Consider the following 72,089-nt stretch of genomic DNA (forward strand, 5'->3'; position numbering starts at 1 on the left):
AAATAGCAACATCAGCCAACTGGTTGATTACTTTGAAACTGGGTCAAAAACAATGCTTTAAACAAATGTTAGCCAGCATATAGGGCAGCTGGTTAAAACTGAAACAAGAATACTCTGGGCAACACAGGCAACACAAGGTAGTTTTATGCCTTCTTTTAGCTGGAATCCAGTGCATAATACTTACACTATTCATTAGATCTATGTGGAGAGAGCTGTCTCAACTGTTTCTTTTGTGACAGTTGGGATAAAACTCTCAGTTGCATATTAAAAAGGTGTACCCTCCCCCAATTTGTAATAGATTTCACTGATCATGTGTTGATATCTCAATGTGTTAAGTAAAAGTTAAAGTGAATAAATCAAAAGCCATAGATACGTAAACAAGGATGCCAAACATAACACTGTGCATTATTAAAATTAACAATTTAATGTCATGTAAGAGAGGTTGTATATTCAATCTGAAGGCTGAGATGCTATCACCACATCTCTTGTTAGGCAACAGGAAACCTCAATGTAGATAAACATGTAACTAGAAAAAAAAAAAAGAGAACTATAATTATATAATTAGTATATGCTGATGCTGTGTGAGGCACCCAACACTCTTCTGACTTAATTTGTGCATATTTAACTGGTTTAGCTTCACTTTTGAAGAACATCACAGAGAAACAATTGCAACCTCAATCTTTTGGACTAGACCTCCCCCATATCCAACAAAAATACCAGCACTATCTATACTAGTCATGAATGCTTCTAGAATAATGACAATATTAATTTGGGAGAAAGGAGATTATATAATATACATTTATAGAGAACAGTCTAAGTTATAGTCAAATGTTATGTTTTACATACTATACTTCGCTCTTCAATTGACAAACTTCTCTTGTATAGAAAGAAAAAAACACAGCTTCTATTGAGAGAATTTGTATATGCAAAGCTGATAAGTTTAAACCAGATAGTGAATATAAAGTTACCATCAAAGACAAACCATAATCTTTAAAGTTGCAGCTTATTTCAAACATTCCTTTTGATAGATTCCTAGTACAGCAATTTTTTAGAAGTATGAACACTCCAAATCTCCTCTATTTATAGGGAAGTTTGTAACAGGTTCAATTGGAGACATCAAAAACATTTTAAATAGACATCACAAGATGCATCTGTAGTTTAAAGGTCAAATTTATTAGGAGATTAAGAGATGTATTATACATGGACTATAAATATAGCACAGCTGACTTTATTCACAGTCAGACAGCCAATGCCAACCTATTTTGTAGACACCCTTGTTCTTTTGTTCCAAGAAAAGTTTGCACCATAAGACTTGGATTTAGGTTTTGGAATCTTCTTTTCTTCAACGTCATAGCTCCAGCCTGGAGGTTACAGGGGAAATGGTGGGGGAAAACAAGAAAAAAAGAGAATTCTAAATATTCTCAACATACAATATAGAATAAATGTGACTTAAACCTTTTAACTTTAGCATCTTTTTCTCCACATAGGCATCCACTAGTTTATTCCTTTGTATTTGGCAGCAGAGAATACTGAAATGCCACAGATGTGACACATGCTCGTTCTCTCCATCAGATTTCACCGTACTACATACCTCCATTTTCTTTACTCCTGCAAAATACTTCACAGTCAGTGAAAAGCCCAACCGGGAACACTGACTGTCCAGCAAGTTCCTTGGTCCGCAACTACATAGCATCACAGAAGCACTAAGGCTCTGAGTTTGCTGGGACAGGAAATGAAAATAATGTGGAAAAATGAAAATGAAATGTGGAAAAAAATAGCATACAAAAGATCAATCCCAAAGGTTGGGAGAGACGGAGACCTTGGAAAGCTGGAGAAAAAAGAAGGGTGGGAGGACCAAAGAAAGGAAGAGCAAAGAAAAAAAACTTCAGCCTTAGAAAGGAGTTTAATACTTAACATTTTTATAAGAACATAAAAAATTAGGAGTAAAAGAAAAGGGAATGAAGTGATAGAAGACAAGTAAATTATGTGATAGTTAAGCAAGAGAAATGCTAAAAAATGTCAGAAAAGAGGAGGTGGAGACATCAGTGTTTATGTAAATCAAAATGCAAATTGGTTGCAGCCTCCAGGTGCCTGGAAAGTTGCCAGGGCAGCACTCAGTATTCCAAAGTTTGGTGTCTTTAGCTGCAACATTTCACTCAAAGTTGAGATACTCTAGTTGAAGGTAGAAGTGGTTAAGTATGCAGTTTTAACTGATACTGATAAGATCATACTTTTCTTCCTTAGTTTTAAACCAAAAACTCGTTAAGTTTTAAAAGATTTAACATATATCTGAATTTTTACAACATTTAAGATGGTCACATAAAACACTGAAGATACACCTACACATCAAAACATGTTTTGTAAGATACATCAGTAGTCACATCACTGTGCCTCAATTTTGTGTATTCACAAATGACACACAAACATTTTCTTCATGGCTGAACCAATGTTAATTTCCAAGTTAACTAGTCTCCATAAGATATACTGGAATAGAGGTTTTAAAAAGATATTCTTTCCATTTGTGAGAGCACTGGCTTTTGCCTCCTGTTCTGATTAAAAATATAAGCTTGAGTAAACAGCCAGAACTAGATCCAGAGACAGACTTTGGTATTGCAACATTCAGCACTAAAACACCTAACTGTGAGGCACTTGGCTGCTGGAATGGAATCTACAGCCCCATGTTATTGCTTCATCTTTTTATACACTAGAAAGAGAGGAGCCGAACGTCTCCAACAGAGATTCACAACTGCCAGCACAATGACTTGGGCTGCCATAGCTATCCAAAATCCACAAAGTTAGTCACATCTAACTTTGGATTGCGAGAGGCCACCATATGTGATAGGTTTTCACACTCTAGAACACTCTCCTTGAGTTAGGCACCTTCAGTCGCCCATGCAGAGAGCAGAAGTCACTTTTACAAAAATACCACAGTGTCGGGGGAGGTTATTCTTGCCCAGAACCCTGCCATACAAGCCAAGTGGACAGAAAGCAGATTTCATCGTCTGTGGAAGAATACCCACATCACCCGGCTAAAGGTTATTGTGGAGTAGAAACGCTCTCCATCCTTGTTACTAAAGCTGTATGTTTTTAAACAACTGCCTTGGTGATGTCGGACAGGACAAAAAAGAATTTAAGTCCACAGGCTGAAATTTTAGTTTTGTCCAGTTAGAAGTGTTTCCTCCTTGCCTTGACTGCAGACCATCCTCAGCTGTCATATTTTGGACAGAAATCTCTCCTGACACTGTATTTAGTACTCTTACTCCTATATTCGAAAACACATCAGATGGGACAGGCAGAAGGAGAGCTTGCCTAAGTTCTGTGTGCTAAGTCCTTAAGCGAGAAGGAACTCTTAGGTTTCCCAATCATACCAAAATACCTGCAATATCTAGGATTTGTAGAAATTAAACTTGAGGTTCTTAAGGAATTTTGTAATGGAAAAGTTGGGTGGTTCATACAGGAAGGACAGAGAGGTAAATATTTGTGTTCCTCGACTTCGTCATGTTTCATTAACACATAAGTTTAGAAGCAAAGTTCCATTGTAAATATGTGTCTAAGTTTCAAATTTCTTCCTAAAAGCTGAATTAAATATTGTAAAATTTATATTTTATCAGCTCCATCTGATAAGCATAAAATTAAGCCACCTTAAATAAAAATGGAATAATAATATAGGCAAGCTATCATCTGCAGAAAAGTTTGGTACATCTCAATTATCGTAAAATTAAGGGTGCAAGCTAAATGAATATTGAACTAGTAATACTAATACTAAGTCACAGACTTAGTTTAGTTGGTAGAATTTCCTTGTAGTTTTCCCACACAATGGAGATGCATTACTAATTCAGTGAAGGCATAAACTTTCTACACTGAACAAATGCAGTACTTTACTTGAATACACATTTTGAAAAGACAGAAGATAATATTTCCAAAGAGATGACATAAGTAGCTCATTAATATAGTGATATATTGGCCAGAATTCTTTTTTTTTTCTCTTAAAGGCTGAATTTCCTAAGAAATAGGAATAGCATGAACAATACAGAAGCATAAGTAAAGCACTATCTGTTTCTCCCAAATTTCATACTTGTTCACAAAACATTAAAAAATACTATTAAAATTGCACAGTAACTGGTATATCCAATGCAAATATGATGATCCCATTACTTTCTTAGTGAATACAATTTATTTTTCAATAAAACTAAGACTATTAAGTTAAAAAAAGATCAATTAGAAGAGGAATAGAGGAATTAAATACTAGCCTTTACTATTAAAAAGTGCAAATAAATTGCGCATTACATGGCTTAGCTTATTAATTGTATAAGTTAATGAACTTATACTGGTCTTGGTGTGTACGACATAAGCCATCTAACAACTTTACACAATTTGGTCTGACCAAGAAACTTTATGATCAATTTACCCCAGCCTAAATACAGTTGAAAGCTGCAGACCACAGGGAAGACTTCTGAAGAAGCTTATACTCCATGTGCATTATTCCTGGCTTTAACTCAGTGCAACTAATCTTCCTCACAGCCATGAGCTACAAGCATTAAGCCTACCTCTCTAGGGAAAATGAAACTGATCTAAAAAAAACCACCACAAAAAAATGAGGCTAAAAATTCAGAACAACACATAAAAGGACAGCTGAATATTCAAAAGGCTGAGATTATGGATACTGCTTGCAGTACTGTAATTCTGTGAGAAAATACAAGCCTAAATACCCAAATAAGTTTGCAGATACAGTCCTTCTGATACATCATTAGCATTAAAATATTAAGTAATGATACTGGGGTTTCTACTATCTTTTTCTCAAATATGATCAATCATCAAGTTATGTGTTTAGACTTTAGTATGATACTTGGAAGAGTTAGGTACAACCTCCTCAAGATGGGTAGCGGAGCAGGAGGTGCTGACCTCCTCTCTCCAGCCACCAGTGACAGCACACGAGGAAATGGAATTAAGCCGATCAGGGAAAGTTCAGATTGGACACTGGGAAAAGGTTCTTCACCTAGAGGGTGGTCGGACCTTGAAACAGGCTCATCAGCGAAGTGGTCAAGGCATCAAGCTTGTCAGAGTTTAAGAAGCATCTGGACAATGCTCTTAGTCATGTGGCTTAGTCTGAGGCAGTACTGTGGAGCAGGGAGTTGTACTTGATGATCCTTATGGATCCCTTTCAACTTGAGATATTCTGCGACTCTACGATAAATGCGTTCTGCAACATGGCCAAAATTTAAGTCCAACATGCTTACTTGGTAGTCACTTAATTTTAGTTTTTCTGATTATCAAATATTCACAAGGGTTCTGATAGTCTTTCTGTAAGTACAATTCAGATGGTCACATCAAGCCTTCAGGCAAAAATCCCACTTCCATGTAGCTGGGAGCCCCAGACTGGGGTACTTTAATACTCTTAAAGCATTAATATTAATTTTCCTCCAAGTGCTGAGCAAGGCTCAGTTCTCATTCAAAACACAGATACTTACAAAAGCATTGCAATAGTAATTCCAAGAGCCTAGAACACTTTTCCAGAAAGCCAAAGGCCTAGATTCAATGTCTTCAGCACCCTTGGAAATATTTCCCCCGTTCTCCTCAAGTAGAGCACTAATGGTCTACCAATTTTGTGGAATAGAGGGAAGGTACTTTATCCTGCATTTTTTCCTGTTGTTAATACCTCGAGATCAAGATTGCCTATAGAAAGCTGAATGCCTCATACCCAGTATGTACAATACATACCATTTTTTTCAGCAAAGGCAATGGCATCTTCTTTAGTAGAGAAAGGAAGAACCATGTTGGATAAAGGATCAGCTCTGTAAGAAATCAGATGACAAATTTTAAGCACATTTGAAATATAAAAATAATTATATCTGTATCTCAAATGCTAGTCGAGTGCTGTATTGCACAACTTTTTTTAGTATACCATCCCACAAGCCATTAAAAATCCCTTTATTTTTAATTATTTCCAGGATTAACACTTTCTGCAGAGTATTGTTTCATTATTTCAGTCTGTTAAACTTCCCTCACAACTCCTTGCAGACATTAATTTTTTAAGTTTTTTATTAGACAAACATGTCTAACCACCTGCCAAGGTTATAATACGTGCTCTGCAACTATCTTTTTGATTTTTAAAGCTGCCTAGTCCCTCCCTTTTTGGACGATCTGGAGGATTAAGGTAATTTTGAACATTTCAAGGAAACCAGGAGTCTGTAGAGCAGCTGGGGAAGAATAATCTTATACAGAAAACAGCAGAATATCAACATAAGTAGAGAAGGCATTAATCAGAAACTGAAAAGTATGCAAAAAACCTCAAGAGTTCAGCTTTGGCTGAGGTGACCTCCAGGAATTATCCAGTACAGCAAGCAGATCTCAGGCCACCACTGAAAACAAAGCTCAGAAATGCGAACTGGTAGCTAACTAAATACACAGTCGTTAGTTTTAGATTATCAGCTATTCCCCAACTGCATTTCTGAAAGGAAGCAAACAGCAAAAAGCTTTCTGCAACAAATTAAAACCCCATTTAGAAAAAAAAAAACAAACCTGCCTTAGTTGTTGCTATAAAAGCTCAATTTAAGAACAATGACAAAGGATGAAAAAGAAATAAAGTTCTCAAAATCAATCTACAAAACTTTCGGAGAAATAAGGTACCAACTGTAGTAGCACAATGATTAGATAATGCTTCCCTAAGACAACACTGCGCGCAAGCCTAGGAGACAACCAGGACGACAAGACCAAATAGCAACAAACTATTGAAGGAGCTGCCTCTCAACTGTTCTCTCTTTGAAGCCAGAAGGGTAAATGAAGAGAAAAAGCAACCGATGATACATTGAACTCTCTACAATAAAGGACAAAGCCTGTGACTGGCGGAGGGAGAGGGGGAAGGGGGGAATCTAGCTTCCAGCAAAGACAACATTTTATCTCATGTACAAATGGAAAAAATGGAGTTCACCATATATCCAATATATTCCCCAATAAAAAAGAGGAAAACAGGATAAAGGCAGAAATTACACTTTCACAAGCCACTAAGAAGGGCTTCTTAAAGACATTTGAAGATTTCTCTTACAAAGGGAGTAAGGAGAATTACAAACCAAGAATTAGTCCATGATGTGATCAGTGGAAAATCAAGCAACCCAAATATATGACAATATTGTGACAACTTTTGCTTATTTTTCTTGTCTTCCATGATTGGTGAAAAATCTTCTCAACACTACTAAGCGGGAACAAAGAAGTTTAAGTCTGAAGTGTAGTGAGGGACTGCTGCCTGTTCAGAACTGCAAGTGCGGTGAAAACCTTCCAGGACAGAGGCAGTTTGGAAATGAGAAATGTGCAGAAATGATTTGTTCTGTCTTCATGTGGGGTCATCTTTCATCCAATCTAAATACAGCTTTCTGGTTCCTTTCCATAAATGAGCTATCCAAGTGTTTAAGTTTGTGATAAGTGGTAGCAAACTGGAGTTCAGCGCGGCCAGCATCATGTCCTGATAGTGTCAGCAACATCAGTGCTGCAGGATTCCCTATACCTGCCCCAAGCTGCTTTACCAGTCACTGCAAACTGGGATTCCACATTTTATTCTCTTATGAGATCTTGTACAATGGAAACCATGCATTTCCCATTTTTCTTTGTTTACAGCTTTATACTAAAAGATGTACTCAAGAACTATCCATAGGCCTTCCTATAATGAAACCTCCCAATTTAAAAAAAAAAAGAATGCCACGGGTCCATTTTATTTCAATCTACATCTGGATAATTTTCACTGAAAAAAACCCCAATATCAAAGAAATAACAAATGCAACAAAAAAAAAAAGCAAACAAGACTGTAAAATGACAGAAATATAGCAAAGACCTACAGGTAAAGAAGTATATTGAGTTGAGAGGAAAAAGGCTCTAATCCCTAGACCCTAAAAGGCTCTAATCCACTAATCCCATTACATTATTCAAAAGTAAATGGGAAAACTTCTAAGAACTGTTCTTTGCAGAAATTAAATCTGAAGAGAATAATGTCTTAGGTGTTTCCAGGTGTTGAATGGTAACTTGAAATTGCCAGACTGTCTGCTAATAGTTTTTTTGAGAATTCCTTAAAAAATGAACAGGTACGAACTAGTTTACAAACGCCTTAACCTATCAATTCTCAACACAGCACTTGCTTTTGGCCTCCCTGGAGCTTACTTGCACAGGAAATATTCCTTTCCGTACCCCAAAACAAAAATGCATGCAGAGATGGATTAATTCAAAACAGCCGTTCCTTATTAAATTCCCACAATAAACTCAGTGCAGGACAATTTCACGTACAGGTAAGCCCTTAATACCATGGCTCATTTTTCTAGGTGGTTTATTTAGCACAAATGGTTATCACTATTAGAAAGGTTAAAAGCCATTGTTTTGGCTAAAACCATGCAAAATCCCACCCAGAAAATAATTTGTCTGGGGAAGCTAAAGTCAGCAGAAAAGGAAAGAGGGATTAGAAGAAAAGTTAAATTCAACCTGAACTAAAGCAGTTGTTAATGGCACCTGTTACAGTCTTTTAATATGTGCAGTGGTATAAATAGACCCTACTGTAGTGGCTAGACACTAGGGGACACACATGAGGGAAAGGTGTATTGCTGGTCAACAGTCTGTCACTTAATCAGTTTAGGCCCCAGGAAACAACCTGGTCATTTCTAGCTACATGTAGCAGCTACTTGCAGTAGTTGAGTGACCCAAGGCATACATGTATTAAATCACGGAAATCTTACCCTCTGAAGCAGCGATTTAAATAAGCTTAGGAAGAAATGGTGTAAAACCCCAGGACATGCCTAAGATGACGTCACTGCTACATACAGGCTTAAAGTTTTAAAACAGGTATTTTAACAGACTGTTTAAATACAATTAATATTTTAATTCATACTCAGTATTTTTTCTCATCTAATGATAGTTGAGCTTGGCTTCCCTAAAGCTTTGTAAAACCAGTACAACCGAGATGTTACAGGTGAGCCTCCTCAACTTTTTACGGGAGACCAACATAACAGGAAGACTTGATTTAAGAGGTATCTTGAACTAATATTTCTGGATACACTTATTTTTATAAATAAGTAAAAAAAGAACAAAAAAATCATTCTGTGACCAGACTTAGAATGTTCATAAATCTCAAAAAATGCACCCTCTAATTATTTCATATTTAAGTTTTTAAGTTTTTTTTTCATAGAATTTTGTGTTCTGTCATCGCAAGTGCTAATATGATTGCAGCCAGAAATTTTCCTTCTTGAAGTTTGAAAAATAGTGGCTGATTTTTTTTATATAGAATAATTAACTTTTCTCAATATGCCTCAAACAAGACAGTTTCAAATCAAAATTACAGTATTGTCAGGAGAATTGCTGGCATAGTCCTCACAGTTTACAGGAATTCCAATCACACTGTAAAATGAAGGTAGCATATTTATATAGCGAAAAAATAATTAAACATTAACTGCATCCAAGTTACAATTACATCTCCAAATTATGGCATATTTAGCTAAGATTAGTCCTTTTCTGGATTTTGGCATATTTAAGAGTTTTTACTACTAATATTAGCAACATTGAGACAAACAGCGTAATATTTTAAATAGGTCTGTTGTTTGTTGTTTTGTTTTTTTTTTAAATTAGTTACGGCTCCTCATTTCAGACCTTCAGGATATTTATAAAACTTTGTAAAAAAAATACAGAAGCTAAGTATTGCTATTTTATGTTTAACCAAATTTAAAAGATGTAACTGAAAGCTGAGAATGATTTCCTGCTTCAGGTAACTAATAACTTTCTTTCCCTGATGCTGCCATATACTAGTATCACCACAAATGTAATCATTGAAATTTCTGGTTGTTAACACCTTTTTCAAACTCTTCCAGATAATGTTGTGAGCTAAAAATCTACTTTTAAACATAACAGATTATTATTCATATGACTAACAAACCCAACCACTTACTGTAAGAACTGTTAAAACACAAGCAGACTTACAGGTAGAAAGGACATTTCAAACTTAAAATTTACATGATCAGTAAGAGCCAAATAAATTCAGTAACTACTCACGTAGATGCCCAGCCCATTAAAGGGTTCTCCCAGCGCTCCCTGTTATCAAATTCCATCTTCCATTTCTTCGTATTGTTAACTCCTGCCTGCATTGCATTACGTGCTGGAACAAAGATGTGAACTTTTCTGGTTTTGATGTGCTCATCTGGAACACCAGTTAAAGCAGTGATATCCTGTGAAAAACACAATGGAACTTGTTAAAAAAGGGTTCACATCAAACGCTTAAAAAATAATACTGCTTATGCTTTTCACATAATTTCGCGCTTCATTTCCATTTTTTAAGTTACAAAAAAAAAAAAATATTGCAGAAAAGTATGCTATGAGTCCATGTATAAAAATGAAGCTGATACATGTTGGGGCTGCTATCATCCTGCTCTCCCTGGCTGAATTAGATTTCACATGGATCAATTAGCTGAACCTGCTCACCTCCCAGCTACACAACTGCTAGTGCCAAAGGAGGGACAAGACATTCCCTTCCATCCTCTGACCACAGCTGCAAAGTCAGGACGCTCCAAGTAGCACCAGCTAAAGCAAATGCGGGAGTGTATAAACTCTTCTTTCTCCCCTAAAGAGGGAGACTACACTGAGACTGCAGAGCAGGTACTAGAATTCAGCTCTCTTCTCTGACCTTTAGCTATTACATAAAATGGACCCCCTCATCATATTTAAAGCTATGAATATCAGCTTTTGACAGTCAATTATTCTGTTGATGTTCAAGATCAAGACAGGAACATTTGATACTGGTAATACTCTTCAGTAGTTTTGGGAAGGACAAAAGGATTCAGGAGATTACAACCTTCAAAGACAACTGAAGTTTGATAATGTCGTATACAGTCAGTAGCTGGATGCCCTCCTCTACTAATGCTTGGCTTGTGAGCCCTCAACAAATGAGCCTAACAAAGATAAAAACCGAAGGAGCACAAAACCAGCCTAAAAATATTAACTGACAAAGAATAAGGAAAAGCCTTGAAGAACTGCTGTGAAAAATTACCCTCAGCAGCATCTGATATAATCAAAGTGAACTTTCTCGCTAAAAACTAAACAGTAATTACATAAAATTAACCTGTCAGTTCACCCTAGCAGACTAAAGAGTGAAATCAAACATCAAATCCATCTCTAAGGATGCTAAACTACTCCTGTTCCTTACATACTTAAAAGGCCAGTGGGAGCTCCTTGGTCTCCCTCCCTGCTCTCCCCTCCCCTCTTCTCCCCAGGAACAAGTGGTACATGGGTAAAAGTCCAAAAAAGTGCAGCAAGACATTGGGCATATTGAACTCATCTTGCCAGTACTGGCATGACTTGAATTAAAAGGCAAACAAGTTTAAATAAAACACTGTGGCTTTACATGTTTGTAGCTACTAATTTTATGGGATTTTGTTTTGTGGCAAACTTTGAAGCTCTTGCTGCTGTCACCAGATTATCCTTTGAAAGGAGGCAAGTCTCATTTTTTGTTTTACTTCAGAAAATAAATTTTAGGAGATCAGTCCCTCAAACTACACAAGGCAGCAAGTTTAAAGCACTTGACTTGTATTTGCAATTAGAACAGCAGGGGAAACAAACAAGCGTGCACACTGATTTTTCAACTTCTGACATTTCTACCCAGACTACCAACAGAAACTGTCAAAATATCTTAACAATTCCATTATAAAAGCTTTCATTAGGACCAAGTAATGTTTATTTTTAATATGAGTCTAGCAGTGATATGAAAAAGAAACACTACCAGTCACTGGAATGTTGCAACACACACGTTAAACACCTCCTGACAGACTGGCATTTCTGACTGCTAAAGCTTAAACCACAGTTTTAGAAGAAAATAGCTTAAAGTTTTCTTATTTGAATTGGCAAAGTGCTTTGTTTAACAAAAAGGATTTTTACCTGCAATAAAGTTTGGTGGGGCTTCAATGTTTCAGCTTGCCTGTTTACAGAAACAGGCTACTATATTAGCCTTTATTTCTGCATTTAGCAAACATATCTATTGAGAAAATGTAAGAATAGTCACAAAAAAAATTCTTTTTCCACTCTGAAATAGTCTGCTAAACGCAAAAATGCTGTTTGTTATCATCAAATACCTCCAAATATGCAAGCTTCAAAATAGCTCAAAATTACGAAATTTTTTTACTACCATTATTCTCAGCAATTGATATGTCAATTATTAATTTTATGCTTCAGATTTAGAGGGGTTTGAATTGTTTCAGAATAATCTGGAATTATTAAAATAAGATACTATGTTAAATAACATTATGGAAATATGCAATTTGCTCTTTTGGAGTCCCCACACCAGAGAATCATAAAAAACGTACACATTAGTGCATATAGAACACAATCTAAAAAGAGTATTAAAACCAGAAAATGCTATGAGGTAAGCGTAGTAAAGAAATGTCTAGACTTGTTCATCTGGATGAAAATAAAACCAAAACGCCAGACAAACCTTAAGTCCCTTCAAGCCATGTTTTTTCGGGCACTCAGTTGGCTCCAAATCAAAGTTATTTCACTAATAATATAGGATTCATCCCATAAAAATCTTTTCAAGGTGAAAACTACAACCTGTCTACTTTCTGAAACTAAAATATCTACATGGTGTTGCTAGCTCTTCATACTTTGATTCACTATAGCTAAAGTTTCCATGCCTTCTGGGAATCCAGCGATTGTTTATTGATATCTTCCCCATTTTAAAGCTGGCAATTGAACAGACAGTTGTTAGGACAATGAGTTTCTGGTTTCTGAAGCCCAAGTTGTCCTGACATAAAATCACTGTTTTTGCTTGCTGTAGACATGTAAGGTACTGTAGCATAGCTGAGCTGTTGCCAAAGATATGGAATAAAAAGGCTTGGCATCTATCACATACTTGACACCTAAAGAGCACAGAAGCTCTAAAATTCCTATTCCCTGTAGGCGCACTCTTAGTCTAGACAAACTGATTTCTCACACTTTTAAAATGCATTACAACACTCTATTGTGATCATTTCATCCACACAGCTCCAGCTAGTGACAGAAGAACCTGTCCTTTAAGCGACATTTCAATGGGCTAAAGCTCCCGCTCCAAGATGCCATTAAAACAATATAATACTTGAAAAGAAGTATGCTGCACTGGGTTGAACCCTTTACTGTGTCTTCAGTGCTTTGTTCTGAGTTCAAGTTCTCATTGAAACTACCTGTGAACCAACTTTCCAAAACAAAGATGTTTTTGACAGCTGGTTTCACATTACTATCTCTTTTTTTTTTTTTTAAGTGTTCCTTACTGAATTTTCCTATATTAGCATATTAAAATACCAGTGAGGTGTTCAGCATTCGAAATTCTAAATAATAAGGTGACAATATAAAAGACTTGAGATTTGAACTATATAGGTTTGCTTTATTAAAAATTAACAACCCTGCTTCAAATTTTTAACACAGCCTATTATCTAAAAGGTGTATTCTGACATTGTTTTTCTTGATATATATAAAGGTGTGGTTTTTTAATAACAATGTCTGAATTATTTGTAATTCAGAAATATTAAAATCCTCATTTTGAGGCATTTTCTCTCTTCTTGGAGTAAGCTGAGAGAGACAAAACACTTTTTTAAACAGCAAAAATCACATCAAATTGTGAAGAGGAGGTTTTGTCTTTATTATAACTTACACTATTTAAGAACACTTGTCATGGTGGAAAGCCTGTTAAAGCTGTTCTGGAAAAAGTAATAAGAAATGACAAATGTGCCATACAGCAGGGAGAAAAACTGGTTCACAGAGGCAGTGTCAATGAAAGTAGTATTCGGCATGAAGATGACTTTTAAAGGATATCAGATTTTCCTTCTTTTAAGTACTCCAGTAATAGCACAAATTCCAAAGGGGACAAGAAACGGAACTCTATAATTCAAGGGAAAGAGACAAAATGGTTGAAAGTATCTCTGAAAACAAGTGTTTTTTAATAGATGGCTCAGGTGTGCATAAAGGTGTTGTGTTTCTCCTATGACATTTCTCTCCACACATCGATAAAAACTGTACATAACCACTATCAACTATCTAGTGTTTAGCACCCCCCCCCTTTTTTTTTTTCTTCAATAAAGGAAACAAGGAACAAGCAATGGGAAGTTGATGTCAAAACACAGAAAAACCTCCCAGCAAGCTTCCAGCAGCCACCCAGGATTTAGAGTCTTGCTAGCCGCTCTCTTTTCAATACCAGAATTTCACACATTTCAATGACCATTATGACTTCAAAGAATCAAATTTTCATCATTGTCCGTCATCTGCCGGTTGATTTGTATAAAGAAGTTCTTCTGCATGCACTCCAGACAAAGGGCTCCTTACTTTCGTGGCTATATATCAAGTTTAAAAGTTCTGTTTGTGACAGTTGTGTCTGTGGTAAATTAGGGTAACACTGAAGGAGTGCAGCTGCTCTGCAGGAACCTCCTTTTTGGCATCATTTCACTTAAATAAAAACTGAATAATTAGCTTCTGCCTTTATTAAACCGCAAAAATGCCACTGGCCTTAGTAATTACTTCCGGTTGCCCCACCTACTTAACCTCAATAGTTTACACTTGTTAGAAAGGAGGGAAAGTAGAAGTTTTCTTTACTTTATAGGAGTTTACAACAGCTTGCTCTCTTCCCCACCCCCAATGCGTTTTACCAGACTAAGTACATAAAATTTTGCTATAAATTCAAGTTGCAATACATTTTCTTTAGGAGCTGTTATATCAAAGCACAGAACATCTTGCGTAATATCACGAGATAGCTGCTGTGAAAGGAGCTTTTTATTTAGTGTGCTCAGCTGCTTAGGCTGCATGTCAGGATGAGAACATTTATGCTTCTACACTTCGATACGGTATTTTTGAAACAAATGTAAGAGAACAGAACCTACTATGCAAATCAAAAGTGGGAAAATGGAGCAGAATAAAGTAAGTGTGGTCAGACGACATTTATCTAACAGCTACAGACATAACAAGGAGAAAAAAGCATATTTGCCCTTAGGAAACTGTATTCACACAGAATACAGTTTTCTTTCAGGCTTCCCCATCATTTTGCATTATCACAGTAATCTGTGAACAACACGGTGCTATCCGTAACATGTTCTCCCATCCAAACATCCTGCAGAACGATTAATAAAGAATTTGAGAAAAGGAGTGAAAAAGTGTACTTTTAAAAAGAAAACTGAACATTGCAAACAGGAAGCAGGATTCAATAATAATGATTGCATGAAAGCTTCTATTTAAAGAAAATTTCTTTCCATAGGCAGTTTTGCAGAAAACACTAAAGAGAAACTGGATATGGAGGAAAGGACATGCTGAAAAGCATGTCTAACAGAAGCAGAAATTGCCACTTTACTGTAATCAACGTAAGTCCATTACAATAGTTTTTAGACTACTGACTGCCATTATGCAAAGGAGGCATCAACATCCAAAACAGTCCAGCATTTGCAAGTGCTGTTAGCTTCAGCAAACTCTGTTCATCAGTTTGTATTTCACAGCTGAGGAGATGCTACTCTAACAGCCACAATGGCTACCGATTTGCTGCTGTCGTAAAATGTCCTTGAGAACTTCCCTGTCATCCCACTGCACAAAGGCTCACTGCTGACTTGTGTTTTTGTTGGTTTAAACCATAATACTAAAAATAAACCCAAAAATCTCAGATTTTGCATGTCTCAGTGCCCTGACAAGCCTCAAAACAGAGAGGCATTTTTTTGATAAATATGCAAAAAATAACTATGATTCAGCCTGCCTTCTTGACGGACAGGTGAACAACACTTTAGAAATTTAAAAGTGAAACATTTGAAACACTTTAAGTCCCCCTTTCAGCACAGACGGCTATTTCATACTTAGTATAGTTTTTCTGCCAAGAAAGAATCAAAGAGCAAGACAAAGTGATTATTTAATTATTAATAATGTTTTTTTTTTTCCTGTAACAGTATGTCTTAGTTTTGTAAATGCTGTCTGGGTAAATAGCATGAAATTAAAGAGATGAGGAATCAAATACCTGGGATTACACTTTACAGTTCCTCCATATGACTGAAATTAAGAAATTCATTATTAAAGGGAGGATATTTATTTATCATATTAAATGGGGTGGTCAGGGGAGAAGAATACATTTCATAAAAATAGGCTGACGTTGCTACCAGTAGTCATCAGAGACTTCAGTATGGTCATGACATTCTTCAAATTGAGGAAATTTTAAATAGCACGCTTACCTCAAACAAGGTGGGGAAAAAAGTCTGAATTACTTAGAGCGGATCTTGTAAACTACTTTTTCTTGTAATACAGCAAAATTTAGAGAGAACATACTTTCTAGAACTCATTCAAAGCATGTGTAAGCAAATATTGTGCTTTCACAAACACAAATGGATGGGTTCTTTTTATTCCCTGTGAGGCATTTAAAAATACAGATTCTTATATAGTGCACAACTTACAAGTATTCTACAAGAACTGCACAATTCTCAGATTAAAAAACGTAGAAAAAATTAATTAGTTAAGAAAAACTACAGCAAAGTTTTTAGGCCGTAAACTTTCAAATAAAAGGAGAGCCAGTCTTAGTTTACTTGCATTTAGAAAGAGGAAAACTAAACAACTGAAATAATCTAATTACTGTTACAATAATTTACAGTTATAGCAACACCCCACTACTTTACTACCATAAGTAATTGTTCTTACTGATACTGTTTCTCTCTGGAAAAAAAAAAGAAGCAGGAAGAAGCTTTAAAAGAAAGAAGACAGAAGTACTAGCAGCTGACTCCACCTAGAATAGAAAGCTTTGTACTGATTGCCCTGATAAGTTCATTTTTATATATACGATTAAATAAAAAGCATATTGTAGTTCACTTGTAGTTCAGTGATGGTATATTCTTTCAAACAAAATGTATTCAGTTTGCAGTTCTGATTATTTATGCAAGACTCCTAGCATAAGTCACAGCAGACTGTCTTGCAAAGCTACACACAATATTTCAAGAGTATCTTTGTGAATTTTTCACTAAAGATGACTCTTGCGCTTACAACTTATAAAATGTAGTTTTGATCATGGACACCCAAAGTCCCAACCAGCAGCTGAGGGTGGAGTCTTACATACCTTAAGTGAGAGCCAAAATTCAGGCTACTCTTACACATTGGGAAAAATTTCTGTATATTTTTCTGCTTTTCTGATACCATTTTAGAAAAGTCCTTATTTTTAACATTCATTAAAATTAACCTCTATTTACAAAATAAATCATAAGGATATGACTAAAAAGATTTTTATAACATTACTGCTTTTCAGGAATTCTGTCAGGAACAAGAAAATTAACAATTCTGACCTGCTTTATGCCCATTTGAAAACCTTACAAAGCTCCCTTTAAAGTACCCATTAAGAAATTTTCCAAATAAGACCCAGGTAGACTTCCCACACGTGGGCACAACTTGTTCCATCATCTTCAGCCTTTTAGAGGGAAAGAGGTCTAATCTGTGTTAGATGCGTGGCTGGGGTGCCTTTTCTCAGTTTTGTGGAAAGCTCCCTTACTAGTTGGCGCTGCAAAAGCCCAAGGGTCTTTTCCCTTGGGAAAAGACATTCAGAGCCTAGCAGTGAACTGAGAAACTACTTAGACATCCTCAGTGTGATTGCTGCTGTAAAGCAGGAACACCTTGGCCAATTCACACTCTAATCTGGACAGCAAACATCCTAAAGTCTGAGCTGTTGAGTTCAAATTTGGATGTACAGCGAAGTCTTAAGACTCAACAACTCTAGTAAAATTTTCTATGATGAAGTCGTAAGAAATACTACCACTACGATACATGAAATATCCCTTGTGCATTCAGTTTTAACTAGCTATCAATATCCGTGGGCTGGCAGATGGAGCAAAGAATACTATTTTATTTTTTTTTAATTCCATTATCATGCATTCTGATGTTCTTTTCCTTTCATCTCCCAACTACCTATTAATTCCCTATGTAATGGTAGCTGTGGAACAACATTTTACCCTTAACACCATTAAGGGTTAAAATTTCACCAACTATTTAAGCTTTTGTTTATTAAAAAAAGACATTACTCAAAGGTGGGGGTGAAAAAAAAAAGGAAAAAGCAGCGTTTTAAACTTGACAATACTGTCACACTAGTGCATGGCCTGCTACTAAGAACAATATTGAGAAATCCTGAGTTCATGTAAACCGATGCCTGCCTTCATTGTGATGCATGTTCTCTATTCTCTACATCTCCTTTATAAAGAAAGTGATTTCTGTAACAGATCTTTGCCACATAGCAACAAGTAGTTGAGGGGTGAAAAACTGAAGCAAATCCCCAATCAAGAAATGCAAATTTAGAGCAAAATCCCTGTTGGTGCATGCTTTTTAGAAGAAAAGTTGCATTTAAGAAATTACAAGGAAGCCAGACCTGTTAAAAGCTGTCCCTTACCCTAATGCAAGATGTAATGCTTCTATGTAATATGCATGGACTTTAAAAGTTGAAAGCAAGTGCTAAATAGTGTACATAATTTCCATACACAGCAGGTAGTGAAGCAAGAAAAGAACTGACACAGTTACCCTGTTAAAGAGATGCACAATAGAGAACTGTTATGCAGTGTTAGCATACCGAAGGTCTATGCATCAGGGATGTTGCGGCTGTTAACAGCTTAAATGTCCACTGTATTTTGTTAATTAGTGCATAGAGCTTTTAAGCCTCGAATGTATTTTAGAAGGTTCTTTTCCAACAGTTACACAGTCATTATTCTCTGGTGGGGATGGGAAGGGTTGATGGGGGTTCAACTGTTTCAACACCATCAATAAAATACGAAGGTTAATACCACTGGCCAAAACTAGTTTCTTTATCTACATGGTTAGTTAAAATGGAAGCTTTCTACAATCTCTCTCTAAATATCTGAATCATAACTAGAACGTATTAGTGTTACTTCATAAACTGTTTTTAGCTTGTTCTGTCTAGAAGTCTGTCCCTGTAGTTTGTGCTTTGGCCTTTATGTGCTTGGCCTTTAAGGTTATTTATAGGACAGAAATCATATTTATAGGACAGAAACTCCTGATACAAGAAAGAGAAATCTGTCACCAATTAAATTCAGTAATTCAACTTGATACACTACATCTTTCCTTTCAGTTCTCTATTACTGTGGGGGGAAAAAATCAAAGGAGAGTACAATGTACAATTGTGTTTACTAAACAGTGATATAAAAGTAAGAATCTGTATTGGAAACACACATTACAGAAGAAGATATTCAACTTCTGACTTACCAGAGAACCAGAATTATCTGACCCAAAAATGCTTTCAAATAGAGCAGATTTGACAATAAAAATGTGATCCTCGGAAAAAATACAAAACAGAAGAATAAAAAAAATAAAATACTAGCGCAGACTACAACCTTAATATTAAAAAAGCTTCTGCCTGGTTGACTTAGTGAAAACTTCAAAATAGATGATTTATGATGATGATGTTGGCCTATATAGAAAAATAACATTTTTTATTTTTATAGATGAATGTATGTGCACATCTATAAAATTAATCTGGATGGAAAAACTATCCACTTCTTCAGTTGTTTGTAACGAGGATTACTCACCACAGCCTTAATTTTTAAAAAGATCTGCAACATAATTAGAATACCTTTAAAAAAAATACTGTATTTGCTATGTCTTATCAGCATTTTGTAGAAATTCCTTACAGATCAACTTCTCAATTGTTAACCCAGTTTTCAAGCTAACAAATAATAGGATAAAAGTTATTTCCCCACCAAGGAAAGATTTCATTTTGCACTGAACATAAGCCAATGGGCTTCATGGAGTGAACAGAACTGAGCATGCCAAAAAGATACATAAAAGATTGAGCAATTTCCCTACAGTGCGTGCTTTACAACACAAGAACTAAATTGCATATTAAAACTCAGGATCTGAACATCAGATGCTCTCTTCATGGTCCATATCCCCACCTAACACAGGTTAACACTACTAATTTGAGAAAGCAGACACAAAAGTAGTTCAAAGATACCTCAGAAACAAGCCATCAAGAAGTTGAAGGCATCTGGTTCCATTTCATCATCGACCTTCTGAGTAGAAAGAGGTACTACTGAAGAAGCACCAAACTCTCTTGCAGCATGACCAAGGCATTCAAGGATTCCCACAGGACTACTGGGTTTTCCAGAAAAGGAAAGCTTTTCCTTTCTGACTTGATAAAATGATTCAGCCAGAACTTCATGACTAGAAACAGCTTTCAAGTCTCTACATAGAACTTTATTAGCAATGCTAGGATTTGTTTTTTAAATCTACAACTTAGATATACTACAAAAATGCAGAAAGATTTGCATTTGATGGAACAGAAAAGCAAGCACTCTACAAGGAATTGTTTACTCACTGTTCCTGACAGGACAAGAAGAACTCATGTCATCTACAGAAATATTTCATAACAGGGAAAATGAACTTAGGTGTTCTAGAAAAGGTTCAGATAATGGTATTGTTCTACGAGAACATGAAAATACTATCTAGTCTTTAAAAAGCAAAACTACTAAACAAAAGCGCTCCAAAAATGAACGTACTTCTTAGTCCTGTTCATTACTAGACTCTATCAGTGGCTTACTTTCATTCTTTCTAGCAGATTAGAAACACTGCTCACATATTTAGACTTACAAAACCAAACAAGTATTTGCATGTTGAATAACCCTTTGGAAGCCAGACAAACTAAACATGGCACAATGATACTCCTTTAATTTGTCTGAGCAGCCACCACAGCAAGCTCTTAAAAACCAGTATTCTTTGATAGAAAATGAAATACAATGTAATGAAACAAAAAAAATTGCCTGCATACCCTTCAAGGAGACATATACTTTGACCTAGTGCTCCAGACTAGACTTGAAATTTTTGCACAAGAATGCTGCATGAAGGAAGCCCAGACAAAACAGACACTCGAGATGTTAGAAGGTTGTGTAATCTCAATCTCAAGACACTCCTCCTTACAATACCCAGCAGAGATAGCACTACCATGCACCAAAAAAAACGGCTCGCAGACAAAGAAATCCAAATCCTTTACCCTATCCTGAAACAAAAATAAACCTACATAGGGATGAGTGTGCAATTGCTCTCATTGATACAACTATGTATCCCTTTATACGAAGTTCTGGCCTACCTGCAAAAATACGTAGTTTTCTAAACTGAAAAACAAAAATTATCTCAATCTGAAATTCAGTAATATAGCAATATTCATTGCTCTTAAAAGACAACTAAAGGTGATGGCAGTATCTTTACTTGGGCTGTCACAGTTACAGAAAGCTTCTTTATCATGGGGAGTAACTTGTTGTCCGCAGACATTCTTACAGAAAGCTCTTTATCAGTATCCAGCCAACTGGGTTTTCTAAACCACCACAAGCTTCATCAAACTACAATTGCCTACAAAAACAAGTTGTAGCAAACAGTACAGGCTGAACTGAGCTAGGGTATTCCAACTGGAGAGAGACTTAACTGCCAATCAGCAAAATACAGTGAATTTGCAGTACTGAAAATGTGTACGCAGCTAGGAAATTGGGTAACTACACTCACACAAACACCTGAGCTTGTACTGTGTTTAAGACCAAATGCAGCTACAGCCAGAACTATAAAGAAGAAACTGCCAAATTATTTAAATAATCACTGTTTATAAATAAATATATGCTCAGGCGGAACAGCATGTTGTACATGAAGTGAGAAAGACTGTCACCCTCCTCCAAATCACTAAAACCTTTAAATATTACATTTCACATTAGCTGCTTGACGCAGTTATCCAAGACAGCTTTTTTCTTCCCAGAGTAGTATTTCTGAGCCTTCATTGTGTAAAAAAAAAAAAAGAAAGAAAAAAAAAGAAACAGCAAAAGGACCTTTTTAATAGATTATGTTTTGCAGCAAAAATGCAGATTCACAAATAAACCATCAGTGACCACAAAAAATAAAGACCTTTAAGTATTTAACTCTATGTAAGTCCATTTTTAAATCAGACACTTTTATTAAAGTAGACGTATTTTTACTGCAAACGGTCTTCTCATTTGAATATTTCATTTTTATTGAAAGAATGCACTTAATTTTGAAATAATTCTAGAACGTGGTTTTATACCTTAAACACCTCCTGCACTGGAAACTAGTATCATTCAAGCACTAAACACAACTGCAGATGACCAAATGCAAACCAAACACTAAGTATTGCATCTGAAGTGACAACACACAATGTCTTAAATATTTTATAAACTCCAAGCAAACAACTTTTTTCTTGAGTCCTAAGTACAACACAGTTCAATTCAAATAAGCTGGTCATCTGCTTACTTGACACAACTGTTGATGGAAGAAAGTACTTCTCCAAATCACAGGCTCCCTATACAAGGCCATTTTGGCCAAAGCTAGAAACAGTTTCTCAAAACATATCTGCAAAGTAAAGGGTGGAAAAAACACTTCTATTAACCTTATTTTACATAACAGGTTTATTCTTTTTTGGTTTTGTTTTTCATTAGTCTTAAGCAAAATGCAAGCTTCTGAACTAATTGAGAAAAAAATAAACAGAAGGAATACAACCTACAAAAGAGACATTTGGGGCTAGGTGGAGGGAATGGGTAACTTTGAACAGCCCCCCCAGATTTCCATCCTGGAACCTTGAACCCTTCAAATATGACAACTCCTTATCACAGAGACATACATATAAGGCACATAAAAATTCCTAAGTTACATTCCTCATCTGAACAGAAATGAATACTTTATGGTAACCAGTTGAATAAATACTGCAGCTAGAGTGGATTAAATGAAGAAAAGATTATTCTAAATTCTTTTATCCCATTAAGTTACTTTGGGAACAGCTTGAACTCACCCTCAAGGAATAACCCACAAGGGGTTAACAGCATTTTGAAAAACCAAAACACAGAACATGCACTATATCCTTATTATCTAACACAGTGGTAATGCTTGGAGAATTCTTGGCTGAATAGTAGTTTCAAGAAAAGGAAATCTAGTAAGCCTGTCTCTAATAAATGCATACTTTGCCAAGTGTTTCTCTTCACCAAAGCTGCAAAAACAGCTCCTATACACAGTCTTCAAATGCAATGTCACACTGTCTCGCACGTAATTTTATGACACATTACTACTTTGGTTTTCAGAGTAAATTATATTATATACTCTTCGTTCTTGGGAAAGGCTGCTAGCAATGAATACGCTTTAAAAAGCATGTTAAAGCTTGATTTGCTATGTCCTTTGTTTCACAGCACTGTAGACTATCAGATTGAGATTTGAAGAAACTTCATTATTCCAGGCTATTTCTCACTTGTTTGTATGTTTTATTTTGAGCTGCAGTATTACCACTGTTTATTATAGTAAAGTCTATGCTTCTCTAATCAAACAAAGATTATAAAATTTCACTAATTTCTAAGCCTAGCCAAAATTGGGACTTGGATGAAGGTGAACAAACCATGACTCAATCCTGCAAACACCGTGTGATGTTTGTTTATAATTCAGTCTTATAGAAAAAATGAACTGGAGTGTTTCCACATATTTTTTGCTAAAGAGGTTCAGGTTCATGTTCTGAGAATACAATTAATACACCGCTTCAGGCAGGACGATAACTTCCCTAGCCCTGCTATTTCTGATACAAGCCAGGATGCTGTTGGCCTTCTTGGCCACCTGGGCACACTGCTGGCTCATATTCAGCCGGCTGTCCACCAACACCCCCAGGTCCTTTTCCACTGGGCAGCTCTCCAGCCACTCTTCCCCAGGCCTGTAGCACTGCATGGGGTTGTTGTGACCCAAGTGCAGGACCCAGCGCTTGGCCTTGTTGAACCTCATACCATTGGCCTCGGCCCATCGATCCAGCCTGTCCAGATCCCTCTGCAGAGCCTTCCTACCCTCAAGCAGATCAACACTCTCACACAACTTGGCGTCATTTGCAAACTTACTGGGGGTGCGCTCAATCTCCTCATCCAGTTCATTGACAAAGATATTAAACAGAACTGTCCCCCACACTGAGCCCTGGGGAACATGACTTATAAGCAGTCACCTGCTGGATTTAACTATATTCACCATAACTCTTTGGGCCTGGCCATCCAGACAGTTTTTTACCCACCGGAAAGCATGCCCATCCAAGACATGAGCAGCCAGTTTCTCCAGGAGAATGCTGTGGGAAACCATGTCAAAGGTTTTACTAAAGTCCAGGCAGATAAAATCCACAGCCTTTCCTTCATCCACTAAGACCATTTATTAATCTGCTTTGGCCTACGCTGCTGCAGCATGCAGCTTTTACTGCTCATCTTGAGCATCACCTGAAAAGTATGAACTGCTCATCCTCCAAAAGAGGTTCAGATTTTCTGCGCCCAACTTGGTGTGTGCAAGTTATCTTTATTGAGTCATGTAGAGTTTGTCTACAACCAGATGGAAGCAGGCCTTCTGCTGAGGTTCAATACTGAGACTTCTGAACCATTACTGAAAAAAGGTTAATTAACAGTATAGACAAAACAAAACAATTTCAGGACAGGAGATGAAATGTCAATGGCATCACTGCAGTTAGCCTGTCATGCTTGTAGTAAAGTCTGTCCCTACATGTTCTCACAACGCTGCAAAAACAACTTCAGTAGCATTTCAATTGCACTTGATAGCACTGCTCTTGAATGCTGAAGTGTGTAGCAACTCATCCTGTTTTATCTTGGTCTGACAGAATAAAAACATCTGTGAGATGGCTACAATTAATAGTTGATCCTTAAACACAGTTCCACAATGCATCTAGCATCTCCCCAGTGACCAAACCCTACAACTGCTCTTGGAATAATTTTTGGTTTGAGCTACGGCATATACATTACCAGTGGAATATTCTGCTTTAGAGATGCAAAGGATATTTTCTGGCAGTTGTTCTAACTTTGAAACTTTTTTGTAACATCAGTATCATTTAAACACTAAAAAAGTCCATTTATTGACAAAAATTTGGGGTACCTTTCAATTGCAGACAATAACTTTCACAAAAGTGCCTAGCCTGTAGAAAGTCCAGGCTAGACATGCACAATGCAGCGTTACCAGCGCTGACTGAGAAGCCTGCTTAAAGCACACATGCTGAATGGGACAACTTTTAGCTAGAACAAACAGTATTGATGCACCCTACTTAGAATGACTGAAACAAATCACAGTAATTTAAAACAGTTCAAACCCCCATTTTAGGCAAAAACACTGAAGCTTTCTATAATGATGATGGAAGCTATGTTATTCCATACGCACAAACAGTTAAATCGTTTGGAACATTACCTGAGGGAGATTTGCTGCCGACAGCCTTTGTCCTCCATAGCCCAAATTTCCTAATGCAATCAAGGTCTTGAGAGACTACTTTTCACACAGCTATTTGTCCAGACTCTTGGAATATGACCTAATCGGTGGCCAGAGATTCAAAATGTGATGCAAGAAGTATATTTCTGTTTAGATTTGTTCATTTTGTACGTTATTTTCTTCAGATTTAACTGTTCGTTAAAAGTTACTTTATTCAATATTCACTGAAAACAGCTAGTAACTCAGACAAAGATACCATTTCTTGGATGTGTTCTATAGAAGCTGAGCATTTAACTCCTTTTATGTTTAAGAGTCACACTTTTTTCTAATATGAAAAATGAATGTGGTCTAAACTACTGTATTTTCTACTATTTCATTAGAACTCATTTTTCTATTGTATTCAACACATGCTGGGGTGCAGTAAGGAGGTGACCAACTACTGCTTAATAATTCAATGTCAGGATGCTCTTTCCCCTTCTATTTCATTTGTGTTTCCCAAGACAAGGAGTATTTTAGTACTTCCAGAACCAAATGGGACTCTAGATTATTCAAAGGAATCCCTGTTGATCGATTTCTAACATATGCATGTACACACAGGAATACTACGTCTACAAAGACCAGAAATAGACAGATTAATTCAAATACAACATGCAGTTAAAAGTTTTCAATAACCACAGTGTTACTCTGCTAGCCTTGTAAACATCATCTCACTGAAGAGTTCGGTTTCAAACTAAATTACAAGAGGAGTAAGCCAAACAAGGATAATCGTATCCCATTTTCTGACTGTTCTTACTCTTCTTTCTGATATCCACATAAAAACCACCCATAAGGTGACACCTGGCTTTAAAAAAAAAAAAAAAAAAAAAAAAAAAAAGTATGATAAAGCCAACAAATCCATCAAAATATAATTTAATGACTTGTAACAATAAGATGCATATATCCGGCAGTAACACAAGAGGAAGGGTCTTTTGTAATTAAAAGCTAAGTATCAACTTCTGAAATACAGTTTAGTTACAACTTTCATGGAAATAATGGTTTTACTACGCTTAGCAACATTATTTAAGAACCAGAAAATTCTTACAATGTGTTAAATTAGTTTTACTGGGTTGTAATTAATCGTACTTAAAGTTAGGAAATATACAGCAGCAACCTAAAATAAGTGAATACAGTGCTCTACTTTTCCATGAGGTTTAACTGCTGTCTACAGAACTTCTAATCCTGAAAGAGTTGAAAACCACATCAAAACTCTTTCTGAAGATTTTCCTTGCTAGCAGGATATAAATTTTTGCCCATTGATAGAACACCAATTATTGGATATTTTACGGCATTATGGAAACTTCTCCAAAAACTAAATCTACAAATGAAAATTTTAAAATAATATTCTAATTTTCTATTTTTTTTCCAGGCCCTACAATAATCTGGAAAAAAAAAAAAAAAAGATTTGTACCTCTAGAATATGCACCTACATACACGATATTGCAGGAAAATACTATTCAGTCTGACATTTAACCGAATACTTGAAAGAACTGAGTATAAAATAGTAGTTTAGATACATTAAACATACCAAAATGGAACAAAATTATTCAATGGCTGCTACTATGAGATCTCAAAAAAAAACCCCAGCAACTATGACATGGGCATCTTCAACTTGATGAGAACATATAATGACATTAGAAATAACCACTTCACTTACAATTAATTTACACTAAGAGAACAGAAGACTTGTATTTCAAATTAGTATCACTTTAACTCAACTGGAAGTATAAACTCTCATAGCTAGACAGGGTAATGTACAACCCTAGCTTAGGAGGATGTACATTTAAATACAAAATGGAAGATAGAACAGTGTATATTTTGTGGGTTTGTCTTCACACTGTAGTTTCTTTCAGATCTATGTACGCATCACCTGAAGTCACAATAGAGAAACGTGATACTATAAATTCAGGCATTACAAAAACTCTGTTAGGATTTTAAAAAAAAAATTAAATTAAAGAACAGTGCTAGAATAATCAAACACAATACATAATTCATTTAGGGAAATGTAGGTGTATTGACTTGGTAAATCTTATTTACATAGTGACTCATGAATTCTTGTACATTAAATGAAATTTCCTGAATTCAAAGTTACGCAACTAGATTAGCAAGATAATCATGTTTGCTAAAGTACAGTATTCATTTTTTCCCTGATTTTTAAACCTAAAATTATATTACTTCTTGAATTCAGAAAATAATTTTTAAAAGAACTTTTTTTATCTGTGAGTAGATTCTTATTGCTGCATCTATATTACAGAGCACGAGGGGAAAAAAAGCCCTAGAGTCGTTAAGGTAGGTGTGGTTTTTTTCCAATAGCCTGCTAAACTTCTGCTGCTTCAACTTGCAGTTATCATTACAATGTTCAATTTATAAATACAAATTCCAAATATTTCTTAAGTAGTTAATATAGCTTCAGGGATACAAGAAAACAGATATAATATGAACTATCTAGTACATATGATGGGAATTTTTTTCCGTGAAGATTCAAAAGCGATATGAAAACCAATGAAAAGCATGCTTCTGCTGTGACGCATTTACCCCCAGAAGTCTTACAAAAATTATACTATCGAATAATGTAAACATAAGTGTCAGGTTGCATCTAGAGTAACAGACCACACATTATGGAAGAACTTACAAGAAAAGATTGCCAAATTTCTGATCTGCTACTGATTAGCAGAAGAATGTTATGCATTTGTTCCTAGTTGTAATCTAACCTTCATGCATATTCAAAAGCTAGAGTATATGTGCATAGTAACAATAATTTTGCATGATGCTTCTTTACACAGTTTCTTTAGTAATATGGGTCCTAACGAAGATAATTTAATTTCAGGAAGCTGGCAAATTCTGTATAGTTTCACTACACAGAAGATACACCCAGATTTCAAAAAGAACAAACTTGTTACAAATTACAGATGATACTTGTCCTTGGCCATAATACAATAATAATAAACAAGGTACGCATCATTTGATATTGATTAACACTTTGAATGCCGTATTTCCTTCACATACTTATGTTTTACCAATGTTCCCCTTTTAAAAATGTATGAAGGACTGTTGCTTTGTAGTTCACATTTATACAGCTTTCCTAGAAGAACGTAGAATACCATACTGAATGCCTATTGTGCAGAAATAACCCTGAAGGCTGTATCATAGCAGTATGCAGTAGAAAACCCTTACCAATTTTTCATCAACTGTGATGAGTTGCGTGTCTCGAGTTTGGTCCTGTGCCAGCCGCCATGTGGAAGTGCTCAGTGACCTGCGGTGCAAGACTTGAAGTTAAAAAATGATTCATGCAATGAGAAAATAGAGGCAGACAAATCTTACATAAACAAGTTACTTTAACAATATCCGTCTTGTAAAAAAAATTGAAGAGGGAGAGATGAGGGCACAAAAATCCTTTTTCTCCCCAATTAGTTCTGTCTGCTGAGTTTTTGGCAGACTCCCACTTAGCAGTTCACAACAGGCTGCACTTTATGTCAGCCTACAGGCTCTCTGTCACAGAGAGACTGCCAGTGGCAAGGACTGTACTGCTCTATATGAATGTACAGTAGCTGGTTTGTCACGAACAGACAGAAAAATACAAGGCTGCTGCAAGCATTCTGGAACTCTGATCCTGAAAACGATGGCATCAGAGGAAAAAAATCCTAAATCTATTTGTAATGGTAAAGCTCCAGCTCTGCACTTTTAACAACAGACTATTAACAAATTTAAAAAACAAAAAAATGAAAAAACAAAAACCTAAACTAAACCCAACCAAAACCCAACCAAAACCCAAAAACCAACAAAACAAACCCTCAGCTGATAATTCAAACAAAATTTTCTGATTTTGACTGGGCAAAGCTCACAACTACTTTGCTTCATTTCTAAATCAGTATGGGTCAGCTTATGCATTTCCAAGAAATATGATTAATCCTCTTGCATAGTTACTAAACCTGTAAGGTACAGATGGAAACGCAGAACCCAATTCCACATCACTGAGTTAAGAAGTAAAATTTGTCCTTAATTTGCATTATGTCATTAATGTCAGGATTGGGCCCTTTGAGTACAAATCATCTTTTGGCAAAATAATGCAACAGCAAGTGAAACAAGCCAAAAAGCCCATTTCTCTGAGCTAATAGTGTGCTTCACACTTAATTAAGGTCATTTTAAACAAGTGAGGCACAAAAATGCAAGAGTATAGACAACTGAACAGTAAGAGGGACTAAGCCACTTTCAACTGTTCTTCAGAACATTACCTAATTTGGGAAGCCAGACATACTTGCAGATGCAAATGAACTTTGAGATTTTGCCTATGGGATACTTAAAACCGTACTTCTAGTAATTTAACACTATTGGTAATGTTTACTTAATTTTTGAGGAAACCATCCATTAGTGCCTTTAAAACACCACAGCTTTTAAAGCAAATTCCAAGACTTTCGGAAAATGTACAATACTATGCAAACTAAATTCTCCCTACATAAGTTACAACTGTTAAATAGTCAATAACATGAAAGGTGTCTCAGGACCAGATAACTCACACACAATCATTCAAAACCCGTAGAATTAAAAGAGCGTATTTTCTTCCACATTCAACTAGGCAATGGAAACATGGAAGACTTAACTGGGGGAATAGCCTCCTAAACACGTGCGTCTACTATGTCGTCTAATTTTAAACCCCTCCCTGATTTTTGTCAATTCTGGTGTGAATGCATTTGAAGATATGAACTTGATCATTTAATTAATATAGCTGCACTGGATTTAACACATTAACTAAGAAAGCATTCAATTTTCAGAAAATATTAGCATGGTAAAGTTTTTAGAAGGTAAAATCTACACCAGAAAGGAATTTGAAATTAGTGACTATAAAGAAAGCCACAAGAATCTTATAAAACTAAGCAACTGGAACAAAGTTCAGTTCCACAAGTCTATACTTCTAACACAAATTACACTCTACTAAACTACCTTCCATTTGCCAATAACAACTTCAAAAAAGCTCCACATCATGAAAAACAAACTCAAAGCACAACGTTTATAGAATCACCCAACTCTGTGACATGGACAGATATACGTATTCCTATTTAAAATGACAAAATCTGTCTGGAAGGGTACTTTGAAGAACAAGATGAAGTTTTACTGTCATTTTTTAATTTGTACATGTTAAACAATATGTCATAAAAACAGAATAGACAGATACTGCAGCATGCTACAAGAAATGGCTCTTAGATGGTCCTTATTCAAAACCAAACCAAGAGAGAAGCTATCCTAAAGGTCTTCAGAACAGCAGCATTACACTTTAGTTCCAGTGGCAAGTCACTGAACCAAACAATTTCCAGCCTTAAACAAGGCAAAAGCATTGTAATAGGAAAGTTAGTTTCTCCCTCTCTCCAGGAATTTTAGTGTCAAAGTAGTATTCTGCAGGTGTTCTAGAACTTCATGTGGTACACTGTTCACTACACTACCTTATATATGGCCAAAGAAAAACCATGGGATTATGCAATCAAATTGGTCCTTTCTGGACCTTTCTAAACTATTAATCAAGAAGTTCTCTGAACCTTGATTTGTGGAGAGGTCTGATGAATGTATAAAGATTTGAGTATGCCAGGATATAAGTAATAAGGCTGATTAGAATCCCACTTTTTCTTGTAATATAAATGCAATTTGGAACAAATTTGATTTGATTGGGGGTTTCTTGTGTGTTTTGGTTTGTTTTTTTAAATTTGGAAAAGCATTAACCAGCTTTGAAGAGTATAAATGCCATTCCCTTCCAAAATGATTTCCACTCAGCATTATGTCATTTGACATCATTTTTACTCAGAAGATTGCTCATTTTGGAAATTTAAACCTTTTATTCTGCCCTCAACAGTAAAGTAATTCTCACAAAATTCCCAATTAAGACTTGCCTCTGCCCACACCCATCTTGAACTTTAGGTAGCTTTTGTGATGGATAAACTTGCAGAAGTATAAAACATACTTTTTCAAGTTCCATTCTCACAAGGTTCTCCTCCTTTCTTCTACTACTGACCTCCAGAAAGGTAATCTGCTGTCTGCCTTTCTCTTTGTAAGCAATATTGGTCCACATTATCCTGTTTTGCCTTATTTTGACTGCTTATGCATTTTTTTCCCCGTGAAACATCTTGGGATTAGGCCTTAAGAGCAGGAAGTTCCATTTCTTACCTTGTTCTAAGACAACCGAACTCCGATTTAAAATTATTGTACACAGAATACTTTAATAATAAATAGACCAGTAATATAACTCTAAAGTTCAGAAGCTATACAGAAAGTTTTACACATAATAGCTAGCAACAATAAACCCTGCTATCTTCTAGGCTCATTAATGTCCCATTCAAAACACAGATCAGGCAAACATCCTTCACAGTTGCTATCTAATTAAAGTGTGATGAGACTCCAGGCTGGCCACCAGCTCCACTTGAACATTTGTCCTGCCTGAAAATTTTTCTTATAGTGAGCTCCCTAGTGATGAACACATAAGGTTTTAAATGTAAAAGCCCGAGTTTATTAGAACAGTTAGCCTTTAAAAAAAAAAACCTTTCAAAATTACATGAAGTAAAATTAAGGTTTATTAATAAGTCACCCATGTCCTTTATGATCTTGCAGATACCTTCCCATAGTATCCCACATATAATGTTTGTGGCTAATCCAATCTGCAGCTTTTTGGATTACAACCAACCCTTCACAAGGTCTTCTAGTCCCTAAAAAGTTTTTCTTTCATCAAGGCCTGGCTGTACGGCTAGTGAAGATGCCACACTTAGTCCACAGGGACTCAGATAGCAAAATTCTCCTCTTGCTGAAGTTTGTCTTTCTGGGCCTCTTCCTTCAGATGCATCTGGCATCCTGTCCCCAAGTATATTCCCTCTCTCAAATCTCCTCTTAATGGAAGATTCTTTGTTCTGTACATGTTAGTCTGTCACACAAATACAGAGGGGTGTTTGTGTTTCCACAAACATGGAGAACTTGGCATCAACATACAGCAACTCCTTTGGCTACAGAGACCACCACTCAAATTGTCATTTGGCTTGCAATTATGAAAGTGATATCTCCCTCCCCCTCCCCATGTCATTGTCTTGGGCATTTAAATTCCTTAAACTTGATCTATGATCCCGTATCCTCATTTTACGCTATTATCATTTAATATTTTCTATCCTTTATTATAATTTCATTATACTCATTTCTACAATTCACTTAAAATGTAGCTTTGTATAATACAATTCTGTCTTTACCATCAATCTGATCACGGTCCAGCTTCAGCACGACTTCTGCTTTAATATCTGCTATAAAACAATATACTTTAATGATATTTCTGCGTTTTAGTGTTAGGAATTTAAAAAGATGTTAAGGTCACTTTTTCTTCCATAGTGCACAGTTCTTCAGAAAAGAATTATAGATCTAAACATTGTATCTAGACTAGATTATGGCTACAATTTTATTTTAGAGTCTCAGTCTTTTATATTGTGTAAAGAAACAAGAGTAGAAATTTGGCAAAGACTACACTTATTAATAATTACTTGTAAATTATTTTAATGTAAATTAATTACTTGTCTTCTTATTAATTACTTGTAAAAATACTCTTACATTAGCTCAGTAACACAGAATGAATTAATAATGGCTACTAGTGAAAATGTGAATTCGTAAAGTGCAAAAATTTCTAAAGGTATCGCATATCCTGGAAAAACAAATGCTGTGGTCATCTAACAACATGTCTTCCAGCAGAAGCATGTACTCCCCTTCCACTGTCATCTGCTGTTCCCGTAAAGCACAAATGGGTTCCAGATCTCTGCTACACAAATGGAGGAGTCCACTAAGAAGCCACTGGAAGTTCTCCAGTCTTCCTTGCTATATTCACACCAGTATCAGGTCTCTCGACCATCTTATCCCACTGTTGGATAAGGATGTAGCAGAGTTCCTTGTTTCAGGGGCCATACTTCTGTCTCCTCTTCCCTTTTTACACTAGAGGCCCTAGCTCTGTTGATGTCCTTAACAAGTTCTGTTGAACCAGAGAAACTAAATAGTAAAAAAAAAAAAAAATGGACAGCAAAAGTCTTTTGTGATATCAGGATGATGGATTCTAAGGCATCTGACCCAAACATTTATCTTGGTAGTTTTGGATATCTGTATTCAATCTCTAAAATTCAACAAATCCGAACTTCTTGAATAGCTGTTAAATAACCTATGCTTCTGTTTTTTAACTGTATAAATGGAAAGATAAATGGAAGCCTTACAGAAGACAATGCTTGCCACAGTGCCTCTGGAAATGTCCCGAAGAATCCCCCAGAAGCCTAGTGGAAGGAGAGGAGCAGCCATATTTACAAGGCATGAATTTGCCTTCCATGAAGAGCAATGCTGTGACCGGCATGTTACACAGCACCCTGATGTGAAAACTTGCATTTACCTGACCTAATTCAGTAGCTGAGACTTAACTCATTGCACAAAAAAAAGCTCCTTAACCTCTGTACGCAACACATCTAACTGTTTGATCCATTAGCACCCCCTTTTGGTCAACTGTTGGGAGATATGTTAAAGAAAGCCAGATATCACAGCACAGGTAATCAGATCAAAACAGATAAAGATGGAATGAAGTCTTGAAGAAAAACTCATGTGCCTCTTGAAAAATAAAGGCAATCATTAAGAAGTAAGTCTAAATGGTATTTTAAGTACTCTGATACTGAATGCCAGGGCACCAGTAGGTGTGAATATACATATACGCAGAAGCCAAAGCCGTGAAGAACCATTCAATACATTGAACAGATAACTAATTCTTAGAAAAACAACCATTTTAATGTTATGGCATTTATCAGGAATAATATAAGCTTCACAGCATACAGCCACCAGAAAGACATTAAATTCTGAACAAAAAGAACATGGAAACACTGCCAGCTCAGAACTTGCACAGCATTCAACCTAGTCACACACTACAATTAAGTAGACTAAAACCAAATTAGTATAATGTTCTCTCATATAAAATAGACGGTAATGATTGCCTGTTACACGATGTCAAATACTGTATAGATCACAGTATTCAGCTCCAATATAATCCATTTTTATAAAGACAGATTGTGAAGCTGTACTTGTAAGAGATGAACTTAAATAGAGTGGGATAATACTTCCTTGGTATTAGACTCATTATTGTCATTAAAGCGATAAAGACTTAACAGAGTCAATGGTATTTTATTTTACCAGGATAGAATTTACTATTCTTATTACATCCCAACATAAACAAAATATGGAATATAATGCCAAACACTGCCTGTGGAGACCATGTAGTTTTATTTTGTAGTATGAACTGCATGAGTAACTTTGGGATTTGGAGGAAAAGCAAGTTCCCTATTTATAAATAGTTACATTCTCAGACAATATTGGCACATCATAATTTTTCCTTTGCTTACAAAATGTTATTAACTTATAAACACAGTAAATTATGTTTCTGAATGGATGAAAGGAATACCAATTTATTTAATCTAAACTACTGGAATTTCTGTAATAAGTGTCAATGACGATCAAAACTGAAATAGAAATGTGCGAACCTCATGAAGTTCAACAAGGCCAAGTGCAAGGTGCTACACATAGGTCAGGGCAATCCCAAGCACAATACAGGCTGAGTGGAGAATGGACTGAGAGCTGCCCTGAGGAGAAGGACTTGGAGGTGCTGACGGATGAGAAGCTCAACATGAGCCAGCAATGTGTGCTTGCAGCCCAGAAAGCCAACCGCATTCTGGGCTGCATCAAAAGAAGCGTGGCCAGCAGGTCGAGGGAGGTGATTCTGCCCCTCTGCTCTGCTCTTGCAAGACCCCACCTGGAGTATTGCATCCGGCTCTGGAACCCCCAACATAAGAAGGACATGGACCTGTTGGAACAGATCTCCAGGAGGGACACAAAGATGATCAGAGGGCTGGAGAACCTATGCTATGAGGACAGGCTGAGAGAGTTGAGGTTGTTCAGCCTGGAGAAGAGAAGGCTCCAGGGAGACCTCATAGCAGCCTTCCAGTATCTGAAGGGGGGCCTACAAGAAAGCTGGAGAGGGACCTTTTACAAGGGCAGGTAGTGACAGGACAAGAGGTAATGGCTTCAAACTGAAAGAGGGTAGGTTTGGATTAGACATCATGAAGAAATTTTTCACTCTGAGGGTGGTGAAGTACTGGAGAAGGCTGCCCAGGAAAGCTGGGAATGCCCCGTCCCTGGAAGTGTTCAAGACCAGGCTGGACGAGGATCTGAGCAACCTGGTCTATGGAAGGTGTCCCTGCCCACGGCACAGGCATTGGAACTAAATGATCTTTAAGGTCCCTTACAATCTAAACCATTCTATGAGTCTATGAAATACATAAACATTGCTTCTACTTGCTAAAAAGTTCATATGCAAAATGTATATATTTTTTTTTCCATGTGTGTGTTTGGAAAACAGGGCTTTTCTGTTAGGCAAATCTGCATTATGAAAAGAAGCTATGGTCATATAAATATACTGAATAAACAGGGAAATAACTTTAAGCATTTGACTTGTAGCTTGTAACTTAGTGTTCATCTTCAAAACTAAATATTAAGTTCACCTCCCTTTAGAAATATTAAATGAGTTAAATTTTCAAGTAGTAAATACTTTGTTAAGTAGAAAACAATCAAATTCTAGGTTTTTTCAGGTTCTACTTTAATTATCCCACAGATAGGGAAATGCAATTGATGTATCTACAGACAACCAAGATACCAGCTGAACCAGAGCGCTATGCAAACACAGCTGTAGACCTTCCAGAACTGCTGCAGGACCAGAGTGCTATAGCCATTCCTGGCACTCCCATTAAGTCCTCAAGACAAAAGTCAGCTCTGTTAAAAGATGGCTTGAGTTGCCCACCATCAGTTTCCCACATTTAAAGAGTGCTCTCAGGGTCAACAAGGAATGAGGAAGGTTAGCTCTGACCTAGTGCCAAGCCTGCACTGCCCTTGACTCAAACAGGCCCATTTGAGCTATTCTCTAGCCAGCTAATTGAGCTGACACTACTCACATAAGTAGTGAGTAAGTAAGGCACATAAGAAACATCAGCACAACCCTTCAGAAGGCTCTGAAACAGCCAGACAGTAAGCACAGGCATGCTCAACTTTCTCCTGCAGAGGTACACGGGTGTCTCCACCATGCTTCTGACTGCTATGCTTTACAGGAGCATTAATTAGGTGGGTGCATGCATGACTTAAGCACACACACAATGAAAACAGCTTGAGCTGAGGAATATCTCAGGCAAAAATCCAGAGCTAGCCTGCATTCAAGTCAGCACACTGACAAGTGAGGGCTGCACATCCTGAAACAGTTCTCTACAAATCCCAGGCTGATACCAGACTGTTTCCCGATCTTCTTGGACATAAACTCAGTCATTATTTGCAGCTAAACTTCAGAAACAAAGTCATGCTAGTGCTTCTAGACCCCCATATGCATGTAGTTCAAAAGTATGCCAGTGGCCTCTCCGGGACTGCAGCAAATAGACCAACATATTAAGAATAAAGTGACCCAAAATTATTTAAGTATTTTTTTAGTAGAAATCATAAAACTCATTATGAAAGGAGATCTGGTATACTGCTTTTACAGCCATAGAATACATAATTTATAAAACATCCAACTGCTGTCAGGTGACAGAAGCTCTGAACTACTGCCACCTGTACAGTTGCTGATCAGCAGTTCCATTACACAATACTTTCCAAACCTGAAGACCTAATCTTAGAAATTAACCTCAGATCACAATCTGAGAACAGCAGGTACACCATGGACCAGTGGAAACCTCTTGTAAGCAAGTCCGCCAAAAGGCAAATAATACTAGAAAAGCTGCAGAGCCCATATCAACTATCAACTGAATTTCACGCTATCTAGTTAGAAAGTTTAACAAAAAGGAAAAGGTAAAAGTTATGTAGGGAGTAAAGACAAAATACACAGGTGACATATTTGCTCTGTTTGTGCTTTCTAAATGTCAAACTTCTCCCCACACATACACATTCAGGCATTCATACAACTAGACAATAACTAAAAACTGTGCTCCCTTTATAGTAAGAACAACAAAAGTCAAAGGGTTCAATTCTAAAACTGTGAGGAATGAAACTAACGTTCCACAACCCACCTCTGTCTTAGGGAAGTTTACGCATTTTGAACAAGAGCCTTTGAATCATGTAAAATTAAACAAAAAATGAGTAAAGATTCCTCTGTCTTTGCAAACTGGTTTATGGCATAGTACGGTCCTGTATTTCATCCCTATACTTTCCTCTTGATTTTGCCTTTCTGTTTGAGTGCACTTAGAGGCTTAAGTAACACTTAACTCCAATAATCTAAGGTAACAGCAGGGTCTGTAAAACATCGCATATAAATAAAGGCAACTTCTTTCTTATTTAATGCCCTCAAACATTTGAACTGTAAACTACTGAACTAAGCTATAGTACAAAAAAGAATCCTTTGAAGTGTTACTGTAAAACTACATCTTGGTTTGTAATGGTTCATGAAAGTCAGTGAAGCGACTTGGCTAGTAAGCCTCAGCTGTTGGGCAGCTATGAAAAAATGTATTTAAGAGCTATCTATTTATTTATGTTTGTAGTACTTCGTAAAAGACACAGACAACCAAATGCCTAACAAATGGAATGTGACACACAGAAGCAGGTCACTTTTCAGAACTTTATGCTCTTATTCTACATGAAAATGGGATAACCTAGCTGATACTATGGTGTATGAATTTATTTCACCCTTGCTTTGTCAATTTAGCCTTGTCTCAGACACCTTACTCATCAATTTCCTTCCTGACACCAAGTTTTTATCCTCAAGTCCTCTTTGAACTGTTGCCATTCTACAGTTATCAGGTACCCTAAGTACTCTCCATTATATCACACACCTTAACCAAAGGACAACCTATTTTTCACCTCTTCTGCCTGTCCATATCGTTCCCTTGTTGACGTTATTTCCAACTTCCTTTTCACATACCTCTGAATGGAACAACTCCCATGTTATTTCAATGTATCTTTGCCTACTGAGTTACTTGCAGAGAAGGTACACCAATGGTTCTACCTTACGTGCAAGAATATAATTTGAGTTTTCAAGTCAGCTTGTCCTCTAATATTAACAGTCTGAAGAAAACCTCTGTTCAGAGCATACATCAGGATCCTAAGGGCACTAAAAGGTCTTAATGGCTGTGACCAGCCTCACTTAGTGTCTCCATCAACTGCCCCTGCCAGTGGCCCTGGAGCTCCATTTAAGATCAGCTCTGGGTCTTCAGCCCTTGCCTGAGCGACATCATTAAGCGTACCCACCTCCAGCCCTGGGCCTGGCTCCTGTCTCTGTGCCTGGCTAGACCCCTCGCCCAAGCGGCAGTATCACTGCAGTCCTGTTCAGACACTGTTGCCTGGCTGGACTTCAGACACACGTTGCAGCTTATCTCCAAACCTGTCTCTGGTTCCTTTTGCTTCTGATTGGACGCCCTGGACAGACCTTGGACTAGCTCATGACTTCGCCATGTCTGGGACTGTTAATGGACCCTATTACCAGCACCCAGGTCTCCTCAAGTACAGATGCTGTGGGACTGTGCCCTGGTCAGCGAGGGCAATGTCACTGTTGGGATCACCTTCAGCTTCCAGCTTGACCTACCTTCAGGAGCAGCCAGCTCTTGCTGCTCCCTGACATTTTGCTAGTCAGTAATTCCTACCAAATTCATTTTTTTCCAGTGTATGCAATATATTTGCACTTGTTATTCAGCCTCATTACTTTGCAACAAAAGCACAGGACTTAATTTTTATGTAGTCTCTCTACAATGACCAATTTTAAAACTTATCTATTTTTGAAAAGATACTAACCACATAGGTTGTTTGTTGTGGGTACCAATGCTATTAATTAGCTTCTACAATAGACATCTGTCTTTAGTTTAAAACAAATGGTTGGCTGCAATGTAAGCAACCCCTGCAAGTGTCTCCAGCAGTTGTTTTAAAAAAATTATCACATCAGAACTTTTAACTGCTACTCTACATGCAAGCGCAACTAACAGTTACGTGGCACTAGTTTAGAAAAAAAAAAAAAGTCCTTTCTTCTAGAGAGTTCTGTATCAGCATCTGCAGTCTTAGGACAACATTTCTTCAACTGATGAAGGATAAAGTATTGTGTGTTACAAGGAGAATATAAGGAAAATGACAAGCTACTTAAATGAAGTCCACTTTAAAAGAAAGCTTCAGTGCCCTGTTGTTCCATAATTATCCTACTTCATTTTCTTTCCATTTGCCACTATTTATTAGTGTAAACACACCTTACAAGCATTTTCAGAGAACTCACCTTTGAGAATAAAAATAACCACATCAGCTACCCTATTTGTGTGTTCTCTCGTACTCATACAGGGACTCCTCCACTGGAACTGCTCTTTCCCTTTGCTAGTCTCTTTTCATATTCTGACTATCTGAGCAGCTATTAGCTCTCTGAAAGGAGACTGCTAGCCTTGCTATTGCTCACGCTTTTCTAAAGTGGAATAAACCCTTAAGGCAAAGCCGGTGCTTCAAATGCAAACCTTATTCTTGAATTCCAGTTCAGACAACAACATTCAGAATATTTGTCTCTGGTGGCCACAATCAACACTGACATATGACAAAACATCACTACTGCAGAATTTCCCTTCAGATAACTTACGCAGCATATAAAAATACTCCTTGAATACATGATGGAACAGTCAAAGCTACTCCGTGAAGAGCTCTGTATTTTTTTCCTTCCTTTAAAATACAGTGGTTTTACTGAAAGTAGTAAGACACAAAATATGTCTCTGGTTTTATAATGAAAGATGGTACTTCTGAACGCTAGTGACATCAGATGCAATATCCATAAAATACTTTACTTAAAACTAATGACATACTTAGAAAAGACGAAAAAATAAACAGTTATCCTCTGCAACAAAAGTTTGGTTTGGACTTTAATACAAGTGGCATCACTGACATTTAGCACAACACTACTTCCCTATACTGATAGCAAATGATAACATCAGAAAAAGTATTTACATATAGAGTATACATTCATAAAAGGCAGGTCTTCAAACATTTTATATAAAATACATCAAATCTGATTTTTAAAAAAATAACGAATAGAAGCTGTTTATGAAACAGTGTTCGTGGAGTGCTAACCCTCCAAGAATAAGCAGATGCAAGAATTGTTTGCCCACACACATTCTGGAGCTGCCTACAGTCTGTCTAGTTGAGGAAGCAAATTAACTCAACATCAGTCACAGGTCAAGGGAAGATTAAGACAGACAGAAATTACTGCAGCTAGAAAGTGGCTTGTTAACAAAATGGTATCTAAACATATCGTTATGCTGCCAGGAAAGAACAACTGCACTTTGAAACTCAGACAGAAATATGCCATTCACTTCTTAGGAAACTGGGAAATATGCATTATAAAAAAGGTAACGTTAACTGTTCAGCTTGCCTTCTGCTAGTTTAACAATGTCTTTTATTAGAAACAATAAAGGATGTGATCTTAAAACAGTTTGGAGGTATACTCCGTAACACACTCAGAATCAAATTCTTACAAAATAATTTAAAAAGCTTATCAAAATCCACTGTATTGTCATGCGAACTAAAACACGTACATATGTACAAGCATAAAACATATTAAACAATAAGCTTTTAAGGATTATACAAAATTATTGAAACTATTAGTATAAAAGAAGATTTTTTTCTAAACTTGGGGTTCTTTTAAACTATGTGAGTAGATTCAAGCTTCCTTACTAAGTATATTGACCATACTAAGTATTATGATTGCCCACAGAATAAGTTATACAAAGATGTCCGTAAAAGCAACATTCAAAATTGAGAACGCAGATAAAAGTAAAAAATATCAACCATATTAACTGTAATTAGTGTTTCCATCCTCACTATTGATCAACATGTTTTTAACAATAGGTGAAATTTCCCACAGTGCCACAGGGAAGACCAATTACATTGGTCTAATACACTGAACGCTATACATTGGTCTGATATTTCCTACTGTTGATCTGATTTGCATTTATTTCCTTCCACCCCCCCAAAAAAAAGGATCAGATATTGATTTTGCTTGTATCTAGTTGTGAGTGAAAGGCGAAAGCAGCATGTCATTGATATCAAATTCTCAAGTTACTTGGCATTCTGGAACTTAACTTCTGAATCTCACTGGTGCATTTTGATAGTGGCTGCTTTAGTAAAGAACAGCTTTGAAAGTGACAGTTCCTATCAGTCAGAAATACAACCCAACGCACCTGTCTCCTGGGTTTTTCCAATCATATATAAATATTGCATCAAGTTGAGATGTATAATGGAATAACAAGGTTAATTGAGTCATAATGCTCAAACCTACATTAAGGCAACATCAAGACCATTTCTGTAATCCCAAAAGTAGTATTCTTCCAGTATGAGTTAAACCTGATGAACAGTATATATTAAACCACTGGAACTAAAGCAAGTTTTATCATTTTGTTAACATCGATTTGAAATTCTATTTATTGACAGCTGGCATTTGAATTCCCCTTCTTCATATATCCATATGACATTTAATAATCTTTCTATCAATTTCTTCATTTATTTGATAAAAAAACATGCTTGAAGTAATTGTAACAAGTTCTACAAGTATGCTGATATAAAGAAATAACAACAGGAAAGCCTTTTCCTTAAAAAAAAAAAAGTTTGGGGTTATATTTTGAAAACAAAGTTAAGTGTCATTTTCAAATGCAGTGTCAGAACCTATTTAAAATTATTTAGTCCCCAGAGGAAAGTATTACGTCCTTCTGTTTTATAACACTAGTGCCAACAAACTTCACCTCTACTCTCCAAGGCTTTGGGTTTGGGGTTTTTTTCATATCTCCACTCCTCTTCAAACCCTCAAAGTAGAGAGAAAACTATTATGTTCTCAGATCTGTAGATTTAGGGAAGAAGTTATTCTAGCATGTAATAATGCTTTTTTTAAAGATCCGCCAGAGCTGCAGTTCTGAGCCCACAATAACTAGTTGCCACAGAGCTAGTAAGAAAAGCTTTTAGCTGTTCTAGTGCAGAAGCAAGTACACTGCTAATTTATTAGTGATCTTTCAACACGAACATACTTTAAATGAATGTCTGCTTGTCTCTATTAATCTTTTTCTTGCTGAGAAAGCTGTCATTCCTCCCTCTTTGGGTTCCTAGTTCCAAAAGTGAAGGAATGAAATGTAATTAAAATAAGGGTAGAATTAGACTAGACATAAGGAAGACATTTTTTACAATCAGGGTGGTGAAACACTCGCCCGGGTCACCCAGAGAGGTGGCAGATGCCCCATCCCTGGAAACATTCAAGGTCAGGCTGGATGGGGCTCTAAACAGCCTGATCTAGTTTAAGATCTACCAGATCATCTAGTCCAACTCCTCATTGTAGAGGGGTTGGACTAGATGACTTTAAAAGGTCCCTTCCAACCCAAACTATTCTATGATTCTAAGTGACTCCAAGTTATATGCCCAATAATGAACAGCAATTTAAGAAGCCTCATCAGGAACATTTTGCTGTCATAACATATGCTACTTACTTCTCCATAATTAAGTTAGAAAAACAGCCATTTCCAGAACAACACATCTCTCCCTTGCTCCCATTCTCAAACTTTGGCTCTCCCAATCTCTTTTCTCCTTCTCTCCCTCTTACTTTCATGTCTTTCTACCCATCCTCCTCCTTAGCTAGACCAATACTGAAAGTACTTGAACGTTATGGGAACAACATACAACTTTAAGAACAAGAATGATCTTGATCTTAGCTCACTAGGAGACAAGCTGTGCTTTAGAATAAGGCTAAACTACATGATACATGGTGTTTTTCACTTTTTCATTTCTCTAATCTGCGACAGAAGTGTTCACTTTGACAGTAACGTCCTACTGCTCTAATGTTTCATTACATCCAACATCTTCGTTCCTCCATGAGGGCTTTCCAAAGCTTCCTCGCTCCATTTTAAAGGAAACAGAGAGCACTCCTACACCCTGCTTACCATGATGCCAAACAGAGAAGGCAAAAGCAGGAAATCTAAAACACTGTTCTGGTTCACCAGAGCTTCTCTGACCTTGTAGTAAAGGAACATATCCACAGATAACACACCAGTCCTGAGTCAGATGGTATGTTGCTGTCCTGTCAACTCTTACAGGACAGAGCAAGTAGCAATGGATTAGCAACTTTGAGATCCTACGTGAAGTACTACAAAAAGAGTAAACTCATTCTAGTTGTCAGAAATCTCCTCTCTCCCCAAAGCATGCAAAACTGATGGGGAACAAGGGCTTTCCTTCACAAGAGCCAGACAGCAGATCATCATCAAAGGACGTGTGACTATAAATAATAACAACTGATGATGCCTTCAGTCACAGTTAATATGCAAGATTTGGCTGCTAGACCCTCTCTTATCCACAAAATCATTATTTGAAGAGTGTGGACAGAGTCAAAGGGAACGGTTTTAAATTAATTATACACTTAGATATATGGAACAACTACTTCTCCCAAACTACTGCTTCAGGCTGTCTGCAAGATCAGACGAACACTTGCTGCTGCCTGGAGTCTTGTTTTTAAACTTACACTCATTAAGCGTACAAACTGTAGTGTTTTTCATCTTTTTCTCCCCTCGCTACGTCCACTTGTCTCTCCACATCTATCACCTTGAGTCTGCTCCAAACTTCCACATCACCACAATCTTATGACCAAAAAAACTCCCTGTCATTTTACTCTGCGTTTCAGTTTACAGTTGTACTATTGTGTTGTAAGATAGTCTGATTCACTGTACTTTCTCTGATATGCATTAAAAAGAAAATAGATATTCAAGACAAAATTGTAAAATTCAGGTCATGTATACATTTTTAAAGGTCTTTTTCCCCTATGAATAACCAAAATTAAACTATGTATAAACATCACTGATACAGCAAATGCAAGACCTCAAAAAACTTTTCTCACAGTGTTATCTTAGAATTTATTCCAGGTACTGTTTGCAGATGCAGTTAGCCATTGGAATACATTCTGATGAAGTTAAATGCTGCAGAACTATTCTTTTTTGTTAATGAAGACCAAAGCTTCTAAAGTGTCTGAACCTGACACCACCACACATAGATCATCCTACGCAGTATACAAGAGTAAGTGGCAGACACGCATTACAGCTGGATGAAATAACAAGTAATACAACTGCTTCATCATGGCACTTATTCCAAACTTGACAAAAATGTCACCCTGGCTAGCACTAACATTGGCTAAATAGTGCTTCTGTTAATGAGACGCAGTCAGAGCTTTGTACATCTTTGTGTAGCTCTGGTCTACACAGATCTAGATCTGGGAAGTTTACTAAACCCTATTCTAACATACGGCTTAGTAGGGACATGCAACAAAAAAGCCAACATTATTTTGAAAAATGGAAAAAAACCCAACAAAACAAACAATAACACAAAATAGTAATCTGGTTATCTTTAAAGAGCAAGACAAAATAAAACAGGTTTCTTCTATATTTTATAAGTACCTTGAATTTCCCACAAAAATGGCTTGCCCCTCTTTTTGTTGAGGGGGAATCTTGCCTATGTATAAAATAACTGAAAAATAAGATTTAAATGGCATCCCAGATTTCCTCATTCTCTTGATCATATAGCCTGAATTGAGTAACAGGCTTTCTACTACACAAACGTCCATAATTCTTTGCTTTCATAACCTCAGGTATCCATTTATGCTGAACTAGAAAAACATTTGCTATCATGCTCACAGTCTTTACAACAGAATTACAAGAGGAAGATAATACATTTTTAAGAACCATAACCTATCACTGAAAAGTGACAAGAACAATCCATTATCATGAAACGTAGTGACTGTGTGCCCAGGTATTACACCTGCACACACAAAATACACTGCTTCCGCAACAGAAATTAGTATCTTTGTATCTTGACTGCAATACCTTGTGAAATAAAGGGACTCCCTGAAATACCGAGTGGTTTTGGAACACAGAGTTGATTTCCAGTTCAGTAGAAATTTGTTTGAAGTTTTCTTTTCCAGCTCCACCTACCCGTATTTTCTAATGCAAGGAGACACTGCAGTCTTTCCCAAGACAAATACATTTAAGAATCCCTCCTCTGCTCTCCTCCAATTCATATGAAACTTAAAGAAATGTAACTGTATTATTTAAATTATACCCCTTACTCAAATTTTGGCTGCAGATAACTAAAAGGTAATATTTGAAGTAATTAGGTAAGACATACAAACAGGTTTCCTCCTGAAGAGGTCAAACCCAGAAGACCATGTTCAATGTAACTTCAGGCTCCTGAAACCTTGACAGATCTTACACCATGAAAGCTTCAAAACTGTGATCTAAGCAAAGGAGGCACTTCCACTTTCTACATCAGCTCAAGCCATCTGCTGATGGGCTATTAGGCTCATCACCAGACAGAATAATGACAGACTCATTAACCACTGCTTCAGTGATTTAAACTAGGCACGAAGAACTTCATAAAGATATGAGATAATGATATATGTTACTGCATGTTCTCTTAACTTCAGACCAAACACTTACTTACTTGCATTACCAGTAAAGAGTTCAGAATCATCAAGCAGCTTGGGCATGCATATTTTGAAGGGCTTAAACACATACTGATAAATTCAACCTTTGTGTTAGAGGGTGTCATAATATTTGTAAGAACCAAATGCAACTCATGGAAATCAGAATAGAATCTCTACTGTGACTATTGGAAAGTGATCTTGGGAATTGTTTTCAAAATCAGAGGGCAGCTTTATTATTCTGTAATTGAACTTCTAAAACCTGGAAAACGATAAAAAGTTTCATATGCAAAAATCTGCAAAAAACACTGCAAATAAAACTGCTGCTTGAAGGTTTTAGCTTTAATCCTACAGTGCTCAAATAATAAGCTGTATTACTCCCGTAACCTGACTTAGGTAAATAACATGAAATTGTAATTTAACCAAGCTGTACCAAACTTGACCACACCTTACTCTGAGTAAACAAAAGTGTTGTGCTGAAGTGATGGAAGAATCATTCAAATGCCCTCACAGTTGACAATTTCAGCATCTTCTTCAGTGATCTCCTAAGAACAGTGTTAGCTTTTATTATTAGTAATCTAACACCTATATTTACTTTAAAACACCCATCTAGCACATTGGTATAGCACACTCTTTCTACAGATTGACAAATACACAGATTACTCCAAAAATAATTTTAGACAGACAAAGACTTTAAATATACTCTGAATTTGTTGTAACAAATAAGCTACTTGGACCAAACTGTATCTGTCAAAATACTTTTCTGAAAGGAAATCAGTATTGCAGGATCTATATATCCAATTACAAGATATGCTGCAAGATACCGCTTCTCAAAAAGTAGGTTTATGGATAGTTGCTGATTAATATAACTGGAAAATAAGCTTAAGGGGTTTGCATTATAAGACCATTCACAATTCTATGACATAAGAAAGTTCCTTTATCCTGTTTTTACAAAATGAGATGTGATATACTGAAGCTAGAAACGGCACTTGTATACTGCCAAGCTTTGAGGCATCTACCCGTCTACTGAAATTTATGATATTGGAGTCATCTAGATTTCTGGCAAAATACAAAGGATTACATATAAAGAAAGGCATCCACAAAAGAAAACAAACCAAACAGCTGCTTTCAAGAAGCAACAGAAAGTGCAGAAGCAAAAGATACACCTTCTCCCATCTCCCTCTATCTAATTTTATCATCTCACTATGAGCTGCAGGAAGACACCTTGAATTTAAAATTTAGAATCCTGAATCCTTTCCCATAATAATGTACCTTCATTCTCCCTTCCAAGCAGGGACACTGCAGAGGCTGCTTAACAATATTTTTCATATAAAACAGTAACTGAGAAGAGGAAGGATGTAAGTTTCAGTGCCTACTACATCAAGGAAATAATTAATTACTTTACAAAAACTATGCAATGAATAACAGCCTTAACTGTCCCTTCATACTGCCAAAGCTATCTTATTCTGAAACATCTTTTCCTTGTTCCAACGAAAATTTTATTCTCACTCTTCCAATATACAATAATTGCAAAGATGAGGAGAACTTTACATAAGTGAGACTCATAGTGTTCTTCCGTGCCTCTTCTCCAAGAAACTTGCAGACTTATGATCAGGCCACTCTCCTACAGAATGTGAAGCCTAAGTTCCAGTCGCCCTCAGGCAAATATCTTCAACCTCCCTCTTACTGAAAATATTAAGGGACGCTAATTTTTCAGTCTCCCTCTGTGGCACAGAAGGAACTTAAGGCACTATTTCAAGAAGAAATTACCTTGAAAAAATGCCAACTTAAGAGTCCCTACCTCATGTTTCCATGCTGTTCATTCCCATCCCGCCACATCCTACTATTTGTTCTGGAATAACTGCTTAAAAGGTAGATTGTTAAAACTTTGAAACAAACAACCAACATTATTTTTAACCTGGATCAGTTGATCCAATTTACCACATGGCGCAGATAACAAACAGTTCTGTCAACCACAGAGGACTAAAAGAAGAGCAGAAATCAGCTGCCAAACAAACAGTCAGTTTCTGCATTACCATAGAGGAATTCCTAAATTCATATTCACAGATTCCTAAGCCTACTCTTCAGCTCTGTAAAACAGATACCATTTTAAGAGAGAGGAAGCAGCAGTAACCAATGGGACAGTCAGAGCGCAAAAAGTGGAAAAAAGTAATACGGCAGCAGTCCTTCCTTCTCTCTGTATGTGTATATATATAGCTTTCTGTATGTATTTATAAATATATATATATGTATATGTATTAAGACCCCACAGATTTTTAAAAATTACTGAAACTATCTTGTATATATGTTTATATGTGAAGATTTAAGTAGCATGGAAAAAGAAACACTTCAAATCATAGTTAATGACACTGAACAGTATTTTTTTTCTCCTGACTAGAAAAGAGTCTTACAAAAACCTAAGTCCTGTGACATGCACAAAGGTAAACACATGCACGCATCTTCAACTAGAGGTTCAACACAGAGGTTCAACTGGACTTTCAACACAGGTCTCTACATTAAAGAAACAAATAGCAAAGTGCCACCAAAAATTATAAAGCCATTTCCAGCATTATTTCGAGGAATGAGTGAAAGAGCAGCTACACAACCCCTGAAAAATGTAACATATCTTGGGGAGGGGAGAGAGAGGATAAGCTGCAGGCTACAGAATAGGGCAAAGGAGTGCAAACCTCTGGGAACACCGTGCTGGCGGGGGAAGGAGCCATCGCCCTCCCCACGGCAGGGCTCCTCTGCCGTTCCGACCAGCTCCCGACCTCCGGGCGCCTCAAGGACACCGAGCCGGCGGTCACAGCGAGGAAGACAGCAAGGGCGGACACGGACATACACCCTCTGACCCGGAGAAAGGCCCCGGCCAGGCTCCCGCTGCCAGCCCGGCCGCCCCCCACTCGCGGCGGGGTCCTGCGCGGCCCCTCCCGGCCTAGCGCCCGAGGCGGCCGCGGCGAAGCGCTAGGCCCGGGTCAGACTCGGCAGCGCGTCCGCCCCTGCGGGCCACCGCCAGCGGCGGGCCCCGGGCTGCGGCAGTGCCGGCCGACGGAGCGCCCCGCGGTGCCCGTTACCTGGCCGGAGACAGGCGGGCCGCGGCGGCGCCGCTCCTGGCGACAAGGTGCCTCAGAGCCGCTGACATTGAGAGAGCCGCCGCCATGACGCTCGCTACAGCTCGCTGGGAGACGGCGGCGTCGCAGGGCCAAACCTCCTCCGCCCAGACAGGAAACGCGAAGGCGAGAGCGGAAAGAGAGAGCGGGCGGGGCGGGCAGGGAGGCGGACGGGGTGTGATGGAGGGAGGGCTGGGGAAGGGGAGAAGAGACGGGGTGGGGGCTGCCGGCACCCGGTCGCCAGGCCTGATTCCCCGTGGAGGAACCTTGTCCGCGTCTGGGGCGCTGGCGTCCCTTGCCCCCAGTTACGTGTTCGGCCCAGAAACGTCGTCTAGCAGCTTGGGTCTGTCGCCATCTTCTCGATGGCGGGGAACGAGCCCCCGGCAGGGATGGTGCAGGCCTCCGGGCCCTGTGTGTGTCTCCCGGGCGGGCCAGTGAGGCAGGGCGGGCAGGGCGGCTTCCGGGCTCCCGTGTCCCCAGCGCTTGCGTCCCTCCTGCTCCAGTACAGGAGCTGGGGGACGGGTGGTTTTGGACTCCTTCTTTTCCCATTACGCTTTGCAGACAAAACGGTGCAAAGACATCAACACTTCGATACATCTTGCACCTTTTTTTTAACGTATTTCTTAGTTTTGCTACCTAAAATGGATCCATATTCTTGGTTCAGTAAGACTGGCTTGTCTTTAACATACCATGGTACTTTCAGGAGTTCTGTTTTTAAACCGATTGCAGCCTTATTTCCTATATTCAAGCAAGGAAGACTGATAAGACCACTGTTCTCTGAAAACAGAGACGTATTTTCAATACATTAACTGTAAAAGGGAAGTAAGTAACAGTATTTATGCCCTGGAAGCATTGTGGTGTTGCGTTTGTGGTTAAAGATGGCTATAAATCAAGAATCAAACACAGTCACGTTCAGTGCCAAAATCTCAAACGACACAAAGTTTCCAAAAATGTGTGGTGCAGAAGCACTGTGTTACCATGCGATCTGTGATACTGTGAAAGACTGAAAACTTTTACTTTGGAGGGAGGGGGAAGAGCAGTATTCTTAAAAGTATTCTAATTATTTTTATATTAAAAATCTGTTGACATTTTGAAAAAAACCCTAAAGTTTCAGCTTCAATTTTACTAAAAAAAAAATAATTTAGAAATTGTTTAACAAAAAAGTGATGAAATTCCTATGGGAGGAGAAGTTGGGATTGACTAAGTGTGTCTGCCTTCCTCCAGGAGAAATTGGCCTTGTTGTCGATATTGACAGCACAGTTTGACAGGGTCAGATACAAAAATTTTTTGCAAGCAAGTAAATTCAGCATTTTCCTGCCCCAAATGGAAGATGGAAGAATAAGGGGAATAATTCTAATGAAAAGTTAAACAAACTTTCATTGAATGTTTTCTGCAGTTATCAAATCAACAGAGCATTAATTTTCAATGAGAACAGGCAAGCAACACCCTTGTATTAAATAGTCCTAATTAAATGTCAGACCTAGAGGCATTATTTCATAGTCTGTTTATTAGGCAAAGATTGCAAAATGCTTTCTATTGTAAATCATCCTATTAGAACTTTCCACTCTCAAATATGCTTTCTTCCCATCAAATATTTCCAGATTGTGAGGAAATTAAAATGTATACTGTTTTTCCCTTTCAAAACAACAACACTGAAGAAGAAAAGTGAAAAATCTTTCTGGGCAGCATCATAAAGAGTAAGGACAGTGATTTACAAATTAGGAGTATTTAAAATTAATTTCTTAAAATCATTAGTAAATGTGTTCAAAGTCAGATACAGTAAGACAGACAGCAGGAGTAATTTTGTAACAATGATTGAAATTGCTAATATGGGGACGTGATATCTTTTGTTAAATGCAGGTGGGAAAATACCCCAAACTGTTGAATTTGCAGTTTTTCTTCAGGGATTTTGAGAGAAAGACTGGAAAAACTCTGTTCCCCAAAGATTTTTGTGATTTTTTTTTTCCCAACGGTATCAGTTTTCAGCCTAATAATGCATGTTACCTCTCACACTGAGCTTTCAGTCACATGCAGATAGACACAGTAAGAATAATCTGCATCTCAGGAAATTAATGAATTTTTCTCTCTCTCTTCCGAAATAATTTTCCAGTGCATGAGCGATGGTAGGGTAGAGGAGGCATCCACACCAACTCAGATTTACTTCAACTAATCTAAGCTTGTCCCTTTTGTGGTGCTTCAGCTAGAAGGAACGTCCTGTCATTTCTGGAAGCAGAGGAAGATCTTACAGCTGTTCAGAGGCACCAGTGATTTGGTGAGGCCAGTTGCCCTTGAGGGCTCCGTTGTAAACTGAGGCAAGTTGTTTGAGTCTCTCTACTTTGTATCAGCTGGCAGATCATCTTAGCTCAGCCGAAGACCTTTGGGGTAGATCCAGCTTTGAGGATCTTTGTGGTGTCTTCGTTCACCATCAGAGATGGAGCCAGTGGTTTAGGCAGCATGTGAAAGCTCCCGTGCTTAACTTGTCTTGGTTCTTTGAGCTCCTGATCTCCCTGCTACCTCTTCTTTGGGTGGAGAAAGGACATTGGTAGCACACGGCAGCTGGACTTTGGAGCTGCCACCTTATTAACTGAATCTGTCAAAGGAGGTTGCCAAATTCAGGAGCTGCCTTTGGCAGCTGCAGTGTCAGGACCATCTTGTGCTAGATCACAGCAACTGATGGGCTTAAGCATGTGCACAAGTGAACGTGCTGCTAATTGCTAGCACAGTCCCTGGAACCGTTTTGGTCCTGGCCAATTAGCACCGTCCCAAACAATGTCTGAGCACAGCCTGGGAACTAGTGGGGGCCTGGGACTGTTCCTAATAGGCCGTGTGGATGAGGCCATTCTGGGTTTTGGATTGTTTTTTTGGAGCAGGGGAGGAGAGGGGAAAGAGTTTAGCTCCACGGATGTGAGCTGTGCCACGTAAGCTGAGCTGCATGAGGGGTACAAAAGGGTCCTTGGACTGTTTATTTACTAATATAAATGTAACCATAGCATTTGTTGCTGAAGTATTATTGTATAGTAGTCACAAACACATGAGAGACTATTTCAAGACAAATAACCATAACTCTCCAGAGACAGCATGTGTGGCAATTCCAAGTACACAGTTTACTGTGAAATTAATATGCACCAACAGCCTCTTGCAGTCTGGTGCTTGACAAAGGGAGAGATATGAATTTTTCTGTCCCCCACTATTTCCCCAGGTTTAAAAGTAGACCTGTAAAATACTCCCACACAGGTTTAAGTTGAATGTATACCATTTTATCTGATTGGCTTAGATTTGTGTAAATGTATTCATGCATATAATACAACACCTTTTAAAATCATCATGCCTTAGGTTAAACTAATGAATTTGTGTGTGGAACAGTCTTAGAAAATGAAGTGTTAAATGCTGTATTCCCCAAAATAATTCAGTGCATCAATTTTTGAGGTGACTGCAGAATAATCGTTCTAAATCCATACTTTCATGACGACTAAAACTTTTCATTCATAATTCTGGCTGCAAGCTGGTCTTCTGTCACTGATATACTGTGAAACACTGTCCCTCAAGACTGAAACAGTTCATGTGCCAGCACTTATTGTGCTGTACAGTATGCTCACAGTTCCTATTGTCTCACTCTATGAGAAAGCTTATTAGCTTAACTATGCAGAGTTAGAGTCACATTTTCTCTTCACATATGTGAGCTGCACACGTTGTGAGAATTGGAGAGGAAAATTTAACCTTTTACTTTTTTCCTGCGAGACTGAGATTGCACAGCTCTACTCCATGCCCAAGCAAATAATTTCTGGTACAAATAATTTCATAGTCTGAAATAAGCCACAGTTAGCAGTGACAAGCAGATTTCTAGAGCTATTCCTTAACGTATTGTTGCTTTGAATTGGTTTGTTTTCTTGTGGGTGGCACAGAGGAACTAAGTAGGAAACAATAGCATCAGTCTCAAAGATCTTGACACTCTAATGCAGCAAAGAACTGGTAGAAATGGGGTACAACATAGAAGCAAACTGATTATACTGGCTATAGCTGCATGTATTCCCAGTTCCATTTTGTTTGTTGGTTGTATTGCATTTACATGCAGAAGCTATGATTTCAGTGTTGGATAACTCTCAGATTCTGACCCTTCAGACACGTAAGCACGCCAGCTTAACATGCACTAAGTAGTTCATATTAATTAACTTATAGGACTGGAACTTAGTTTTTAAAATAGTCATTTTTAGTTTGAAAATTTTGTCTTTGTAAGAGCTTACTCTCTAAGTGGTGACTCTTTGGCTCCGTTCTGTCCAAAATAATTTCTTTTGCGTGATGAAATATCAGCTGCAGTTATGCTTGCAGTTTTTTTCAGTATTTGCAGTGGGACAAAGACTATTCCTCTTATAAAGTCCTTTGCAAACCTTACCATGCTTTAGGTGTCAGGATAAATTTAATGGGAGAATTTGTCCCAAATGTCATTTTCTGCATTAAAAGATGTGTTAGCATAAGAACATGATGTTTTGGGATTTTAGTATTTATTTACATTCTCTATATGGCAGGCAGGTTGGTACGGAAGCTGACAATATTCTCAAAGTCTGTTTGATTGCATATGAAATTTAAAGTGCAGTTGGAGCTGTCTGGATTTAATTTCCCCGCCCCCCTCCCCCTTCTTCTCCCCCCCCCTCCCGCTTTGGTATGGGGGAATAAAACATCTCAGCTCATATGGGAGAAAAAAATTAAAACCAGGCAGAGCCAGCCCCATTGTAAGCTTCATATGCAGTCAAACAGCCTCACATGGAAACTCCCCTTCCTGGCTGCACTGCTGCCACTGGTGAACCACAATTAAAAAAAAAAAAATCACTTTTTATACTCCGTGCTTTCAAGCTAGACATTGACATGTGAACCAAAATCTTCTTTTTAACTATTGCCCGGGAGGCCACCAAAGAATCCCAGCTGACCCCCTGCCATCAGAGTGAGTGATGGTCGGCTGCTGGTGTTGCAGCTCACTTCCCCCAGGCTGCCACCCTGAGAGATCCCACCATCCACCGTCGGTGTGAGTGACATTAGCCCACTGGGCTTTGAAAACACTTTTCAGGTCGGTCATCGTGGAGAGATAGCTTCCTTCACACACACCATCAGGGTGAGTGACGTCAGGCCACTGGGGTTTAAAATACAGACCCTCAGGCTTGCTAAGCTGACACTGCTGAGAAAACTGCTTTTATTGTTTTACATCAGCAGGGACCTCTTTGTCTTTTTTTGCATTGTTTACTTAGAAGCCAGCCTCCCCCTTCCCCAACTCCCACCCCAGACAATTATTAACATCTGTAGGGTAATTTCTACTTCTTCTTTTTTTTTTTTTTTTAAACTGGAGGTAAAGCAGATTTTAGTCTTTGAATTTTTATAGCCATCTGCTTTCTCATATGATTTTTGAAAGATCCTGGGTGTGCCTGAGTATTTGTTAGTGGGAAAGTCTTAGAATAATAAAAGGAGAGCAATTCTTAGAAATTCTAGTCCTTTTAGCTGTCCAGGTCAGACACTCCTTGATCAATAATCCTAGTGATAGTCATTGTTCATTCTTAGCTTTTCCAGAGGTCCTGGAAAAATAAGACTTCCGGAAATGTTTCTCTCCAGCCTTGACAGAGTATGTCTCTGGCTGGTGCTTGGTCTTCCAATTCATGCTGCAAAAATTAAAAGGCTCCTCTCTAGAAATTTGAATCTGACATTTTGGATAGTTTTTGAACCCTAAATTCACATGTTGAGAATTTAGGAGCTTTGTGAAATAATACATAGGATTTAGGATAAAAAACCTTAAACTTAAAAAGGTATGAAATTATCATTCTATAATACTGCTGAACACACTGTATCATTAAATAATAAGTAGTGCAGCAGAAGTACCATTTTTCTGAATTCTATTTCCCTTTCATTCAAAATTAGGAAATATTTCTTGATATATTACTGAAAAGTAATGACTTTTTTTTCCAAATATTTATATCTAAAGGACTTTGATTCCTTACAAAAACAGCAAACATGAAAACAGCAAACATAAGTAAGCTAAAATAAATACATGCATTTGAGAATTTAGGAAAATAAATTCTGAGAAAGATTTATTGGTTAATTGTTAATTTATTTAAAGGTACAGAATAATATTAAAACTAACAATTTTTTGTCTGATTTCCAATTTTATTTTATTCTTCTTTCTGCAATTTGAAGCTCTTCTCTCTTCATTTGGATGCATAAACTCATTTTAGAATCAGATTTCACAAGAGGTACTGAGCAGAGTACCATTGCTCTTTAAGAGAAATTTGATTGTTTGAAATAGTCTCTCACTTCTTCTTCAACTTGCCAGTTTTTTGAATGGCATCATCTACAGACAGATACTGAATGGCACCAGTTTAATTGAAGGAAGAGGCTAAGAGGCTTTTTAATGTTTTTGAGAGATAAGCAGGAAATTGTTGAAAATATATGATAAAAATGTATTTTGATGAAGGAACTGGGCTGTCCAGTAAAATACATTGGAAAAGAATTTGCTTTAGCCTTATGAGAACTGAAATATAGAACAGAAATATACTAACAGTGCAGTACTAGATCAGACTGAGTCCTTTTGTGTTAGCATGAAAGTACCCCCTAGTAGTTACCACAAGATGCTTCTGAGGACATTGCAGACAAGGATGATGCTGAGTCTTCCACACTGAAGTTCTCGTCCTAATTAATATCTGTAAACATTAAGGTTTTTCCTACTCATAAAAGTTCTTTTAGAGATGCAGTTTTAACGAGCTTGATCATATTCTCTTGTAGTAAACACCACAACCAGCTCCCCTGTCTATGGTGTGTTCTGGGAAAGGGACATATATTCAGCACTGTGCAGTTTCAGGATGCCCCTGCCATGGAAATACCCAGGTCTCCATCTGGTCAAAATGCTGACCATAGTATACCTTGTGTGAGGGTTTATTCATTTGCCACAGACCTAGCACTGCAAAACCTGTCTGTTCAGATGTGAGAAGTTGCCCCCAAATGTCAATGAGTTTGTTAAATAAATAAATAGGGGTTGCTTCCAGACATCTGGGCCTTTTGGGGTTACTCAGTTTGCGTGTTCAAATTATCCTACAGAACCATGAACATTATTTTCAACCTGTGTTGTAAAATTGAAATTAAGTTTTCTCTTAAGTGCAGAGCTTGAGAGTCTAAGATTCATGAGAGCTGCCAAAAAGTCTGCAGTATCTGTGACTGTCCATATAGAAACGAAAGATGGATGTCCCTATAGCAACTGGAATCTGAAATCAAGAGATTGCAGAAAGGAAGGCAACAACCCAGTTGGGTTATGCTTGCTTTGGCTCTGAGTACTTTGGATACGGAATTAAAAGTTCTGTATCGGTCTGCCTTATGCACTGGCATGCTGGACTGGGAAGAGACCACACATGTATTTCTGTACCTTCTGTGTTTGGATGGAAGATAGTACTTCAAATTTTTATTGTGACCATCACTGTATTAACTGCACCAGGAATTTTGGTTTCGGTGACATAATTAGTTTCTGCAAAAAGTATTGTGGTGCCAGGAAAATAATATGATTTCTGTAAAGCAGCTGTTGGAATTCTTAAGGACTAATGATTCTGTTTCCATGGAAGTAAATTACCAAAATATATATTGGCAGAATATTTTCTAAATAGAATATTTAGAAAATGTCCAGAAAAAAAAATATTCTGAGTTGTTTATAAGAGATGTTCAAGAATGTGCTGGCTTTATTGAATACACTGGTGAAGGAACACTGTGCCCTCCTCAAACTCCGGTCAGGTTACATGCTGTAGGAATCTGGTTTTTTAGTACAGATGCTTGGCAATGGCAGCTTTAGCTTGCCCACCACACCTTTCCCAACATGTGCTCTTATTTTTATGAAATAACGCTCTCGATTTCTTATTAGCAATAATTCTCTCTTTTATCTTCTTCTCTAAGTGGCTTTCTAGAGACTTTTTTTACTGGTTAGATCACAGTCACACCAGTGATGCACATTGTATTTGTGCTTGCTGAGATACTATAGCCTGTACAAAACTAATCACAAAAATTAAGTTATGAAAAAGGTTGTCTGCTTACCTATGTTTCTCAGTATAATTTTGTTCTAAAGGCCTGCTCTGCTTTTAAAAAGTGCTGTAAGTTAGTAATTTCACTCCATTTGCATTGTCTAATTAAATAAAATTTCAGCTTACAAGAAGTAGCTATGTTCTTAATTTTGGAGACTATAGCTCGGTGTGTTACCGAGTCAAACATCAGTGTCTTAAAATGAAATTATAAGTTGTAGGCCTGTTTCAATATCTGGGGAGAATGAGATGATTCTGCCCTGTGCCACTAAAAGGCTTAGCATATTAGTATGCTTGCCACTATCAGCCATTCAGCTGCAGGACAGTGTCATACTGAGGAACATATGACTTACATCCAATAGGAAAGTGGCAAAGCAAAAGTGACATTAATTCCCTGTCAAGTGAAAATGAATTATTGCTAATAAGAAATTTTGCAATAAGTAATTTAAATTAAAACAATTCCCTAAACATACAATTAAAATATAATGATAATAGAAAATAGTTCATGCAGTCCTTTTTTAATTTGGGGTCACTTTTTATTCCATTTTCTATGACATTTTTGTGACTAAATTGTTGTTGTTTTGGTTTTGTATCAGATTTAGTTTTCACCAAAGGCCGTAGTATTGCAACACAACAAAAAACCACAAAAATAAATTCATATTTCATCTGAAACAGAAACTGTTAGACACAAATAGGTCTTTTACACCCAGTTTAGTATTCCTGTTGAGTTTAATTTTAGCTAATACAAATAGTAAAGTTGTTCAAATTTGTGCCTTTTGACTTGGATATTAACATGTCAAGATGAAACTGGGGAGGATCTAACTTATCCATGTGTTGGGTAAGCAAGGCTCTTTCATAGGAAAGGCCGTGTGATTATTCCTTTTTCTCTTTCTGCCCTTCAGTGAAACAGTTAAGCATTTTCTAGATTAATTGGCTTGTGAAATTACCTCATCTTGGTCCTTTTCTAATTTTAACTACATATTTATTATTCCTCTTCTTATCTCTCTTCCAAATGTGGGAAAAGGGGTAAGATTTGTTCTGACCTCTAAGTCTTACATTAGCAATTACCTTTCTTTGAGTCATTTTTTTTCAAAAAAATACTCATTTTGGAGAGGTTATCTCATTCCATGAAGAACGCAGAAACAAGTTTAAATGAAAGAGACTTCATCAAAGAGACTTGTAATTCCTGTTGTGTCTGTGTATTCTTCTCATCAGTTTGGAAAGTGTCACAGAAAAGCCTTTCTTTGAGACTATTATTCTTATGTATTTTCCATTTTATACCCTTGAAGTGCAGTGGAAAAACAGATAGAAAAATGTAATACTGTCATTTAAGTTGAATTTTTTTCCCAATTTCATAAACAGCAGGCTAAATACTACTGTAGCTTTCATATTTTTTTCTTTGTACTTTATTTGTCATGTGAGACTTTGGAGACCCTTCCTCTTTCTCATTTTCTATTTTCCTCATAAGAAGGTGAAGGGTAGTAATATCGCAAAGGGTAATAAATTCCCTGTACACATGTACATGTCAGTGGTCACAGAAATTGTGACTAAAATGACAGATACAATAAGTATTCTTCAGGATCTTTTGTTAGTTTAGATTTAGGTCACAAAGTGTATTTCCCAGGCTGTCATTCTAAGATGAGCCAGACTGACAACATAAATGTTGTTTTAGTTTTTTCAGAGCATTGGCTTGTAACAGCATTGAATTAAGAGTTTTCAGAACTTCTGCAGTGTTCCTAACAATCCACATTAAGCCATAAAGATTAATTTTTAAACAGTACTTTTCCTTCTGAAATCCTCTGCCCTTGTTTCCATATGGTTTCATTTTAATGCCCGTGAATCCATACTTCTATTATTGCTTGCCCCCTTTTACTGGAATTCACCAGAGGAAAGTGCTATTAGGGTTTTCCTTTTTGCAGAAGGGGTAGTTGTTCTGAAAAGAGAACACAAGATGAAATAAAAGGGTACATTTATGAACAAAGTGGACATAATGATTAAGGTTTTCAATTGAATCTTTGTGGTCTAGAGAGGATCACTGGCATTCTGAATGAGAACAAAGGGTCTCAGAAAAAAATTAAGAAATTACCAACACTTTCTGGAAGCTTAAATTTTGTCTTACCCTCATGTCTCTTTCTACTTCGGATGAATCTTAGAAATGGAAAAATAATTTATATCTATTCACAAAGATTTTTTTTTGTTAAGGTAAGTAATAACTGTGTAAGTAGCATCTGACAGGTTCAGACAATCAAAAGGGAACTCTTTAGCCTCCTGTTTAGATATTCAATGTATTGCTAGTTTATATTACCTGATTAGAAATGCATATTCAAAAATAAAAAAAGAGCATTTTGACCACATTTGAACCTAAAATGCTTTATAAGGTCTCCTCAGATGTGTTTAAAACTCAGCTGTGTTTCTCACATTCGTGTAATGCATTCAATGGAGATATTCATGGCCCTGAAGAAATACACTTTGCTGAATTGAGGCCTCCAGTTCCAATGAACTGGAAAAAAACCCTCAAATAACTAGGAAACAACTGCAAAAAATGACAACTTTCAGAAGAAACTTTAAAAGAAACTTGTCACGTTTATCTTCTTGAATAAAAACATGCAAAATTTTGCAGTGACTTGAAATCCCCATTTTATTCACAAACATGGAATTCGCACTTCAGAAGGATAACTAGAATCATAAAGTATAGTAAATATAGAGGAGTTTTCCCTTTTGTTAGTTTTGTGTCTTTAAGAACACAGATAACAGTGTTGAAACTTGGTTTTACATGTTTCTGAATTTCAATTTCTAGGGATATTTCCTGAGAAATGTCAAAGTATGTCCATACACAACATTCACAATTTCTGTATTTAAATAATGAGCAATATTTGATTTGCCAGCGGGAAAATTTTATATCCAGCAAAAACCCTAGTATTTTCAGCATTGATATTAGCCTTTGTTTAATTGCTACTGATTTCCTACAAAATGAAGCGGAATTTCAGGAATGCTTATGCAAATTATTTTGAACTTTGCCTTGAATGATTATCTTTATGACTTCCATCACCACAACCTTCAGTCTTATAGGTCTCCCTACAAGGGCAAGGCCCATGTTTTCTTTCTTATATTTGTTATGGTTTGACTGTTGCCTCATCAGATTAAAAGTTTTCCATCACAACTTGGATTTCTGTATTCAGATTATTTTCTTGAATGCTTAAAGGGTTTTGTAGTGATACCTTCTCAACGTGAAGTACTGGAACAACAAAATAAATTTTAATAGAAAATTGTTGAATGCAGGTTATTGTGCTCTTAAATCACATTTCTAGAAATAATGGCAAGGTGTTTTGGTCTTTTTAGCCAGGAATATGTAGGGACTGAAGGGGAGCAATGAGCCTCCTCCTGTTTCAGGGAATCACGTAGAATTGTAGAATCATAGAATCATTGAATTGTGTAGGTTGGAAGGGGCCCTTCAGATCATTGAGTCCACCATATAATCTTTTTAATAAATTGATGAAGTTACATCTTAAGATGACCTGAGCTAATTTTGCCTCATCAGTCCTTCCGGAAGACTTCCAAGAACTTCATTGATCTTTCTATCCTGTCCTGGGATTGTGTTTGACTTGTAGAACATCCATATCACACAATTGTCTTCCATCATTAGTAGTCCCTCAGTCTGGAGTTTCATTCTTTTTTCTGTTGTAACTAACCAATAATCAGTGTCATCCAGTTCTTTCTGGGTGGCATCTGTGTCTTTGTCTGTACTGACCATGCATCCTGGTGTTTGTTATCAACACATTTATACTTGGATTTTGTCTCAAGGTTAAGTTAACAAATGTATTAAACAAGGTGCGATGTTTAAGGAGCACTCTGGTCTGATACTTCACTTCTTAGGACTATTTGTGATCATCTCCTTTTTCCTCTTTTTGGCCATTTTTTTACCTGCCTTATCATTCTTCCAGTGATCCCCACCTTCTTCTAGCATAACTATGAATTTCCTGTATGGTGTCGTAACAATTTTTGCTGATGCCAGAATGGATTATCTCTATTGCATTTGTCTGAAAATATGTTATCTGGTAAAAGAATGCCAGCATCTGACCACACAGTATGACCAAATTTCTGTCTAACATTTTACTCATCTCTTCTGGGCTTACATCTCTCCTCCCCCCACCCCCCCAATATATTCTTGCCTTCTGCTGTGAACTTCCGCACATTCTTAACATCATTCTAGCAAGCCCATAGCAGCATGTATCACTTTCCTGGCCCTTCTCAAAAATAGGTGCAATGCTATGTATTCTCTGATCAGAGGGCATCATTATAGATAATGATCTTATCTATAAGGCAGCCTCATAGAACCTGAAGCTTTTTCTGCCAGATCTTTAAGAACAAAGAATTGTGAGCTAGAGATTCTCCAGAATGTCATTCACTTCTGCTGTTTGCTATGTCATTTGGACTAGATGATCTCCAGGGGTCCCTTCCAACTCATATCATTCTATGTCAACCAGCTGAAATATGTGAGACAGAAACTAACCTTTGCTTACTAATGGAAAAAAGCAGCATTGGGATGTGTGCAACTGTAAATATCAGCGAAAGTTTAAATACTTTCATGCAAAGATAAGCTCCAAACTCAGACTTCCTAGGGAATGTTTTTATTGGAAGTTGATTCTAGCCTAGTCCAATTTTATTCTTGTTTTTGCATTATTCATTCCCTTTTTGACAACTCACCAAGTCATGCTTTTTCCTGGCATAGGTCATCCTCCTTTTTATAGCAAAAGTAGGTGGAGAGGAGTCAGCAGAAAGAAATCAGAAAAGGTCCTTTATTTTTCCATATCATTCTACCTCAATGTTTGGAGGAAGGTTGGATCTCTTTGTAGTATCCTAGGCATCTAATGTCACTATCACCAGTTTCTGACAATAGGTTTCCAGAATTAGAACACAATTACCGTGTAGCCTGTCTGAAGATGACTTGAACACCTCTTACAGACTTAATGACACTTATTTTCCATCAGCTAAAACATCATTGCTTTATGGATTTTGATTACAAACTGCTAAAAAAATAGAGCCCTGTTAATTTGCAGGATGGCTGTGGTAATCTTTCAGAACTTCCATCTTTTCCATCTTATTTTTTATATATAGAAAAAAAAAATTAAAAATACGGGTGGCCTTTTGTTTTATTTAAAGAGCGTAGTTTCTAGGGATGGATTTGACTTACTTTAAAGGACTTCTTGACTTTATCTCTTAAGGGTATACAAGCAGTGTACTTGATAGAAGTAGAGATGATCTCAAAAAAGGCAACTGGCCCACAAATACTTATGTCAATAGAAAAATAGAACAGTCTTTTCTTCCTCCATGCATGGACCGTGTAAGTTACAGCAAGACTTTATTTTCAGATGGTAACAAGATAATTTTATGACAGATGTCTTTAGTTGCAATTAGGTCTGCTGGATTAATTAATGAATCTTAGCAAAGCACACTGATAAAATTAGCCTCAGAAATGCAACAGTCACTATTTTGTAGTTTTCTTGTGCCTTTCTCACTGCTTACCTTTATGTTGCTAGAGTCTGGATTTCACTTTTACCAAGGCTGATTGCCCGTTTGCTTCACAGTGAAAATCTGAGCTAAAATCATCAAAGTGCTGGTGGCTGGCTGAAACCCTCACACAGTTCTACTCAAGACAGAAGGTTCTTCCAATGGAAAAATTAGAGAACAGCTCATCTTATTGCAAGGGGAAAAAAGGTGGATCTTGCGAAGAATGCAAAACTTTGCAGGCGTGAAAGGAGTACAGCTCTCATGAGCAGAGAAGTAATACTGCACTGGGCTCCTGGGCTAACCTGGATGCTCAAATCAGGTGCAGATTTCTCCAGCTGGCGTTGCAGTGAAGGCTCAGAAGTGGTGGTTTCATTGCTTGCTTTTTAGCTTGGGCTTTTTCCCCTCAGTGGATCAACTAGTAGTACCTGCTAACTAAGTCTGTAAAATCCTAATGGAGACAAGACAATTATCTTGCTGCTCTGAAGCATGAAGGTAATAGCATTGACTCTGCTTAGTTACTTCTGGAAAACTGGAGTGTTTTCTCTCCACTGGGATGCTACAAGCAAGTAGCTTTTAATTACCTGCTGTAAAATCAACTTTCTGGAATAAAAACAAAGGCATGAAAGCATCTGTGATTTAACTCCTCTTACTTGCTTGCTAAGACTAGTAGTCCATCTGGCTATTTTAATAGGATTTATTGTCATGCATTCTTCCTTTTCTTCTGTCTTTTACTGATGTATTTTGGTATTTACTTTAACCTTGTAAAAATTTCTGTGATCCTTTTAAAACAGAGCTTCATGATTTATTTTTGTTTAGTAGGTCAGATAACTTGTTCTCATGCAGGCAGGTCAGTGACATACAAGAAAGGAAATGTGAATTATCTGCCCGCATCCCATAGTTTAGATAGCATCTCAGACTGAGCTATGCACCTGGGGTATTCCTAGTGATACCAGGAGCCCATGAGGTGTGTCCAATCGCGCTTCGTTCCTTCTCATTCCTTGCTTCAGTCTGCCTAGCTATATCTGTGCAGACAGCAGCTCTTTAAGCATGAAAGAAATTATTCTAAGCAATTATTTAGTGAGGGTGTCTCTGCACTTGAAGTAACGTGTTGATTCCATGTAACATTGAGACTGTACTATGTAGTTCATTACTCAGAATATCAAGACAGAATTGACTAATAAGAGAAGCATAAGACAAGATGATTTGCATAGCTCAGTTGAACTTCACAGTTTGCATTTCTGAGCAGGAGAAAATGCCAAGATTCCATAAGGCAGCTGCTTATTCCAAATCTGGCATTTCTCCTATTCAGAAACACAGATTGTGAAGTTCACTCGAGTTACCCAAATCAATCAATTTTTCCCCGAGTATTTTAATAACAAGCACATTTTCTGTTATTAGTGTTTTACTTGTACACTATTTGCATATTAAGATATTAAATGAATATATTCACTTACCTGCTGTCTCTCCTCATTCTCCAAGAGAAATCTCTGTAGCACATTTAAAGGAGTAAGGAAAATAGACAGGTTGATACATGTGTGCCTTTGCTAGAGAATTAAGATAAGTATCATGTACAGCTCATTTGTGGCTTTGTCTTATGTCATTCCATCACTTGCAAGTTATACAAGCAATTCCTAGACCATATAAATAAGGGGTTTCACACGTACAGCATGTAAATCTGACTGGAAGGCTGTGTCTGTATTAGTGAATAAAATGGTTTAAGGACTGTTCTTTGGTCCTGAAGCTAACTGCAATGGCAAGCCCTGTGCCCATACCTCTTTTGCCCTTCTGACTATATTAACTATATTCTTGTTGGGGATGATTCTTGGCCTGTGAAAATCCCTGAAATACAACTCTGAATTGTGGGAGAGAGGAAGTTGGCCTGAGCCAAAACTATGCCAGGAACCTTGATTACAATTTCACGCTACACTCGCACACCCATGCTGTGGCCCTGCTGAGCTTATCAGTGCAGTGTTATCAGAAGATTTTGCTATATCCCTGCCTGCCTCAGGATACCGTTCTGGGTCCCTTCTAGCTCAGTAACCTAAGCCCCAGCCCAGCTCTCTATACTGAGCCCAGTGACTCAGGGCTACTTGCCTTCACAGAAGGAGTGGAAAGGCAAGAAACTCCTCCTTCCTCAGCCAAGGCTTATTTATTGGCAGCAGTGCTGCTCTGAAACTTGTGGAGAGGGGAGAAAGAATGCACATAACGTTGGGTATATCTAACCTCCCTCATGAAAAGAAGCAGCAGCTTTTACACTCCCTCTACTCTGTTGAGCCACCATCCCCCCATGGAGGCTTTAAACAAAGATATCATCTATGGTCTGTGGTTTCTGTGAAACCCAAAGAAGCCTTGAGGATTCCGTGCACATGAGAGTGCAGCCAGTCTGCCTGAGACAGACAGGACATTAAGTGATTTTATGTGCAAATAATAACATTTATTTGGTTCTAATATCCAAATAGTGTACAAGCATTTTTCCATGAGTAGCTGAAAAATTGACCTTAAATATTTTGCATTTCATTAGAAAAGATGAGGTTTTCACAATGACAAACATATTCAACTCTTCCTCTTGTCTGGATCAGATATGTCAAAATATTACGTTTTTTTTCCTCTTTATTAGCCTCATCAGAACAAAGAGTGAGAACATAGATTCTGGACTTGATACATGCTGTTGCATATTTTACCAGACTATAGTAAAATCTTATTTGATATGTGCTTTATGGTTTGCTACTGCAGTGAAAAACATAGCTATTAAAAGTTTATAAGCAGCTGTGGCTACTTGCTCCTGTGAAAAAGTAAATCCCAAATGTCAGCTTGGTTTCTGTGGTTCTTCAGAAAATAGGGTATTCAATACTTAACAAGTTTTGCTGACATGATTATGTTTACTAGCAGTGCAGTTTTTTTCATCTTCATAACTGTGCTTCACACTACCCTACCACAGATGTAGATATGATGGCATTCTTGCTTCACTGTCCAGAAGGAGGATATACCTTTAAAACATGTTTAAGCTAGGATTACCATTTCTAGATGAGGGGAATGATTGCTCTATGTGGGACTAATAAAAAGAGACGTTCTTAAGTGCAGACAAGGCTTCAGTTTCATAGACACAGAACAGTTCTGAATAAATAAAGTCCTCTCCGCTTGGCAGTTAGCCCTGATGACTCTTACAACTTTATCGTGTTTTTCAATATTTGTTTTTAGTTTATTTCTTAAAATCCTCAAGTTCTTGCATAATATGAATGCATAGAAGTCTGTGCTTCATATTAGATGATATTTCCAGCATTCGCAGTTGTGGAGAAAAAGCTTGAAAATGCTCTTACAATCCCCACTTCTAACACAGCAAATAGAAGGATCTGAAATGTGCAGTATTTTAAAATATTGTAAGTTTTAAATCAAGCTCCTTCTTTCTGAGACCTTCCATTTTTATAGTTTTGATAATAATTATGTCTATAAATCTTATTTGCGTGAGTTGATTTGAAATGTGTTGGATCTTGCGTACCAAAATGTTCAGGCAAAATGCGTAAGATGTACTTTTTAATAGGACTGCATACACTAAAAAAGTATGTTTTTCAGATTCAGGGGCCTCTGCTCAAAATTGTGGCTGTTTTCTTTTTGGAAGCATATTACAGTAGGCACACTTATCTTTGTTAGATGTGCTTTTTGAACTAAAACTTAAAAGTCGAGCTCTGTGCAGGGTACTGATTATTAACATTCCAAAACGAGTAGATTCGGAACAAATTTCACAAGCACAAGATATCCCACAATTTTGGTAAAATAAACAGTGCCCATGAGCCTCCTCAGATGTATTGTCAAGAAAGAGCTTTCTGCCTGTATGTGACTGTACACATCTGTTAATTCAGAGGTCTAAATGTGAAATCCAGCACTCGGGGACACCAGGTGGATATCTGATACTCTCTGAGGAATTTGGGCTTCATAAACTATTGTATGGATTATTTACAGCCATGCATTTTTTCCCTGCTTGTGACAGAAAAAAAATATGGGTGAAATATTTGCATCAATAATTAATCCTGGTATAAATCAATATGAGTTACTAATAAATGAGAAACAGAGACATTTCACTGCCAAAAATCAGCTGTTAATGTCTCTTCACTTACTGAAATGGCATGCCGCATATCACAAATGTTATATCACTAACTACAAAATATTTCTCTAGATGAAAGTCAGAAATATTCTCCATCTCTACTGTGAAAGCTGCAGTCATAGCACAGTATAATTTGAGATTGGAATAAATGTTCATTGAACATGAGAAGTAAGGAGATACAACTCTTTATGTCTACTTTTCATGAGTGTTCAGAAGTACTTACATAATTTAATAATGTCCACACATAGGAATCTTGTTCCATTTGAAACTCATTAGGGTATCATAAGCTCCCTTGTGGGGCTGTCAGATATGATGCAGGAATTACGGAAGAACTGTCTCCTTTGGGAACAGCAGCTGGAGACCAACAAGGATATCTTAGGGTGCCTGAAGTGCACTAGATGAGTGCGTACTGGCAACTGAACCTTAAATCTTCAAAATCCAGGTTGAATTCAAGCTTAGGATTTGTTATTGAAGAAGGTACCTGTGCCACTTCTTCTAACGAATGGAGTAAGACAGTCTTTTATTCAGAGTGGCTATCCCATTGTATTCAGTACATACTCAACACACTGACTCTTTCCTTAAGCAAACATGCTTGTTCCTTGCCCAAAGATCACACAGGTGGGGAGGGACAACCGCCACCTCCCCTGGTAACTCTGCAGAGTTGGGCAAAACGCTTAAACACAGCTTCATCCCATGATGCTGCCCTCCAGGTAAGATCACCCTCCTCAAAAATGGCAGAGTTGGATGTGATTTCTTCAAGCCAAAGATTGTTGAGCAAGTGCTCTTATCAGTAGACTGCAGCTACTAATGGATATTTGTAAAAAAAAAAGTGGATATGTCTTCACTACATGACGGGCCGGATCTCTTCAAGATGTAGTACTCACAATTCTGAAATTAATTCTCAAATCTCTTTTTATGTACCTGAGATCTTTACTTGAATCTGACCGTAAATCAGCTAGAAACGAGACTTAAGTCTCTGAGAAATATAGGCACTGTTAAAAACTTTATCCCTCAGCAGTGATTAAACTCACCATCCACACAGGGGTCTCACCTAGTAGCACAACATCAGTGCTTCCCAAAGTTTTCCCTTAGCAACCCTACTTCCAGGGTCACAACCCCACTTTCATTTTCACTTCCAGGCTTGCGGGCCCCAAGTGGGGTCATGACCCTAACTTGGGAACTGCTGTATAACACATTGAAAAAATTAACATACCAGCCAGTAAATATATCAGCAAAACAAACCCATCCAGTCTACCCAAGACCCTGCGCAGTCTGCCATCCCTAGAGGCCTTACCTATTAAACATGGGCTTTCAAAAGCATATATCTACTTGCAAGCCCACATACTGCTTTGGGTAAGTGTTACCATTGTCTTGTAGTCTTCCTTTGTGCTATTTAGCTAAGTTTGGTGTTGACAAATATGTGCTAACACTTCTGAAAATATGACCTTCTTTTTCTTGCTCATTCATATGTTGGAGGTGCTGCTTAGATTTATTATTTGTACATAATAGAGTTCACAGTTATTGTGTGTCAGAAACAAGATCTGGAGAGTCTGCTGTTCCCACAGCTGGAGCAACACATACACATCTGCTAAAACTGCAGTGTAAATTGTATTGTCCTTAGCAATTAATCACTTACACTGTATTCTATCAGCTCTCCTTAACTCCTACTGGTCTTCACCCTCTTCTCCCTTTTTCTTCTTCCACTGTCTTCTGTTCTCCTTTTCTTCTGTGTCTCCCACTTCATTTTTTAACATCTTCTCTAGAAGTGCCAAGTTTGGCCGTGGAGATACTGCTGCAAAAGTTCCTACTTTTCTTGCAGAATGTTCTACCACTAGATCTCAAAGAGCTTTGCACAGGTTGTGAAATCACACAGGCTACGAAATCTTAGTATCTTCATTTTACAAGGGGGAGATTATAGCACTGTTCTAGCAAGGTCTGTTACTCACAGTCACCAAAATATCAGAGAAAAAGATGAATCTCCTGTTTCATGTGTCTCGTGGTGGACTCCAAGCAACATGGTTAGTTAGCACAAGATGTACCAGTAGATGGCACTTCAGCGTTCATAGCATTGCTTGTACATCTGAGGGGCTGATAAAAATGGTCTTCTTGTGTGTAGTTCTTCACATACGACTTCTAGCATAATTTTATTTGTCTCTGGTCTTGTGCTCTCTTCTTGGGATCTTTACTCTACCTTCCTCTTTTTTTCATTTTCATTTTCCTTGCTGTGACACTTTTCTGTTGCTTCTCCATTTCTCCAAGTTTTCCGTATGTTATGTCGCATTTTGAAAAGAAAAAAAGAAAAAGAAAAAAAAAGAGAAAGAAAAAACAAAAGAAAAAGAAATCTTATGAAGTGGAAATCCCTCACTTTATTTTATTATTTTGTTTTTTCAGAAAAGAGTTCTCTAGATCCCGACTGACTCGTTACTGAAGAGAGCTGTGAGAGTGGTGAGCGGGAGCAGTAAGATTTACTCCCAAATGTTCTTAAGGTCCTAAGTATGTATCTGAATATGTGGCTCCAAAAGTGCACTGCAATGACCCACCTGCATGTGTAGACAAAATGGTATGAATACCAAGAACAGACCATACTAAACCTCACCCTCTACTTTTTTCAGTGTGAAGTAAACAGCTGTTTACTAGCTTGCAGTGTGTCTGTGAAACACATCCAAACAACGACACTGTATGTCCTCAAGTCTGTATGTTACACTGCCTTTGCTGTACACAGGCTGCAGCTAAACACTTCAGGTGCTGACCTTTTTTTCCAGATAGGAAATGAGGGTTTTGATCAGGCTTCTGCTGTGGGCCTTGGCTGAATTTCATGCTGTCAGCCCATGTGGTGCTGCTTGCTAGGTTGCTGACAGTGGTAAGTGCCTTTCAATTAAGGCTGAAGTTCCATCAGAGCCCGTAAGTGGAGAATGCCGGAGAGATTAATAAACGAATTGTCACAGCTTCCAGGCATGCTGGGTTGGGAAGTGCAACTCTCGAGTCTGCAGGCTGTGTAAATTCGGAGCTCCGGGTCTGTATCTTTATAGAGATAGACTTGGTCCCTTTTTTCTTTCTTGTAAAATGAATGAAAATTAATTTCTCTAAAGTTGAAGTCCAAATGTGGAAATACTCAATATTTGTATATCTTTTATGCCAAGTATTTTAGGCTTTTTGCAGTTTTGGTGGAGTCACCATTTGAAACAAGGATTTGAATTGCTCTGACTAAACCATCTGTATGTGGGAAAAGATTATGGGAAACATCCCTGCAGGGCCCTTTTTAGTTGCTCCAGTGGGCATTATCCATTATTTTTCCAAGTGTCTTTCCGTGGGTTTTTTTTTTTTTTTTGCTTTCCTTGCTGTCTTGACCAATCTAGCTGGTACTAGTTATTGTCTCTTTGAGAATTATTGTCAGTCCTATAAAAAATAATTGCAAATCTGAACAATGCAATAGTTTTAAACTGCATTTTAACTGCTTCGCTCTCGCATCTTATTTACTTGTTTTCACTTAAAAATACAGACAGAAACATTTGTGCATTTGCTTGCATTTTCTCCACTACACATTCTACTCAGCACAGAATGAAAATTCTAGTGAAGAGGTACTGCATTCCTTGAACAGCAAAAAGTTTCACTAAAATCAATGGGAAAATAGCATTTATGGGAAATTTTAGGATCACTGAAGGATCATGGAAAGACATATTAAAGAAGGAACATTCTATATTCCTGCTGACAACTGCATCCAACACCTGTGGTGATACGGTTGTTCCTTGAATATTTCTTGAGGGAATTGTTTCTTTTTAATGGATAATCCTTTCTGATTTTGGAGTCTGCAAGACTTAAAAGTGTGTGGACATACCTCTTCATAGGATCATAGACTAATTCAGTTTGAAGGGGATTTCAGGAGATCATCTGCTGGATTGTCCTTATGGGGAAAAAGGTTTCCCTTATACCCAGTGTGAACTTCTCTTCTTTCAACTTATGCCTGTTGTCTCTTGTCCTGCTACCGTGCACTGCTACAAAGACGCTGGCTCTGGCCACACAATGACCTGCTCATAGGTGGGAAAGGCTGCTCTGAGGTGCCCCCAAAGCCTTCACTTCTCAAGGCAGAAGCAGCTCCATCTCTTAAGCTCCCCTTGCCGGGCAGGTGCTCCAGCCCCTAAGCCTCGGCTGAGGTTGCATGTCATCAGTGCCACCTTTGTCTACCTTGCCCAAGAACTTGCATAACTACCTATCATCTGGCTTATCTATGTGTCTTGCCCTGTGACCTCTTTTGGCAATGCTTCTAACTCAGAAATCAAATGGTAGCATGTTTTAGTGTCTTGTAAGCATTTCCAACACCCACCAACATCATCCTTGTATTTCCAGATGCCTCTTAAAATATGAAGTGATTGAAACCTAAAATTAAGAGCTTCTCCAGGAAGCTCAGCAGAAGATCAACAGGAACACTGTTAGCTGAATGTTTGCTAAGGGATCTTAGGAAACATGTTAAAACTGTTCTTCTGTAAAATTGTGCGTACAACCGTGCTACACAGGGTAGGAATGATTTTTTTAAAACATGCTCCTTTTGCTGTAAACCTCTAACATGCTATGAAAAACAGTTCCAACATTCATTTTTAAATATTTCAAAAGTCTTTAAAACCGGGTGACTAAAATTTAGTTCTTGAATGTGTGTGCTGTGGTTTCATTTTGAGGACTTCTGAGTATCTGTAGACCTCACTGCAGCACTGGGAGGTTTGGATGCTATTAGTGGTGGAAATTCGGGGGCCTTTACACATTCAAACCTACACTGGACCACCTTACCTTAGTAAACTCATTATCCTGTAGCATCTGGTAGGTCTGATTGATTAACTGTTACTGAAGTCCAGAGTTGCTTCTCAGTTTTCTGATACATTACTGCTCTTCAATCCCATGGTGAAGTTGAACAAATCTATTTAAATATTAAGATATCCAAAGACTGTACCTGTAAATTACAGGAAAATGAGCCATATGTGTGGTTTTAACTCCAGATCAGTCTCTGAGATGAACATTATGGCTTGCACCTTGTTTTCATGTCATATTTCTCTACTGTGTGATAATTTTATTGGCCACATTGTTTAGAAGTAATGAGTGAATGTGAATTATATAGATGATACCAAATGAGTGCCAGCAAAATCCAGCCACTATGGTCCTTTTTGTATTTATGTCTATCAGAAAAAAAAATAAAAAAAAAATGAAAGAGTTAACTTGTGTGTACTATTATTTTTCATATACTACCTGCAAAATTCATGCTGCCATAATGGGTCAGGCAGGCCTTGGATTTACAGAAATGTCAAACAAAAAATGTAATTGCCTTATCTTCAGGGAGTTATGAATTTAAAATCTGATATCTTGTGAACTTCTTGGTCTATGTACAAATGTACCAGAAAGCATGGAATCCTAGTTCTTCAAAGGGATAAGATACAGATGTTTCCATGCTGGTGATTCATTGTATAGTAAAATGTCACTGCCGAGAGAACAGCACTGCATGCTGAAATTTAATTTCACCTGATTCCCATTTGGGGGGAAAGAAGGAAACATTTCTATGTCATAAAAAAATGAAATGACAGCTGTTTGAAATTTGCTGAGAGGCTTGGAATGTAGTTTTAGTTGAGGTGTATTAGCAGGCAGAAAGCAAGCAAAGAGGT

The 72,089-nt window shown here is 37.5% G+C and overlaps 1 protein-coding gene across 1 annotated transcript; it reads right to left on the reverse strand.

Moving 5' to 3' along the window:
- Window positions 1-1,152: 1,152 nt before the first annotated feature.
- NDUFS4 (NADH:ubiquinone oxidoreductase subunit S4) lies at window positions 1,153-48,938 on the reverse strand. Its single transcript, XM_054185210.1, has 5 exons — window positions 48,772-48,938; window positions 28,408-28,486; window positions 10,018-10,190; window positions 5,719-5,792; window positions 1,153-1,361 (listed from the first exon to the last, which is right to left on the reverse strand). Exons 1-5 carry the CDS (start codon window positions 48,855-48,857, stop codon window positions 1,258-1,260), a joined length of 516 nt encoding a protein of 171 aa, XP_054041185.1. The 5' UTR covers window positions 48,858-48,938; the 3' UTR covers window positions 1,153-1,257.
- Between the last annotated feature and the right edge of the window lie 23,151 nt (window positions 48,939-72,089).

This window comes from Rissa tridactyla, chromosome Z (assembly GCF_028500815.1).
Source record: "Rissa tridactyla isolate bRisTri1 chromosome Z, bRisTri1.patW.cur.20221130, whole genome shotgun sequence".
NCBI lineage: Eukaryota > Metazoa > Chordata > Aves > Charadriiformes > Laridae > Rissa > Rissa tridactyla.

Excerpts from the sequence above, each read along its gene's own strand:
- NDUFS4 (XM_054185210.1), bottom strand. The coding sequence starts at position 48,857 with ATGGCGGCGGCTCTCTCAATGTCAGCGGCTCTGAGGCACCTTGTCGCC. Across the intron at positions 28,487-48,771 it reads GCCCGCCTGTCTCCGGCCAG|GTCACTGAGCACTTCCACAT; the intron begins GTAACGGGCACC and ends CTTGCACCGCAG. Across the intron at positions 1,362-5,718 it reads TGCCTTTGCTGAAAAAAATG|GCTGGAGCTATGACGTTGAA; the intron begins GTATGTATTGTA and ends TGTAACCTCCAG.